The sequence below is a fragment of the Oryx dammah genome, unplaced genomic scaffold (assembly GCF_014754425.2).
Source record: "Oryx dammah isolate SB20612 unplaced genomic scaffold, SCBI_Odam_1.1 HiC_scaffold_12, whole genome shotgun sequence".
Lineage (NCBI taxonomy): Eukaryota > Metazoa > Chordata > Mammalia > Artiodactyla > Bovidae > Oryx > Oryx dammah.
In genome coordinates, this window is record NW_024070196.1 from 32,763,970 (window position 1) to 32,836,058 (window position 72,089).

Below are 72,089 nucleotides of genomic sequence, written 5' to 3' on the forward strand. Positions count from 1 at the left end.
GGATGTTGGCAATTTGATCTCTGGTTCCTCTGCCTTTTCTAAATCCAGTTTGAACATCTGGAAGTTCACAGTTCACATGCTATTGAAGCCTGGCTTGGAGAATTTTGAGCATTACTTTGTTGGCATGTGAGATGAGTATTTTGGGGTAGTTTTAGCTCCTTGCAGTCACTCTCTAGTCCTAGAACATGACCCTGTCCTTCTCCACAATGGTGGAGGCAACAATGATACATTAAATCCTTTTGACTCCAAGCTCTCTGCATTAAAAAAAAAAAAAAAGACAGACTGTATCTGAAAATTGCCATCTATTGTTGGCAATATTGTTTAGTTATATTGTGAGGCTTCAACTGTGCTGTTTCATTTCTAGTTAGTGGATAATTTGTGGACATTGGTTCTGATATAACCTCCCCCCATGAGATTTTCAATAATCATTTCTGCTTCATCTGAGAGCAAACCTTGATTAAATATTTTCTTCTCTCCTGGCTCTTGCTGTTGTTATCAAATAACAGCACTTTGTTCCACTTGAATTTCAGGAACTGTGTGAGAATTTCCTTTATGTAACCTGTGTACCTACCTGAAAGTCTTGCTTTCATCTTATCAATTACAGATTATAGACTCAAATGCTAGGTTCTTACTTATGTAACATTTCTAAAGTATTCTTGAAGCAAATAATGAATGTATATAAACAAATACAAGGAAAATAAATTTCATATTCATTTTAATTGGAAGTTAGCCAAATTAAACTACCATGTATTATAAGACCTGTTAATATTACAAAGGTTATATTAAATAAGAAATATATCTTGAGAAGACATTGCTGATGTCAGTTCACACCCATGCATGCTCAGTCATGTTCAACTCTTTGTGACCCCATGGGCTGTAGCCCGCCAGGCTCCTCATCCATGGGATTTTCTGGGCAAGAACACTGGAGTGGATTACTATTTCCTCCTATAGGGGATCTTCCCAACCCAGGGATTAAATCTGCATCTCTATGTCTTTTGTACTGGCAGACAAATTCTTTACCATTGAATAATTACCTACTCAGTAACTATTCAGTAATTATTTTTGAAAAATGTTCACATTGATGTATCTTTCAACATACACCATTTAATTTTTTAATAATTAACTAAAGCTAAGCAAAGACTAAAATTAAGCAAAAATTCTACTTCACTTTCCTGTTAGAGGGAATTTCCTTCAACCACCATAACTAAAGAAGATATAAATAGTTCCCTTTAACCTCCTTAGTTTAAAAGAATTTAATTAGAGATAGGATAAGTTGATTAAAATAAGCAGAATATTTATAGAATTAGAAAGAGAATATTGTCTTTTGTTATATATTAATTTATATACGTAATGTTCCATTCAAAGTCAAACAAATCATCCATCTCTGTTCAACTCTGATATTCACATTTTCTGAGGATTAGCTCCTCAAATTCCTGTTATGTGGAGTAAAAATATAACTTTTTATAGCTACAAAAATTAACAGTGAAAAATGTCAGTGCAGATGGACATATGCTTTTTATCTTTTGACTGTATTCTTGTTTATTCCTTTTAAGTGGCACATTGAATTTAGGGGAAGATGTTTAAATCAGAGTTTCTTAGTTTTTAATCTTGAGTCCTTGGACATGGAACAGCATCATTCCTTTAAATTTAATGCAGACTTTGTGTATACGTACCTTTTTTTTTCTTCTGGTGAAGAGCTTATGTTATTTGTCAAATTCTTAAAGATTTTTGTTTGCCGTACTTAAAAGAACATGACCATCCCATCCAAAGAGTCTTTTTCCCCACCCCCCTGAATCTGTCTTTGTGAATTTCTTTACCTATAAAATATGGCAGAAGGGACACTGGGTGTTTTCCAGAGCATGGCTTCAGAGGTATTCCAGATCCTGCCTCAGCTTTCACAGAACTCCATGGACATTTTGCTGTGAAGAAGCAACGGAGAAAGTCACTTCATTCTTTGCAGCCAACCTAGCTGGTGACTCAAACATGAGTGAAATCAGCTGAATGACCTAAATGAGGGAGTGATGGCAATTTACTCCAGTTCTCTTGCCTGGAGAGTCCCATGGACAGAGGAGCCTGGCGGGCGACAGTCCATGGGGTCGCAGAGTTGGCAGGACTGGAGTGACATGGCACACACAGCACAGCAGAGAGCAGCAGAGGATCCACCCGTTAGATCCAAAGAATTGTGGGAAACAGTAAATCAGTGTGATTTTAAGCCATCATTTAGGCTAGGGTATGTGATGTAGCAAGAGATGACTGATACACTGAAAATCTAACACTCCACAAAAAAACTGGTTTAGAGGCAAAAAGCAAGTTCACCTACAAATCTTTTCACTTTACTACAGAGACTTTTTGACAAGTGCTAAAAAAGGCGACTTTTAATCAACAATTGATGGTAATATTTCTCTTCTACTCTCTAAGTCAAAAGGACTTAGCATTGACTTTCAGAAAACTGCATTACCTTACAAAACGTTTGTAATAAAATATTTTAAAATTAAATTTTATTAAATAAAACATAGATGTAGATTTAAATTCCTTTGAAGAAGTCAAAGGTTTCCAGGATTATTGTACCAATACAAGAGTTCACAGACCTGGACTTCCCTGGTGATCCAGTGATTAAGAATCTGCCTGCCAATGCAGGGGACATGGGTTTGATCTTTCATATGGGAAGATTCCACAAACCTGAGAGCAACTAAAACCCATGCACTGCAACTACTTACCCCATCCTCTAGAGACCCTGAGCCACAACTATGGTACCTGAGAGCTGCAACTGCTGAAGGCTGTGCTCGGCAATGAGAAGCTACTACAATGAGAAGCCCAAGCACCGCAATGAAGAGTAGCCCCCACTCTTGAAACTAGAGAAAGCCATCACGTAGCAACAAAGAACCAGTACACCCAATTAAAAATAAATCAGTACAATACAATTTTTTTTAAAAAAGTTCACAGACCTAAACCATATTCAGCTTCTCTGAATATTTGCTCTGCCCCATTATTGCCTGATTTCTCTTTTTTCTTGCTTTTTCCTCCTTGGCATAAAGAAGTAAAAAATCCTTTGGGGTCCAACTGATCTATACCAGTCTAGGAAATCTTGTTTTCTAGATGAAGAAGCATTCCACCTGCTTCAGTTCAGCTCAGTTCAGTTGCTCAGTCGTGTCTGACTCTTTGTGACCCCATGGACCGCAGTATGCCAGGCCTTCCTGTCCATCACCAACTCCTGGAGTTTACCCAAACTCATGTCCATTAAGTTGGTGATGCCATCCAACCATCTCATCTTCTGTCGTCCCCTTCTCCTCCTGCAGATTGAAAACCAGGATACACCTATGATGTTGCTTTCTTTAGGTACCTAGGAAGCATGTCTTATCATTTTTCTTCATCTCAAATACTTGCAACATTGGTAGTGGAATTTCCTGCCCTTCTTTAAGCAAACATATAGAATCTCCAATCTGAACTTTTAAAAAGTCTCTTAGGCAAAGATTCTCCCTCTGAAAAATTTATCATTTTGTATTCACTGGGCCTTGACTAAAAATAATCATATATTTAGACCATCTGGTCTATATCTTTGTTGATCTGTTTATTCCTGATCTGAATACATGCATATAATGTGAATTCAAATGTGGTCTAACTTAAACAGAAGGTGATCTCAATTCAGTTGTCGCTGATGACTTACAGATAAATGGAGCTGCTTTTCAATCTATCATTTATTCAATTGTCCAGTGACATAAAAATGCTTAACTTAGCTTTTCACATGTATTTTCATTAAAATTAAAAAGCTTTTCAGTTATGAACTCACCATCTGTTTTAATATTCTATTTTTGTTGTTAATATATCTCTATTAATTTATTATCAGTATAACAGAAATATTATAATTTTAAGATAAATTTAAGTAAAATTTCCTCCCTAAAGTTCAGAATCTTAAACAAAATAGAACTACTTGATGAATATTAATTTGAAGCAAAATAATCTGATGCCAATAAAATGAAAGAAATTATTGACCCATGTCAAAATTTTTTCCCTAGGATTTAAAAAAAAATCATGATATTTGATTCCAAATTACTAGTCTTCTATCATTTTTCTTAGGAGGTGACATCCTTCCTAGCTTTATTGAACTTCTTCCCCCATCTGCACTGCATAATGAGCCATTTCAATAATGACATGCATACACCAAAATAATGTGTTTCCTTTCCCGTCTGATATTTTTCTTTGACAATCAGCAACTTTGGTTTGCCCTCCTTGTCTGTATTTTCATTCCTGCTCCAAGAATGCTGAGCATTCCTAGAAAAAGTCACAAAACTAAGCAGATACTACTAATTGTCTTCCTAATGAACTGTCTCTACTTCTTAGAACAGAACCCTGATTTTCTTCAGGGCAGCAATGTGTCTAGCTAACACAATTTCCCAGCCTACTTTCTACAGTTCTGGTAAATTAGATGTGTGCTGAGAATTACTGGAAGAGTTTTACCTTTCTGATACAGGTGACATCCATTTCTTATTCCTTAATTCTTCCCTCATTTTCTTGCTGGCCCCAGTGGATATGAGAAGCTGGAGGTAGAATGCCATCTTGAGCCTAGGTAGGCTGACCAACAGTCCTGGTTTACCAGGGAGTAAAGGGGTTTCTCAGCTGTGTAACTTTCAGTTTTAAAACCAAGACAAATTGGTCATCTTACCATGAGGTGACAATGAAGTAAAAGATACTTAGGATAGCAGAGAGAAAGATAAAAGGATTGAGTATTGCTGAGCTACTTACTATAAGCCATGCCATCAGGCTTTTTATTACACAAGAGGAATCAGCCCTTATGTGTCAAATCATTGAATGTGGGTTCTGTTACATGTGCTCAAACATGATCTCTAACTGCACTCACTACCTTGACACAATCTGGTCAGTATGAATCGGATCACAGTCCATTTGAATGGTGTCACCTCCAGTTGTGCCGTGAATAGCCTATGTAACTGTATATGGTGACCCCAACCCAAACTATACTTCGCTAAAGCTGTGACCCTCCTAATGTTCCAACCACGATTCACCCTTACAGACAACGCTGATACACTTCTCAAAATATCTCCAAACCATAGTCCCAGGATAAAAATTGGTCACTTCTCTTTCCACCTCCTCTGGGCTCTTAATTCACCTGATTTGATTGAAAAATATTCAGTTTTACTATTAAATTTAAATTTTTTTTTAATTAAAATTGTTATTAAAAATTTGAATAAATTATTAATGAGGTTGTTCATCCAAAACTTAGATATATCTTTCATCTGCCTAAATTTCTTAATAATGTGTTCTTTGCAAAGTATAGAATCTTCTAAGAAAAAAGAAACAGAAATGAAACAAAAGCTTTTATTACTTAAAGTCAAGTCTAAACCAAAATGTTTTACTCTTTTTAAATTTTGAAGTAGTCAATGTCTAGGCATTCAGGAATTAGATCAACATTATTGAGAGAATGTGCTTCTGATTCAGATCACCCCCTGACACACCAGCCCAATTATATGTAAAACTATGCTGGTAAATTGAGAGCACAGCTTCCGATTCTCATTTATTATAAGGCATTTGGCTGGAACCAGATGTTTTTGTTTGAAAGTATTATATGACTGTCTGGCAGGCTAGAATCAGAGATGTTCTTATTAAGCATAGGCCTCTAGTGTGATAAGAAATATGCAGTGGAGAGAAAAGACACCTGGAAATAAATACAAATTCTCATTCAGTCTACATAATTTTAAAAGTCCACTTAACTTCTATCTCACTTCTTTCATTATTTCTCAAAAGGATACTATATAGAAAACGGATGGTATGAATAATGTTTCGGTTCTTCAGAACTATTTCAATTGCCCAAGAGACAAGAGGAAGAGAGAGACAGAAAAGTAATAATGGCAGAACAATAGGATATTCCTTATTTTCACTGGATAGTGTTTTGACTGCGTATTACTAAATAACAAATGACTCTGGGACTTCCCAGTGGCTCAGCAGTAAAGAATCCGCCTGCAATGCAGGAGACGTGGATTCCATCCCTGGGTCGGGAAGATCCCCTGGAAAAGGAAGTGGTAACTCACTCCAATATTCTTGCCTGGAGAAGCCCAAGGACAGAGGAGCCTAGCAAGCTACAGTCCATGGGTTTGCAAAGACTTGGGTGCAACTTAGCCACTAATCAACGACAAATGACTCCACAATTTAGAGGCTTAAAGCAGCAATCATTTTGACATTTGTTATCGTTCTGTGGTTTGACTGGGCTCAACTAGACAATGTTTCCATGGGGCTCACTTGGGGTTCTTTGTGAGGTTGCAGTTAATGGTGGCTGGGGCTGGAGCCATCAGGAGGACCAACTAGATGCTAGCCTGGCTGGGTCTCTTGGTCTCTCCATCTGACCTCAAGGTCTCTCCACATGGCCTTCTTGTATGGTTTCTCCACATGGTTCCTTCAGTAGGGTAGCCAGACTTCTTCAACAGTGATTCCTAAAGGTGAGCATTCCAAAGTGTGACATAGAAGCTGCCAATCCTTTTCGGATACAGGTCTGGAATGAATATAATATCACTCCTGCCACATTTTATTGGTTAATGCAAATCACAGGTCAGACCAGATACAATGTGAGACACCTGTTTAAGGGTATAAATGTCATCAGGTATGGTTCCTTGAGGGCATCTCTGTCCTACCTAGTTTGGACTGCTAGCATTCATACTTGGAAAAAGACATAAAAACATTGCTTTTTTTTTTTTTTCAGTAGAGTGGGGATCTATACATGTGGCTTTCAGAAAATAATTTTGGATGGTAATTTCAATATATTTCTAGTATAGCAATATCTCTGGTAGGGTATTTGTTATCTTTCATGGTTAAAAGACTTGGTATATGGTGCACCTCAACCAATTCAGTTCCAGATTTAGGATGTTAGTTACATTTTTCTGTCAGAAGAATTTTTAAAAACAGAAGGGGGTTACTCAAAATTAAGTGAAAATATAAAGGAATGATCACATTTTAGGCTAACTGACAAGTGCTAATAAAAATTGTGTTGTTGTTCTTGTTCAGTTGCTAAGTCGTGTCTGACTCTTTGTGACCCCAGGGACTGCAGCACTCCAGGCTTCCCTGTCCTTCACTATCTCCCCGAGTCTGCCCAAGTTCATGTCCATTGAGTTGGTGATGCTATCCAACCATCTCATCTGCTGCTGCCCTCTTCTCCTTTTGCCTTCAATCTTTCCCAGCATCAGGGTCTTTTCCAATGAGAAGATCAACTATTTGCAGCAAGTGGCCAAAGTATTAGAGCTTCAGCTTCAGCATCAGTCCTTCCAATAAATATTCAGGACTGATTTCCTTTAGGTTTGATCTCTTTGCCATCCAAAGGACACTCAATAGTCTTCTCCAGCATCACAGTTTGAAAGCATCAGTCCTTTGGTGCTCAGCCTTCTTTATGGTCCAACTCTCACATCCATACATGACTACTGGAAAAACCATAGCTTTGACTCTAAGGACTTTTGTTGGCAAAGTGATGTCTCTGTCTGTCTAGGTTTGTCATAGCTTTTCTTCCAAGGGGCAAGCGTCTTCTAATTTTATGGCTACAGTCACCATCCATAATGATTTTGGAGCCCAAGAATAGAAAAATCTGTCACTGCATTCACTTTTCCCCCATCTATTTGCCATAAAATGATAGGACTGGAGGCCATGATCTTAGTTGTTTAAATGTTGAGTTTTAAGTCAGCTTTTTCACTCTCCTCTTTTACTCTCATCAAGAGCCTCTTTAATTCCTCTTTATATTCTTCCATTAGAGTGGTATCATCTGCATATCTGAGGGTGTGATGTTTCTCCGGGCAATCTTTATTATTATTATTTTTTCTCCCTGCGATCTTGATTCCAGCTTGTAACTTATCCAGCCTGGCATTTTGCATTAGGTACTCTGCATATAGGGGCTTCCCCAGTGGCTCAGTGGTAAAGAAGCCACCTGCAATGCAGGAGCCACAGGAAATGTGGGTTTGATCCCTGGGTTGGGAAGATCCCCTGGAGAAGGAAGTGGCAACCCACTCCAGTATTCTCACCTGGAAAATCCCATGGACAAAGGAATCTGGCAGGCTACGGTCCATAGGGTCACAAAGAGTCGAATATGACTGAAGCAACTTAACATGCATGCACTCACTCTGGATGTAAGTTAAATAAACAGAGTGACAATATACAGCCTTGTCATATTCCTTTCCCAATTTTGAACCATTCAGTTGTTCCATGTAAGGTTCTAACTGTTGCTTCTTGACCCACATACAGGTTTCTTGAGAGGCAGGTAAAATGGTCTGGTATTCCCTTCTCTTTAAGAATTTTTCAGTTTGGTGTGATCCATACAGTCAAAGGCTTTAGCATAGTCAATGAAGCAGAAGTAGATGCTTTCCTGGAATTTCCTTGCTTTCTCTATGATCCAACAAGTGTTGGCAATTTGATCTCTGGTTCCTCTGCCTTTTCTAAACCCAGTTTGTACATCTGGAAGTTCTTGATTCAAGTACTGCTGAAGCCTAGCTTGAAGGATTTTAAGCATGACCTTACTAGCATGGGAAGTGAGCACACCTATCTGGTAGTTTGAACATTCTTCAGCACTTTTGCCTACAAAAAGGCAAAATAAGAAATACAGATACCCAGATAAAACTGACTAGTAAGAAAATTATCAGTTACCTTATGGAGGTTATTTGACATCTAGCCTAACAGAGAGAAAAACAAAATGAGCTTATGAGAAGTTAACCTCCCTGCTATAGGCCTCTTGCGCTGCTGTGTTGTTCAACTGTCTCTGCTTCCATCTTCATCATCAATATAATGAGTTCCCTGGCAACGTGCATGGGATGGGAAGTGTGGCATTCCTAGGAGCCTCCGTGACCTTAGAAAAAATGCCTTCCAAGATGAGGTACTCCCACAGACACTTTGTTCACTTTCTCTTTATGCTTTCAAGTATATAATATTTATCTTTCAAATTAATACAACCTACCTCCCAGAGGTTGCAAATACCAAGGCATGTTGGCCTAGTGAGTGACAAGACCTGGAAAAAGACAAAACAAGGTCTGCTTCTAGACGACCAGAAAGACTGAGGACAGTAAATAAAATAACCTCTCTTATTTACCCAGGAACCTAAGTCAATAACTATGTGCAGTAAATCAAGAAATTAATTAGTATTTTACTGTAATTTGGTCAAAGAATGCATAGTAGACATAATAAAGTTACAGAAGTCAACTTTTTAAAATGACATTTAGCATTAGTTTCAGATTACTGTTATTACATCTAATTATTGGTATTTGGGGGGGCTTCCCTCGTGGCTCAGTGGTACAAATCCAGCTGCAAAGCAGGAGACACAGGTTCAATCCCTGTGTCAGGAAGATCCTCTGAGAAGGACCTTCTCAGAAGAAATGAGAAGGAAGACAAGGAAAGGGCAGCCCACTTCAGTATTCTTGCCTGGGAAATCCCATGGACAGAGAAGCCTGGCGGGCTACAGACCCTGGGGTTGCAGAGAGTCGGATACAACTTAGTGACTAAACAACTGAACAATTGCTATTTTTACATATAAGGATGTAACATAGGAGTCAGGAAGATAATATTGCTGTATCAGTTTCCACTGTGTTCAGATATTCAAAATGATGTTCAGAGAATACTTCATGAATGATCTTTGTCAGAAAGAAATATTTGATAAAAAGGTGATGGTGACTCTGTGTTTGAGTGTGGGCTTCTGGAAGAAAAAGTAGGAAAATGCAATTATGAGAATCCATTGGAGGGACATATTTTAGAGGATCTTAATTTGCTTCTTTAAATTCCTTCTTGTATTGGAGACGTGCACAAGATGATGAATTTTGGATTCAATGTAGCATGTGGACTGCAGGTGTAATTTTGGAACCTATTGAGAGTTTATGTTCTAAAAGCCTATAGGATAAGGTGGAGCACTGTAACCATGGCTAGTGAGTCTGGATTTCCTTTGGCTGGGAATTCTGCAAAATACATCTTATATTGGAGTTTGTTTAATTCTTTGAAGGAAAGACCTCTATCTTACACATTTTATAAGCACAAAACTATTTTTAGGCCTGTCTTCAAGAACAGGAACAAATACAGCTGGCAACAGTAATTTGAACATGTAAGACTTAAATAAGCATTCTTTTAAGAAGGGTATTTAAGAGGGCAGCCACAGCCGGATGTTCCTATCATTATGCTTACTCTGTCAATCAAAGACTTTCTATAGTCTAGCACCACATCAAGTCCAACTAACATAACTAACATAACTTGCGCATGTTTGTGTAAACCAAGCAGTTATTAATAGCAGTATTAAAATAACCTGGCATGGGTTTGGTAGACCTTCATATTTATTTCCAGCTTCTGCCATGGTCATGTTTAATAGTGTGTGAGATACATTAGCAATGAACAGAGTTCTTTAAATGTGTGGGGAAATCTGAAAGACAGCCAGCAATAACTTTTTCCGGACTCTTTCCAGATGCAAAGTAACTTACCCCTTCCTTTCAGGGATAGTGAGCAGGATACTAGCTGAAAAAACAAAACTCAGCTTGATAGGAGAGACTGCGTGTGTGCTCATTTGCTTTAATTGTGTCCAACTTTCTGTGATCCCACGGACTGTAGCCGGTCATGGGATTTCCCAGGTAAGAATACTGGAGTGGATAGCCATCCCCTTCTCTGTCAGGGGATCTTCCTGACACAGGAATTGAACCTGGGTCTCCTGCATTACAGACAGATTCTTTACCATCTGAGCCACCAGGAGAGTGGTCTAACTTCTGGTCTTGGGAGTAATCAGCGAAGCTTTCAAGCCTGCTGATCCTACCAGGTACTTGGTGTGCTAATCAGGTGTGGCCTAGCCTGCTGCTGCCACCTTAGACATTCATGAACCCACCAGGCTGCCACTTCTGAGAATCAGTGGTAAATGTAGAAAAGTAAAGGTAAGGTATCTCTGAAACATGTGAAACAGAGACTGAATCACCCTGTAATAGAGCATATATCAAGACTGAATGCTCCTGTACAATCAAAGAGTTCTTTAAATTTGTGATAGAATCTGAAAGACTGCAGTGATGTTCTTAATTACTTTGTCACAAACTACTATGTATAAAATAGATAAACAACAAGGATATATTGTACAGCACAGGAAAATATAGCCATTTTTATGTAATAACTTTAAATGAAATATAATCTATAAAAATGTCAAATGTTGTACACCTAAACTAAAATTACATTATTATAGCTAATATATAGCTATTGTTATATAATAACTTTAAATCAGTATAACCTATAAAAATGTTGAATGTTGTACACCTAAACTAAAATTACATTATTATATTTAATATAACATTGCATAGCAACTCTATTTCAATTTAATAAAATGAATTACTCTGTAAATCAACCTGAGAGACCTACACTAATTAGAGGGCTAAAATGAGTCTTTTAAATTTTCACAGCATTTCATTTAAAATCACTGAAACTTTAAAATCAAAGTATTTGTCTTCTGCAGCTTTTTAAAGAATTGTAATTACAAAGATTTCAAATAGGAAGATACTGAAATTTTTCTCTACCAATCAGAGAAGAAATTAAATGTATACATGACTATACAAATATTATAAAACACCTAGTTTTCAAATTTATAATTGGGCTTTGGAATATCTCAACTTGTAGGGAGAATCTTTTGATCCAGTTAAAAAGCTGCTGTTTTTAACTGGATAAAATTATATTTTGTATCCAAATGGGTTAAAAACCAGAAGACTTATAATTTTGAGATATCTAAATTTAATTGAAACCATCAACATAAACAAAAAGAAAATTTATATAAGGAGCTTTGTTTTGAAAAAATATTTGTTGAGAGATGCTACTGTAAGTTTTAAAAAAGACATACCTGTAAAAAGATTTGAGCTGAAAAATTTGTACATTTCAATATAAAGAATATAAATAATAATATATTTTTTAAAATCAGAGTTTGCTTTGAACTTACTAGGTACCTCAGTACTTACAGAGAAAATTTTCAACTAAAAACGTTATGGTGTAGGGATTATCATTCTGAGTGAAGTCAGACAGAGAAGCAGAATCATCGTATGACATCCCTTATGTGCAGAATCTAAAAAGACATGATACAAATGAATTTACAAAACAGAAACAGATTCACAGACTTAGAGAATGAGCTTATGGTTAGGAGTGGGGAAGGATGGGGGAAGGGTTAGTTAGGGAGTTTGGGATGGACAGGTACATATTGCTATATTTAAAATGAATAACCGACAAGGACCTACTGTAAAGCACTGGTAACTCTGCTCAATGTTATGTGGCAGCCTGGAAGGGAGGGGTTCGGAGGAGAATGGACACATGTATATCTATGGCTGACTCCCTTTGCTATCCACCTGACACTATCTCAACATTGTCAATCAGCTATACTCCAATACAAAATAAAAAGTTAAAAAAATATGTTCTACAGAGAAGCATTCATTGAAGATGGCAATGATATATTGTTTATGTAACCATGAAGAAGATTTCAGGCAATTTTATGAATAAATTTTTAAAAAGGAAAATTGTATTTAAGAAAATGTATTTTTTAGAAAAATACCAGTATTTGGTGGTAGAGAAAGTATGCTAAGAAATTGATTAAAGTATGTGAAAATGTACTGAAGTACCAGTGCTAAAAATAGCATTCAGGTAATTGATAAAAAGACATTTTGTAAAATCTGGTAGGTAAATACATATTTATGTTTTAATATATATTTTATTGTTATTTTTTGAAAAATAATGTTTAAATAGAACTATTTAGTAACTCTACCAAATATAATTGAACCAAATTTTTGGTCAGCAGATAAGCATACCTAAGAACTACATAGTTTTGTTTTTATTAGTTCCTTCTGTTCTCAAAAAATATCCCAGTTGGGTCAATTAATAGGCCCACTAAGCCATATACGAAAAGTGAAAGTGTTAGTTGTTCAGTTGTATTTGACTCTTGGTGACCCCATGGACGGTAGCCTGCCAGGCTCCTCTGTCCATGGAAGTCTGCAGGCAAGAATACTAGAGTGGGTTTCCATTCCTTTCTCCAGGGGACCTTCTGGACTCAGGGATCAAACCTGGGTCTCCTGCATTGCAGGTGGACTCTTTACTATGTGAGCCACCATATGACTTTTTTTTCAACAGTGGAGACTTCCACCTTTGGGTGACCAAGACAGTAATTTGGCCACGAGGAGTCTGAAAGAGCTTAAAAAACATCATTGCTTCGTATAAAAACTGATAAAATAAGTGGATGTTCTGAAAAGAAAGAATGGCTAGAGTAGTCCCAAGTTACCTTTGCCTTGCAACAGCCTCCCAGACTTGAAGAAACTGTGTCTGTCCATTTTTATAAGTTATCATTATGCCCAACACAATGGCCTAGAGAATCCCATGGACAGAGAAGCCTGGTGGGCTGCTGTCCATGGGTCGCACAGAGTCAGACACAACTGAAGCAACTTAGCATGCATGCATGCATTGAAGAAGGAAATGGCAACCCACTCCTGTATTCTTGCCTGGAGAATCTCAGGGACAGAGGAGCCTGGTGGGCTGCTGTCTATGGGGTCGCACAGAGTCGGACACGACTGAAGCGACTTAGCAGCAGCAGCAGCAGCCAACACAATACCGTGTGTAGAAGTCTCTATGTAAGCTGAGTGTGGAATAAAAGAACAGACATGCTTTACATGCAGGGAAACTTGCTACAAACCTACAAGGGTGTGGATCGCATAGTCCCTTCTTTTTCAGAAGTTTTTCTACTAGGGAAAGCAAAAAGTCATAAAAATGAAATGTGCAATAAATTTTAAAGGAAAAAAATTCTAAATGAGTCTGAAGATTATAGCTTAGTTATTGCTGCAGTATTTAAAACAGCATTCCATGATAGTTATCTGAAAAAAACAGGCTCAGTAAACCAAAAGTTTGTGTAACTTCTCTATTGGACAGAAATTATTTTAATTAATATATTAATAAATAGTTTAATGGAAATGATTATATGATGTACATCAGTTCAGTTCAGTTCAGTCACTCAGTCGTGTCCGACTCTTTAAATTTCCTCTAAACACATAATTTTACAACCATGAAACTGGAGTCAACTTTTCCAATGGCAATAATGTATGACAAGTTAAGCGGGTAATTAAAACGGCTTAAGCAAAATGCATATCAAAGTTGTATCTTTTTAAAAATCATTTTTTTAATCACTAATTCTGGTGAATTTATACTCTGCTTTGTTCTGGGAAAAAACCTCAGAATTTGCAACAAGTGCATTAAAATTAAAGGTCAACAAACCTCAACTGCCATAGATAGCCTGAGAATAAACAGAATGGAAGAGTAAGGATAAGTACAGTCCATTTTTCTAGTTAAGAGTGACAGCTATACTTTGAAATTCCTAAAAACAGATGGGAGACTGGTTCAGCATTTAAGATAGAAGAATATTAAAATTAATGGAGGCTGGGAGGAGAGCTGATGGTTTTAGCATAAATAATAAAAAAGATACTACATTTCCTAATCTATCAGTTGACAGTACTTTCCCAGCAGAAATTTGAAATCTAATCCAGGTTCACGTGAACGCAAACTGGCTCATCTAGTTCAAAAGTAACTGCTTGTGGTCAGGTCCTCCAGGGCAGTTCATATTATTCTGCATTCTGACCTCGATTGCGGTCTTTTTCTCCCATAGTGTCCTCTGCGAGTAATCAATCTGTCCAGAAGGGAAGCTAGCTGCCTGAGATCCAATAGTGATAGCTTCCAACTAGATCTGATGGAGGCCATGTCCTTTTCATGAGGCAAGTAGGAACATAGCCCCACTACTATTTTTAGTTTTCGCAACCTCCTTCCCGGTCCTTACTGGTTTCTTTTAGTCCCAGATCGAGAAAGTTAAACCATCACCGCAATTTAATAGATTGAACGGGGACCGGGATGACTGAAGAAAAGGACCGGCCTAGAGTGCCCTTTGGGGACAAAAAGGTTAAGGGAGTGGCATGGGGCAACTCTCCCAGCTCAAGTGCCCTTCCTAGCAGCGGCCCCAAAAGCCAGCGAGTCCCTCAGACAGGAAGACAAAGGAAGGCTCAGGGCCGAGTGGTGACGGGGTGGGTGGGGGCAGCGACTCGCGTGAGCTCGGGGACGTGAGAACGCAGCCCCCGCCCCCTTCTCCGCCCCCATCCTTGAGAAAGGCGGAGCCGCCAGGCAGCCCTCAGACAGGTCTCCCCGCGGTGCAAAGCAGCCGGTCCCAAGCGGCTGCACACACCCAGGCACAGGCGGCGACCGGACGGTACAGTGGGGGAGGGGCGAGGCAGGGGGGCGGAGCCGGCGGCCGAAGAAAGGCCGGGCGGCCGGGAGGGGCGGGGCCTAGGCAGAGAGGGCGGGGCCGCAGGGCGGGGCGGAGCCGGCCGGTCCCGGGCTGCTTGAGACAGTCACTGCCCTGACGGCGGCGGCGGCAGCGGCAGCGGTTGGCCAGTGGGGGTTGGGAGGAGCCCGGCGGAGCTGCTGGGGCAGCTGGAACTGGCAGTTGCCGGGGGCCAAGAGGAGGATCTGGAGCTGGGAGCGTTCTCCGGGCCGGGCGGAGGAGGCGGCTGCAGTGAGAGTTCAGGGAGCGCTGGCGGCGGTGGCTTCTCAGCAAAGCAAGTGTCTGAGACTGAGACTCCGCAGCGGCGGCGGTGGCGGCGGCGGCAGCAGCCGGGACCGAGGTAACCGAGGGGCGGCGGCGGCAGCGGCGGTGCAAACGAGGCCCCACCCTCAGGTCGGAATCTCGGGGGCTGTGGCTGGGCTCGGACCTCACCCACCCATCCAGCCTTTTCAGCCCCGGGCTCCAGACCCGACTTCTCGCTTCGTTACGCGGCGGGCCGGGCGGGGGCGGGAGCAGCGCCCGAGGTTGGGGGCGCGGAGCTGGACACCGACCCGAAGCGACCCTACATCTAGGATTGGCGAGGACGTCGGGCACCCCTTCCCCCTTCAGAGGACACACCCCGATCTCGGGGCGGGGCGGGTGTCTAGGCGTTCCCAGCCTTGTGGAAGGAAGACCTCAGTGTGGAGGCTGCACTTCGGTCCGTGGCCTCTCCGAGGTGGCCCTCCTGTGGCTCCTTGGGGCCACTGAACCCGAAGGAGGTTCCTGTCGCTGGGAATCCCGGAGTTCCTTTTGTCTATCAGCTGAACTAGAGGCCGGAACTGTAGGCAAACACCCACCAGCTCAAGCCATCTATTCCTTATCCCTTTCCTGCCTGGAAGGATTTCTCCCCAGCAGCCTTTTCTCCGGCCACAGTAGTAGATTTCATGCCTCACCCCCTCTCCGAAACCTTCCTCTTTGGCGCAGAGGAAAGAAGGATTCGCGTAGTACTTGTGTTTGGATTTTATCATTCCTGTAAGCTCACCCCCTTCCCCTTTTTCTTTTTAACCCGTTCCCATTCAGCCGCAACCCTGATAATCATCCGCTAGATTTTGCAACCTATCAACAAAGGAGTGTGGCCAGTCAAGTCAACAGAGCCCTTTGACTGGCTGGTCTGTGCAAGTTCATAGAGCTTCCCTACCTGGTGCTATTTTGCCAAGCTTGTCGGAAAGACCTTTTTGGCTAGAGTTAAGGATGATACTGCATGTGCCTAAAGTCTTTATTTCTCCTTTCTACAGTGAGGTTTTAAAAATCCAGGGTAACTTGATTCAAATGTAGCTGTTTGGGAAGCCTAACTAGAGAGGAAGAGAAATACAGAAAGGAAAATGTAATTATGATTTTGGTGTAGTTATCCAACTTTTTGAAAGTGCCAAAGATGAAGTGTATGAGTTTTTGAGATTACTGTAACTGGATAATTGTATTATTTGACAAATGAGCTTTTTATCGTGTGATATTTTGCACGAAGGTATTTTTGTTTTATTTTAGTTGCTAGTGGGAATTATTGATTACCTAGACATCTTAAACGCAGAAACCTGTGAACAGGTTCATTAAGAATCTATCTTGAAAAATGCATTTTATGAATGCTTTGAATTAAGAAGATGTTAACAGTGGTTTGCCATTTTTGCCACATAAGAGACAATAATCTGAAACAGTTCCCTCTCTGGCAGTTGTCCAAATACCTAAAACCTGCAGGGTCTAGTACTTTGACTATCCTTCAACCAGAAGTATAGCACTAACAATCTACTGTATAATTGTAATCCCTTTGATAGCATTTAACTGTAATGGATACATTTTTCTGCATCTAATTTTCAGATACAGAGTTAACGCTGGAAATCTGGAGAAGCATTTTATACAAATTGAACGATTGGGCTTTCTCTTCAGTTTTCCAGATGTATTGTCTCATCTGCATACTTGAAATATCCACAATCACATAAACTCCAGATATAACCATGGAGTTACGCGACCCATCAAGATATAGGAAAAGTGTGGCCAAGGTTCGGAACCAGGCAGTTTTCCACCAGTTCAACAATTAATATAAACATATATTCTCTGCTGATTATCAGGAATAAAGAGCCAAATAAAGTCACACACATTCTGATGGCAGATGGACTCTGTGGCTGTTGAATTTTACTGTAACTGGTTACTCTGCCATTCAAAGTCAACTTAATATGCAAGTTCTGTCCAAATGGATGTAAAGACCTGTGTTGTACCCAGATGCTAGCAAATGTTAACGATAAGAAACCTATTATGACTAACCCTTGGGAAGAGAAAGTCTGCAAAATGGCTCAAACGAGTTTACTGCAGGGGAAGCAGTTTTACTGTAGGGAGTGGGTTTTCCACAAGCTTCAGCATTGCCTCCAGGAGAAGACTAACTGCTGCAACAGTGCTGTCAACACACCAGCCCTTGTAATGAATTCTGGGAATAATGCTAGTGTTGTCTCTGGGAAAGGAGCTGCCTGGGGTGTGTTATTGGTAGGAGGGCCTGGCAGTGGCAAGACAGCCTTATGCACTGAACTCTTGTGGCCAAGTTCACCTACAAGCTTGCAGAGAGGTTTACATCGCCAGGCGTTGGCCTTTCATTTCTGCAAAGCGCAGGACTCTGATACTTTGTGTGTTGGAGGGTTTATTAGAGGTCTGGTTGCTCAGATCTGCCGTAGTGGACTACTCCAAGGATATGAAGACAAACTAAGGGATCCAGCAGTTCAAAGCCTCCTACAGCCCGGGGAATGTGAGAGAAACCCAGCAGAAGCATTTAAAAGGTAACAAATAAGTCATGGTCATGGTGTTCTGTTTCTTTGAAAAAATTAAAGGGTTTTTTTTTTTTTTTGGTGTTTTGTATTTTTTCTTAACTTTGCCAGTACTTTTACTCCAGTTGTGCATTTAGGGATAATCTGTGGTTGTGAAACACTTGTATACTTTGAATGTTGAAGGAAACAAAATTTAAGCTTTGTATTGTAGGGATATTAATTAAAAGTATTATCTTTTACTTATTTAATAACAGAGTGTGAAACACTGAAGAAACTGAGAGAGGTGTGATATTCTTACAGACTTTTTAACATGTGAGTGCCATCCAGTAAAACTCAGGGCAAATCTGTTTTCTTCTGCTGTTAGCCATCAAAACCAGGGTCAGAACTGTTATATCATTCTGAAATTAATGAGCAAATCTGTTAGGCAATACCTGTATCACAAATTTAAGATGCCAGGCTTGATGGACAGTGTTCAATATGGAATAATCAGTAATGCAAACCTGAATATTAAACTCTACTTTTTAAGAGATTTAAGTGTGCACAAACAAATCTTTTCCTCTTGACTTACTACTTTTTCTGGAGGTACTGTCACTTGTTGAAGAGCTGAATTTTCATTTCTGATAAGTAATTTCATGAATTGTGGATTTATTGAAATCTTAGAAAGTGTTTTGAAAAGCTTAGTCTAAGTTGAACTTTAAAAGTATGTAATTATGTAGTTTGATTGAAATTAGTTAAATAAATTATGTAAAATTTTAATACTTTAAAATATTTAAAATCAAGTCTAATAACTGTATATTTTTGATATATTCTGATCATGAGTAAATCTTTCTCTATAGTAGCAGAGATTTCTTTAAAAAGATCCTTCTACTCAGATCGTTTTCTATATTTTTCCCCCACTGGGTGAATTTTAGTTACTAATTGAAGGTGAGTAAGAAGCAGATATACAGCTGTGTGTAAAAACCACATCCGTATCGATTTTCTGATTGACGGAAGGATCTAATCATTTTGTATTCCCAGTCTGTACTTGGGGAGGGAAAGTCTAGTGTTTCTAGTTGTACCATTCGGGTACTCTTATAGGTTTCTACTGGGTCTTTCAAAAACGTGGGTCACTTTCTTTTTCACTTAAGTAATGAATCAGTGGGCTTCCAAGTGGCTCAGTGGAAAAGAATCTGCCTGCCAATGCAGGAAACAGGAGACACAGGTTCAATCCCGGGGCCAGGAAAATCCCTGGAGGAGGAAATGGCCACCTACTCCAGTACTGTTGCCTGAAGAGTCCCATGGACAGAGGAGGCCAGCAGGTTGCATTCCATGCGGTTTCAGAGAGTCAGGCATGACTGAGACTGAGCATGCACAGTGACGATTGAGTCATTAAATAAACTAGGTAACCCCTTGGTGGGACTTCCCTGGTGGCTCAGATGGTTAAGCGTCTGTCTACAATGTGGGAGACCTGGGTTCGATCCTGGATCGAGAAGGTCCCTGGAGAAGGAAGTGGCAATCCACTCCAGTACTATTGCCGGGAAAATCCCATGGACAGAGGAGCCTGGTAGGCTGCAGTCCATGGGGTCGCAAAGAGTCAGACACGACTGAGCGATCTTCACCGTGACCCCTTGGTATTGGAAAAGCTGTTTTTGATAATTCGTAGAGCTGCATGTTTCTTTGAGACTGTGAAGCCGTAATATAACCATCGTCAAATGCAGACAAGAACATACTCAAAAGTTAAAAAGATAGTTTTACATAGTCTATGACATTAGATGATCTAGACCTCAGCTTTTGGACAAATAGTTAAGATTTTATTGTGGGTTTTACTGGTGTTTGATTGACTTGTTAAATAAATCCTTTGGAGAATTTTAATAGGCATATATTTTATTTAGGCAGGGATAGATGTAATTCAACAAGTAGACAATGGAGCAAAAGGTCCTTATTTTCAAAGAGTTAAACGATATTTTGAGGGAGACAGAGATGGATGTAGTTAATCATAACATGATGGGAGATAAAATATAAACAAAGAAAAGTAATTGTTTTTTTCGTTTTTGACAAAAGCAGTCTCCTAAACCAGGTTGTGTATTGTTACTTTCTTAACATCTAACACTGGATAATTAATATTGATGACTTCATATATTTATGTGTGAAATAATTTAATAGAAATTTGATATAGTTCTTCACAGATCCATAAAATTGGGGAAATTTCAGAGTAATTCGGTAATTGATGCTTTTTATCTACTTTTCTTCAGTTTTACTTCCTAATTTTTTTATCCCTATTTTTTTACCTTTAATGATACTGGATACAATATGCAGTGCTGCAAGCTAATTTCTTACATGGAGTCACATAGCTGAGTAGTAACTTGTTAATTAGCAGTTTTTTGAAATCACATTTTCTTCATGATTAAAAAAGACTGGAAGTAACTTCATGTTTAGTTAAATATTCCTACTTTTTTTCTGACATAGTAGAGTATACTCTGTTGATTCTGAGATTTAGTTGTCAAGAAATTTCTTCTGACATTCATTCATTCATTGTTACAGCAAATGTTTATTGAGAGCTCTTTGTGTTTTAAGTACAGTTCAGCTACAGATATTTATTGAGAACTGTCTCTGTTAGGTAGAATTCAGCTATAGATGAATTAGTGAATAGAACAGACAAAATACACTATCTTTATGGAGTTTTAAGTTGTTAACGCTAACATTTATCTTATTTCTATAAAAAAATAATACTTTGGGTAAATACTTGCTATTGTGTAGATGCAGCACACACACATTTTAACACTGATGGAATTGGATCATCCATTGAAGGGAATGATGAATGGAGACACATTAATTTCTTATTTTTGTTCTTTTCCATTTTTCTTTCTTCACTGGTTAAAGTGCAAAGCTGTTGTTACTACACTTAGAATATATATATTTCTTCTATTTCTATTGTTGGAACTAAGATGACAACCGTTATGTTTTTACTTGTTTAGAGAACCAAATGCTGATTTATTTCGTTCTGCCTCCCGTTTCAGGCTTATATGGGAAAACTTTGCATTTTCTGTTGAGTTGACTTTTCTAGAGTTAGAGGTAGAGTTTCCTAATAGTCCTATAACCGTAAAACAAATTCTAGTTGTTTTTGACCAAAGGATCAAGTTAAGGAATGAGGGAGGGGTTAGTGGTTTTAGATCCTGTGATTGGTTCAGAAGCACAATGAAAGATGGTTATTTTTTCAATTAGAAAACTTCTTTCTGAGCCTTACTATCTTGGTCCTTGACATCCTCCTCCCCGCCCCCCCCCCCCCCCCCCCCCCCCCCCCCACACACACACCAGGCTAGGGTCTTTTTGGAGAGATAGATGGATGTGGAGTGGAAGTACAAAGCTTTGTTCCTAGTGGATATTATTTTCTTTTATTTCTGATTAACAATAGGCAAGGCCAGATGTGAACTTGCTGTGTGATGTCAATTTTCCAAGTTGGGTAAAAACATTTTGTTCTTTGTAACATTGATAGTTGTAGTAGTGTTAGTCGCTCGGTCGTGTCCGACTCTTTGCGACCCCGTGGACTGTAGCCCACCAGGCTCCTCTGTCCATGGGATTCTCCAGGCAAGAATACCGGAGTGGGTTGCCGTTCCCTTCTCCCGGGGATCTTCCCAACCCAGGGGTCAAATCTGGGTCTCCTGCGTCGCAGGCAGATTCTTTACCATCTGAGCTACAGGTAATGTTGATAGGAATTATTGAACATCTTCAGTGGTAACCTCAAATTAAGTATAAATGGAATAAAGTTGTGATGAATTAAGGATGAACAACTCTAAACTTTGAGAGTTTAGCAGAAAAATTTTATGAAAAGTGCTGAAAGGTAACAATGGCTTGTTAGAAAAAGATTGGGAGCTAGAAGACTGGACTCTGACATTTGTTCCTTATGTTGAATAGGAATCCTTGAATAGTGGAATTTTCTTTCTAATTTTTTTATCTCCTTCTTAACATTTTGTACTTCTTCCCTTATAGCTCTTCAGATTCTTCTTTCGTAATTACTTATGCATACATGTTTTTTTTATCTCCTCTATCAGGCATATGTTTCTTCATAACATTATTCATGGCTGATTAATATTTTATGTTTAGAATAGCACTTTGAACAGCATTTTGCATATCATAAGTGCTGTTTGAGTATTGTTTGAGTGAATGAATACTGCTACTTACGTATCTAGAATGTGTTTGCTCCTGATTGAAGGACAGCTGAAGCTCTTGCATAAGAAAGGAAATTGAAATGTTACATCATTTAGGTGAGTGTTAAATGCAGACCAGGCTGGTATAGTGATTATTAATTTATTAAGCTGATGTCTGCTCTTTAGCATGTATGACTGTGGCATTGGTCCAGATAGTTTTACATGGCCAGACGTCTATCTTCTGTCTCAACTGACTCCATCTATTTTTGGCAAACTCAACAAAGGGGCAAAGGACGGAATGGGACTGGAGTGTGTTCTTCCTTCTTACCCTCAGTTGTGGGGTATTTTCAGGGCAAAATAGTTCCTTTCTATTATCTGTTTTGTATATCTAAGACTACTTATACTCTTAACTAATACTCTTAACTACTAAATCTGATATCTATATATTTACAGAAAGATGTTTAAGTGTAAAAGCTTCTGAATCCACTTTTAATCTATCTTTAGCCTTAGATGATATATGTTAGTAATTTTTTTTTCATTATTAGTGTTTTCTTCTATTCAGAATCCTCTGTCTGACTGTATTCTTTGATGGGACTTTCTCTAGGTTCTCTCTGGCTGTCCAACAAAGCCTCTTTAGGTCGTCTCCGTTTGTTTATACACTCCTTCAATAATTTACTTACATGGCTACCAGTGCTTATGTCTAACATGATAGCAATCCAGTCTACATCAACAACCTTTCTCTTAATTCTAATCAACATATATCTTTTCACTGGAGTGTCCCTCACCTACCTTCCTCTGTTCAACCCATCATCTCTTTTAGCGTTTATATTCATTGACACGATTTATTTCTTAAACAAAAAGTCAGCACCTGCTGTGCGCCAGATGTGTGCTAATGCGCAGATAACAGGACTGAAGTGGTGAACCAAACAGGACATTGAGAAGTGGGGAGAAATACATTGAACAATAATCACAAAAATTAAAAAATGCAGCTTGGCTAAGTGCTGAGAAGGAGGGCCACAAGCCAGTAAGAAAACATACAATACAAGGCTTGATCATTATCTAAGTTGCTCCATAGTTACTCTTATTTTCTAAACCCTTTCTATTTAAAAGTATGATCATGAGATCAACAATATTGGCGTAACCTGGGAGGTTATTATAAAAGCAGAATCTTAAATTACTAAAGTGAATCTGCCTTTTGAAAAGATTTCAAGTGAATTCTGTGCGCATTGAAGTTTGAGAAGCACTGCTCAGGGTAGATACTAGAGTTTTCTTTCGACTTTTTTTCTGTTATCTTTTTTTATTCTATGGTATCTCATCTTTTTTTTGGAGTGGTTCTTGAATTCTTTTACCCTAATTTGGAATTTTTGTTCATCACCTCCTAGGTGCTCTACTTAAACTTAGCATCTCTGTATTGTGATTCCTTTTGGTAATGGCCAATTAACCAAAGTAAAACAGTGCTTTCTTTAGGTCATTCCTCTGAGCCTGTGATAATGTAAACAACAAATTTAAGTTTGTCAACTTGACTTTAAAAGTTCTTTACAGTTTGGTTCTGTTCCATCTAAAGTATGTATTATGTTTCCAGACTTCACCAGAACACATTAAGCTCATTTATTCTTTCAGGAAATATTTTTAAGCTTAGGAGACAATGTTAAAGTTGATAAGAGATATGAATAAGAATATTCTCATTTTTCTTATTGTTTAGTAAGAACTTAATATACGTAGTAAGAATATGGACCTTTTGTTTGTTATAGGTTGCAGATTTTTTAAGTTTTAACTTTGTTTTTAGCAATTTTGCTTAAATGGTTTCTATACAATGAAATGGTTTGATTTTATAAAGTAAAGTAAGTAAATACTCTTCTTGCCTCAAAAAAGATCTTTGAAGTGTATTCTGATTGGTTGCCTGTCTTTATTCTCTAGTTATTTTACTACTTTCTTTGTGTTAGTATGTTAGTCTCTCAGCTGTGTCTGACTCTTTGGAACCCCATGGACTGCGGCCCACCAGGCTCCTCAGTCAATGGCATTTCCCAGGCAAGGATGTTAGAATAGGTTGCCATTTCCTTCTCCAGGGGATCTTTCCCACTCAAGGATCAAACCCTGGTCTCCTGCATTGCAGGCAGATTCTTTAGCATCTAAGCCACCAGGAAAGTCCTGTCTTTGACTATACTATATATAATTGTTCTAAATTTCAAACCAACTTCTCTTTCGTGTTATCTTAATTTCAGAAATATCCGTATTATCGTTTTCTTTTCTACAACACATGTAATGTAACTAAATGCTGTGCTCAGATGCTTGGTTGTGTCCAACTCTTTGCAACCCCATGGACTGTAGCCCACCACGCTCTTCTGTCACTGGATTCTCCAGGCAAGAATACAGGAGTGGGTTGCCTTATCCAGGGATCTTCCTGACCCAGGGGTGGAACCCACTTCTCTTTCATCTCCTGCATTAGCAGCCGGATTCTTTAACACAGGTGGCACCCAGGAAGCCTAGGGAGCTAAATAATCTTTGATAATAATGTAGAATTTGAAAATGTTCATGCAATTACTTAATGAAAATAAGAATTAATTAAGAGAATTATATCTTATTTGTGGCTATCTTGAAAAACAATTTGGACTGTTTCAAGAACTTGTAACCTTTTTACAGTTGTGACTCCAGAAGTGAATACGTAGATTCCAGAAGTGAATACGTAGCTATTGCTGTGGATTGAATTATTTGCTTTTATTTGCTTTTGTTCTTCTCTCTATGTATCCTTGGTCTTTCCCACATGATATTGCAGTGCTTCTACTAGAGAAGCGTCCTTCTCTGCCTTTTGATTTTGGCTCAGCCTCGTGATATGGGGGAAGTTAGTAGATGTGATTCAAACAGAGACTTAGCACGTGCACAAGTGATTGGGCTGCTCCTCTTTGAGGCTCATCACCTTGAGAAGGATGTGTTCTGGCCAGCTAGTTGGTCCCAAGAGGATGAGGGGGATGTGTGCAAACCTGACCCAACTCAAAGCTTGACTCTAAGTCTGGAATACAACAGATGCATGGACACAGGACAAAGTATAAATATTGTTATTTTAAGCTCCTGAGTTTTGAGGTGGTTGTGGTATACCACTCTTGTGGAAAAAACTAACAATCCAAAAATTAAGGAAATGATATTTCAAATAGGAAATCATTAATTTTCATAAAAAAAATCTGAGAGTCCTCATTGATCTCCCAATTTCACTCCTCCTCTTCCCCGATTCTGTCAGCTACTTTCGTTCTGTTTCCAAGATAAATACCTCAATTTTTCTTCATCTCCATTGCTGCTACTCCCATATCCCTTTGCAGTGATGTCCTAACTAGTCTTCTTGCTGCTGTTATCCCTCTTATCTTCACAGATTAATTAAGGTTATCAGATCTTGTTATTTCTCTGCTTAAAACTTGCAGATAGCTTCTCATTACCTTTATATGAAATTCTAAGCTTTCCATGGTCTGGCCCTTGCCTAGCCATTGACTTTGACCTATACTGTTCTCAGCCTTGTTCTTTGTTCCTCATCCGCATTGTCCTTATTATTGTTCTATAGGTCACGTTCTGGCCAACCTGTATGGCCACTTGCTCTGATATCACTTAGGTGTACCAGCTTTAATGTTTCCTCCTTGGAGAGTTATCTTTGTCCAGTGAATCGCCCCAGCCAATCATTTTCTTAAATCACATCATCCCACTTTGCTTTCTGTCTTAATTTTCAGTGTCTATCATGATTGGGAATTATTTTGTGCATACTTTGACTTTCTAGCTAGCTTCTGAAATGAGCAGAGTACTTGTTTGTCTTGTACCTTTATATCTCTAGGGCTTAGAATATAGCAGAGACTCATTACTTCCTGAATTAATAATTTTGTCACATTGATAATTTGCTCTGAACATATTCAGCTTTGAAATATTCTGTTTTCCTGTGGAATAATCTATACATATAGATAAAATAGTTATAGATGAAAAGTATTTAAAACCAGCATTTTGATGACTTTATATTAGTGTCTTTTACAATTCATGTTGAAATTAATTTTTATCAAATGGAAACTTTTTCATAACATCAGGTGTATGTTACGTGATGTGAGTCATGTGACGTCACCTCTTGCCTCTCTTCTGTAAATCCATAGTTTCATCTTGAAACTCTTATCATTCTTTCAGACATTGTCATTTAAAATTCATATTCACTTAGAAAGGAGAAAAAACTTTTGCAGTTTAAATCTCAGTTAATATGTTTGTTAAGTTGCTACTTTAAGGAGAGAAGCAACTTGCAAAATGGTGGACTTCACAGGAATTGCAAAGTAATAATGGTACTAAAAGGGAAGAAATTGTTGTAGAAAATAAATTATAGAGGAAATGATACATTGCTCCTATCCCCAAAGCTTCAATTATACAGGAAAATTAATAAAATAGAAAGACAAACATGCATGTACCTACTCATTTTGCCACATTTATTCTAAATCTGAGTTTTCTGTTTCTTTAAAAAAAAGATAATCCACATTTGAAGCCACTGAAGTATCCCATTCTAATTCTGATCTAGGTGACCCCCTAGGTGTCCCATCTGTGAATTTACTTGTTATGCATAAGTAGTGTGACTAGTTTATATACATGGGGAGATATATATGTATTTATACATACTTGTTACATGCTTTAGTTCTGTATATTTTTAATTCCGTATTAGCAATTCTCAAACATTTTTATTCTAGGTCCCCTCTATACTCTGAAAAATTACTGAGTACCACAAAGAATTTGTTTATGTGGATTATGTCTGTGTGTCAATATTTGTTTATTTGAAATTTAAACTAATATTTAATAAATATTAACATATTTAATAGTAATAAATCTTATATATTAACATAATATTTTAATGAAAGAATAACTGAATTCTCCATGACAAAAGGAAAAAAAACACATAGTAGCCTTGTTTTACATTGTTTTGCAAATCTTTTTAATATTAGGCTTAATAAAAGACAGCTGGACTATCATGGTTATGTTTCTGCATGCAGCCTCTGGAAAAGCCCATTTATCCTTGAGAAAGAACAAGAGTGAAAAAGGCAAATAACATTTTAGTTTTATGATGACCCTGATTAGGGACTTCTAGGGATCCCATGCTATACTTTGAAAAACATTGTTCTGTATAGATAGTATTGTGTTGCTAGTACTGTCCTGCAATATTTTCTTTGTAATATTGTTTTTTGTTTGTTTGTTTAGCCATGCTAAACCATGTTTAGCCATGGTTCCCTTTATGGAACGCGTGCATGCGTCCCAAGTCACTTCAGTCTTGTCCGACCCTTTGTGACCCTTTGGACTGTAGCCCAACAGGCTCCCTTGTCCATGAGATTCTCCAGGCAAGAACATTGGAGTGGGTTGCTGTGACCTCCTCCAGGGGATCTTTGCCACCCAGGGATGGAACCCGTGTCTTTTAGGTCTCCTGAGTTGGCAGGCAGGTTCTTTACCACTAGCACCACCTGGCAAACCCACTCTCCAGTATGTAATTTCATTTTTTATACTGTAATTCACTTATTGTCATGTTGACACTCATTTAAGATGTATAACTTTACAAAACAGTTAAGAACATTCTTGGGTATTCTGGTGTGCATGTATTAAGAATAAAGAAATGAAGGGTGATTCCAAGTTGAATTAAATACTAAAGTATTAAGTGAAATTTTGGATCTTAAGGTGTGTATATCCATTTTCAACTTAGAGAGAGTACCAACTACTCTTTAAAATTACATCAGTTTATACTCTTCTAAGAGTGCGTAATTTGAGTTTCCATTACTCTACTAGATCTCCAACACTTGCGATATTTTCAGAGTTCTTTATGTGTTGGAAGGTGAATGTGAAATGGTATCTTATTATTTCAAATATCCTTGATCCTGTTCCTTGTCATTCTGCTTGTGTAATTTTTGTTTTGAAATGTACAAAATGAATATAATATCAGTCTTTTCATGATTTCCTTTATAGTTTGGCCTTTTAGGGTCTTAAAATTTAAAAACTTGTTTTCTGCTTGATTGTTCTAGTAGTACTTGTTGAATGGCTCATATTGATTTTAATACTACTGCAGTCAGGTACTCACATACATACACACACATACATGTATTTCTGAGTTCTCTTTCAACTTTGGTTTATTCATTCCTTTGTTGTTTTATCAAATATGTATTAGATAGCAGAAATGAACCAGGTGCATTCTTAATACTGGGTTATATTATTTAAAATGTGCCAAGTATCATTTGTATTTATTGAGCTTATATTTTGAGGGTTTTTGTGGGTAGTTGGTAGAAAAGTGAAAATTTAAGAAGACAGTATATAATATATATCATATCACTAGATAATAGGTGGTATGTGGAAAATCAAAACAGAGTAAGGATGATAGTAGTGATACGCTGAGTAGGTTGGGGCCAAAGAGTTGCTATTTAGGTAGGGAAAGTTAGGGCATTCTGTAGGAAGTATCCAGACTGAGGAAAATTCCAAGTGCAAAGTCCTGTGGTGGGAACTGGCTTGGTATTATCCAAGAAAAAACAAAGGGAAACTAAGAGACACGTAGAGATGGAGTTAGGAGCCACATAATACATGGACTTGGAGGCCATTTTAAGGATAGTCACTTTTACTTTGAGGAGATAAGAGGACAGTAAGTCTTTTAAACAGAGTAGTAAAACATCATATGACTTATGGTTTTAAAGGGTCACACTAGCTACTGTGTTAAGAACTGGGGTGGTAAACATGCAAGCAAGGAAACCAGTAAGTGACGAGTGTAGCAGTTAAGGTCGAGAGATAATACTTGGACCTTGGTGAAGTGGTGGGAGGTAGTGAGAAGTGTTTAAATAACTTTTTATCTAAGAAGCAAGGTCAGTAGTTGGGAGTGAACTTTGAGAAGAGGAAAGTGTGAAGTAGTCCTCTAGGCAAGTGGGCATGGATGGCTCAGTGCTTTCTCCATGTGTGGTGTAGGCCCCTGCAAGGTCAACTGTTAAAAAAAGGAAACAGTATTAACACAAAACGCAGTGTTTGTTTTTTCACTCTCATTCTCTTTTGAGGGTATGGTGAGGGCCACATGAGAGATTGAGTGCATAAATATTCTGATTGAGATTTTTATTAGGATTGCATTGAATTTTAGATTAATTTGTGGAAATTGACCTGTTTGCAATGTTGAATCCCCTAATCCATGAATATGGTACATCTTAACTTACTTAGATTTTTTTTTTTTTTCCCCAATTTTCCTCAGCAGTGTATTATAGTTTCTAGTATATAGGTCCAATACATCTTGGATTGGATTTATTTTCAACTATTTGATTTCTTTTTTGGTACTATTATAAATGATATTATTTGTAAATACTATTTTATGTGTTTTTTAAAACATTAGTGTGTAGGGATTCAAATGATTTTTGTATATTGACATTGTCACAAAGCAGTCTCGTGAAGTCTACTCATTAACTGTTATTCTCTAATCACTTTCACTTTTGAAGTATATTTCCTTTTTTTTAATATAAATTTATTTATTTTAATTGGAGGCTAATTATAATATTGCATTGGTTTTGCCATACATCAACATGAATCCGCCAGGAGTGTACACATATTCCCCATCCTGAACCCCTCTCACACCCCATACCATCCCTCTGGGTCATCCCAGTGCACCAGCCCCAAGCATCCTGTATCATGCATCGAACCTGGACTGGTGATTTGTTTCATATATGATATTATACATGTTTCAATGGCAACCCACTCCAGTGTTCTTGCCTGGAGAATCCCAGGGACGGGGGAGCCTGGTGGGCTGCCGTCTATGGGATCGTACAGAGTCGGACACAACTGAAGTGACTTAGCAGCAGCAGCAGCAATGCCATTCTCCCAAATCATCATCCCACCCTCTCCCTCTCCCACAGAGCCCAAAAGACTGTTTTATACATCTGTGTCTCTTTTGCTGTCTCTCATACAGGGTTATCATTACCATCTTTCTAAATTCGATACATATGCGTTAGTATACTGTATTGGTGTTTTTCTTTTTGGCTTACTTCACTCTGTATAATAGGCTCCAATTGGTACAGAGTTGGAGGTTTAGAAGGGGTGTGTGTGTGTATGCACACATACACGTATTTCCTTCAGCATTTTAAAGATGCTTTTAACATGTCTTATACATCTTCATTTCTGTTGAAAAGTTTCTTGAAGACTTGTTTTTGCTTCTTTGATAATGCCTTCTCTCTTTTTTTTTGTTCCTTTTAAGATTTTCTGTATTTGTGGTTTTTTCTTTGTTTTTTGGTAGTTAGACTTTGTCTTGCATAAGTGTGGTTTCTTGGTAGGTTTTCTGCTTTTGGATTTACTGAGTTTCCTAAATCTGGGGATTGATTTTTTTCATTAGTTTTAGAAAAGTCTCATCTATTTACTTCGAGCTGATTCTTTTTCTTTGCAAACCACAATTGTGTGTAAGTTGTACCTTTCAAATGCATTCCTCATGTATTTTCCACACTACTCTGTTCTAGCCTTCTTTTCTCATGTTTGGGTATTTTCTTTTGGCTTTTATTTTGAATTTGTTAATTTCATCTTCCATTGTTATCAGGATGGTGTTGAATATACCCAAAGAATTTCTGACATCAAATACATACAGTTTTTTAGTTCTAAAGTAGAATTTTAGTTCTTTGTTTTTATAGATTCTGAGTTTTTTTGGTTGAAATTCTTCATTTTTTTCCTAATCTGTTTTTTAAATATTTTAATTATGGTTAGTTTAGTTTATGCTAACAATAGTATCTAGATTTGAATCTATATTTATTGTTTCTTTTTCCTCTAAATTACCAATCACATATTTCTTCCCTTTTCCTAATGATTTTTGATTGTATGTCAGATAGTATGTCAAATACTGTAGAGTTCCAGACAATATCTTTCATCAGAGAAGGCTTGCTTTTTTTCTCATTTGGGCAGAGTGAGGGGCTGCTGTAAACAGAGCTTGAGCTGGGCTGAGGCTCCTTTAAAGTCTTACTGAGTCTGCTAGTTTATTTCTGTCATTTTGATGTGGACCTTCTCAGCTTTTGATTGAGAGCTCCAAAAGGACTGTTGATAATTCCCTTCTTCTCCAAGAAGTATCCATTTAGTTTTTTGACTTCCTGCCCTTTATACCTTCAAATTCTAACAAACGTCTTGAAGAGGGTGGGTTTTGTGTTTAAAGCAAGTTCCCTCCCTTTGGTAGAATTTTGTCTTCAGCACGCAGACGGTGGGGACTTTTAGACACAGTCATCCTAGTTCCCCAACCCAGAATTTAGCAGAGATACCTTGGAGAAAACAGTCTGTTGTTAGGGACAATTCAGATTTGACTCTGCACTCTGAAAGAGAAATGTCTGACCTCTAAAAGTTGGGGTGATGTTATTTCTTTGGCAGAGTCCCTCAGGGTGGCCCAAGTCTGATTCTTCGTCCATACCAAAAATCACTACATGCCCCAAATCAGCAAATGACCCCTTAGAAGAAATCAGCAGGTAGTTTCTTTTTGTTTTGTTCCTTTTGGATGAATTCCTGTCCTCTGGAGTTCTAATTCATTTTGCTCTCTTGCTTCAACAACCTACTCATGTCTTTAAAAATGTAAATTTTGTAATGGATAACATTATTTTCTAGCTGTTGCTGTGGGAATTTTGGGCTGCTGCCACCTACTGCGTTTTATCTGGCAGTGAAAGTCCCTATGAGGAAAATTTCTATGGTTCTCTCCTGTTTTACTTGATTTGTGCCTTTGCTTGTTAAGTAACTTCTTTTTAAAATAAATAAAATAATCTTTTATTTATCTGAACATCACAGATTGGTTTTCTTTAAATTCTTTGGCAGTTTTATAAGTTACTTTCATTTGGACATGAACCTATATTCTGATTGTTCCATTTGCTGCTTTCTTTCAAAGCGCTAAGAATTTTGTAATTTTTTCACTCTCCTTTTTGAATCACCATTTCTACCTCTGTTCTCCTTGCTCTAATTGCTGATTGCGCCCACCACTCCCTACCATCAGTGCAGTCTAGGATGATGATGGTCAATAACTGAGATATGAAGCTCCTACTCCAAGCCTGTACAAGTGATTTTGTAGATAGTCACTGACCCATGATCTTTTTAGGTTCAGTTCCTGTCTCCGTGGAGGCTGATTTTCACCCTCCCTGCTGCTTCTTAAAAGCCATAGCCCGAGGCGGTAGTCTGTGCTTTTTGTTTCCTTCTTTCATTATTCATAGGGAGAGCCCCTCTTCCAGCCCCTGGTTTCAGACAGTGAGTCTGAGTCCTATTAGTAGAGGCAGAACTTGTCACAGTTTTTACTTCCACCATCTAATCTCTGGGCTGCCATGGCAGACTTGTTTGACAGGTTGAAGTTTTAGGCTCATTTAGGCTTATAGCATTTTGCTTCTTTTCTGTGTCTGATACTTTGAAATGTTTATTTTATTTTTGACTCTGGTATTTTCCTTTTTTCTTTTTATTTTAATATTTCATAATTCCCTGCTGTATTTTAGTTAATGGGGAAACAGTTCATGAAGTCCCTACAATATCCTGGTCAATGTTTAGAGAGAAATTTCACCCTGTATTTTGGCTAAAGTCCTGACCTGATTTTAATTATCAATTATACTCATGAGATTTCTTAATGAATATATAACATGTGATCCCTAACTGGTTTGAGGTATCCGTTATACCCTATTCCACATTTTCACATGCTTTAATTTATTGGAGGGTAATTTCATTTCTAAAAGAACATAAGGAACAACCTAAGTGTGCATCAGTTTAGATAAATGGATAAAGAAATTGTGATACACACACATACATATAATTCAGCCATAGAAAATATTTGTGGCAACATGAATGGATCCTGAGGACATTATGCTGAATGAAATAACTCAGATACAGAAAGACAAATATTGTATGTTTTCACTTATATTCAGAATCTAAAAACCAAACTCATTGAAATACAAATGATCATATTTGTAGTTCCCAGAAGCAGGGATTAGGAGTTGGGGGCATTAGATGAAAGTGGTCAGAAGGTACAAACTTCCAGTTATAAGATAAATAGGTCCTGGGAGTGTACATATAGCATGGTGACTGCAGTTAGCAATAATGTATATTTGAAAGATGCTAAGAGAATAGATCTTAAAGTTCTCATCACAAGGAAAAAAAATTATAACTGTGAGATAATAGGTGTTAACTGATTTTACTGTGGTAACATTTTGCAGTATGTACATACATGTGTTATAGTCCTTAAACTTACAAAATGTAGTATGTCAAGTATATGTCTTAATGAAACTGGAGGAAAAGAAAAGTAAGAACCTGGGTCTGTTTTCCTAAGACAAGATATATTAAGTAAGAATTACTAGTGATTTAGTTTTTCTACTTCACATGCTTTTAAAACATTTGTTTTAAAGCATAGCCTTTTGAAAGAATTTAATATTTCATTAATAAAATGACAGGCTGTTATGTCAGCATTGTACTTCCAGATGATTTTGGAAAGGTGCTAGGTATATAGGATTAACCTTCTAGGTAAACTTAAAATGTATAATATTTTGATGACAGATTTCACCAGGTAGTACTAAATTTTTATTTATTTTTATTTTTTTTGCGATTTGGCTATGTTGGGTCTTTGTTGTTGCATGCGGGCTTTCTCTGGTTGCAGCGAGTGGGGGCTACTCTTGGTTGCAGTGTTCTAGCTTCTCTTTGTAGTGGCTTCTGTTGTTGTGGAGCAGAGGCTCTAGGGTGTGTGGGCTTCAGAGCTTGTGGCTTGAGGGCTCTAGAGCACGGGTTCAGTAGTTGTGGTGCACAGGCCTAGTTGGCTCGTGGTATGTGGGATCTTCCCAGACCAGGGATCGAACTGGTGTCACCTGCATTGGCAGGCGGATGCTTAACCAGGGGAACACAAGAGAAGCCTAGCAGTAAGATCTTAGACTTCAGAATTCAAAATGGGTAATTAAGTAATATTGTGTGTAATTTTTTAGGTTGAAAAAAACTCCTTTCTCAGTTGAATTATCTTTGCAACACTGAAAAATCAGCTTCCTATATTTACACTGGTCTGTTTTTAACTTAATGTGTCATTATGGTATTCTGCAAATACCATACTATTTTTTTTTAACTTGTAAACTTCATTTTTTAGAGCATTTTTAGGTTCACTGCTTTCTTCTTAAGTGGAAAGTGCAGAGAGTTTCTGTTTATCCCCACACCTTCACACACACAGCCTCCTCCACCATAAACAGCCTGCATCACAGTGGTGTGTTTGTTATAACTGATCAGTCTGCATCGACATATCATTATCATCCAAAGTCCATAGTTGACATTAGGGTTCACTCTTGGTATTGTATATCCAGTTGGTTTTAAGAAATGTATAATGATATGTATATACCATTACTGTATAGTTTTGTATGGTAAAATGACACAATATTTTACCACTCTAAAAATCCTCTGTGCTCTGCCTACTCATCACTGCCTCCCTATTCTCTGGCAACCTGTGAGCTTTCTACTTTAACCAGTTTTGCCATTTCCAGAATGTTTGACAGTCAGAAATCATATTGACTTTTTTCACTCGGTAATAAATTTTAAGATTCAGTTTAGTTCAGTCGCTCAGTCATGTCCGACTCTTTGTGATCCCATGGACCACAGCACGCCAGGCCTCCCTGTCCATCACCAACTCCCAGAGTTCACCCAAACTCATATCCATTGAGTCAGTGATGCCATCCAACCATCTCATCCCCTGTCGTCCCCTTCTCCTCCTGCCTTCAATCATTCCCAGCATCAGGGTCTTTTCAGATGAGTCAGCTCTTCGCATCAGGTGGACAAGGTATTGGAGTTTCAGCTTCAACATCAGTCCTTCCAATGAACACCCAGGACTGATCTCCTTTAGGATGGACTGGTTGGATCTCCTTGCAGTCCAAGGGACTCTCAAGAGTCTTCTCCAATACCACAGTTCAAAACCATCAATTCTTCGGTGCTCAGCTTTCTTTATAGTCCAACTCTCACATCCATACCTGACCACTGGAGAAACCATAGCCTTGACTAGATGGACCTTTGCTGGCAAAGTAATGTATCTACATTTTAATATGCTGTCTAAGTTGGTCATAGCTTTTCTTCCAAGGAGTAAGTCTTTTAATTTCATTGCTGCAGTCACCATCTGCAGTGATTTGGGAGCCCCCCAAAATAAAGTCAGCCACTGTTTCCACTGTTTCCCCGTCTATTTGCCATGAGGTGATGGGACCAGAAGCCATGATCTTAACTTTTCTGAATGTTGAGCTTTAAGTCAACTTTTTCACTGTCCTCTTTCACTTTCATCAAGAGGCTCTTTACTTTTTCTTCACTTTCTGCCATAAGGGTGGTGTCATCTGTGGTTATTGACATTTCTCCCGGCAATCTTGATTCCAGCTTGTGCTTCTTCCAGCCCAGCATTTCTCATGATGTACTCTGCATAGAAGTTAAATAAGCAGGGTGACAATATACAGCCTTGATGTACTCTTTTCCCTATTTGGAACCAGTCAGTTGTTCCATGTCCAGTTCTAATTGTTGCTTCCTGACCTGCATACAGGTTTCTCCAGAGGCAGGTCAGGTGGTCTGGTATTCCCATCTCTTTCAGAATTTCCACAGTTTATTGTGATCCACACAGTCAAAGGCTTTGGCATAGTCAATAGAGCAGAAATAGATGTTTTTCTGGAACTCTCTTGCTTTTTTGATGATCCAAAGGATGTGGTCAATTTGATCTCTGGTTCCTCTGCCTTTTCTAAAACCAGCTGAAACATCTGGAAGTTCACGGTTCATGTATTGCTGAAGCCTGGCTTGGAGAATTTTGTGAGCATGTGAGGATGAGTGCAATTGTGCAGTAGTTTGAGCATTTTTTGGCATTGCCTTTCTTAGGGATTGGAATGAAAACTGACCTTTTCCAGTCCTGTGGCCACTGCTGAGTTTTAAAAATTTGCTGGCATATTGAGTGCAGCACTTTCAGAGCATCATCTTTCAGGTTTGAAATAGCTCAATTGGAATTCTATCACCTCCACTAGCTTTGTTTGTAGTGATGCTTTCTAAGGCCCACTTGCCTTCACATTCCAAGATGTCTGGCTGTAGGTGAGTGATCACACCATCGTGATTACCTGGGTCATGAAGATCTTTTTTGTACAGTTCTTCTGTGTATTCTTGCCACCTCTTCTTAATATCTTCTGCTTCCGTTAGGTCCATACCATTTCTGTCCTTTATCGAGCCCATCTTTGCATGAAATGTTCTCTTGGTATTTCTAATTTTCTTGAAGAGATCTCTAGTCTTATTGTTTTCCTCTATTTCTTTGAATTGATCACTGAGGAAGGCTTTCTTATCTCTCCTTGCTCTTCTTTGGAACTCTGCATTGAAATAGGTATATCTTTCCTTTTCTCCTTTACTTTTTGTTTCTCTTCCTTTCACAGCTATTTGTAAGGCCTCCTCAGACAGCCATTTTGCTTTTTTACATTTCTTTTTCTTGGGGATGGTCTGATCCCTGTCTCCTGTACAGTGTCACGAACCTCTGTCCATAGTTCATCAGGCACTCTGTCCCTGAGATGTAGTCCCTTAAATCTTTTTGTCACTTCCACTGTATAATTGTAAGGGATTTGATTTAGGTCATACCTGAATGGTCTCGTGGTTTTCCCCACTATATTCAATTTAAGTCTGAATTTTGGAATAAGGAGTTCATGATCTGAGCCACAGTGAGCTCCCAATCTTACTTTTGCTGACTGTATAGAGCTTCTCCATCTTTGGCTGCAAAGAATATAATCAGTATGATTTTGATGTTGACCATCTGGTGATGTCATGTGTAGAGTCTTCTCTTGTGTTGTTGGAAGAGGGTGTTTGCTATGACCAGTGCGTTCTCTTTGCAAAACTCTTAGCCTTTGGCCTGCTTCCTGTGCTCCAAGCCCAAATATGCCTGTTACTCCAGGTGTTTCTTGACTTCCTACTTTTGCATTTCAGTCCTCTATAATGAAAAGGACATCTTTTTTGAGTGTTAGTTCTAAAAGGTCTTGTAGGTCTTCATAGAACCGTTCCAACTTCTGCTTCTTCAGTGTTACTGGTTGGGGCATAGACTTGAGTTACCGTGATCTTGAATGGTTTGCCTTGGAAACAAACAGAGATCATTCTGTCATTTTTGAGATAGCATCCAAGTACTGCATTTTGGGCTCTTTTGTTGACTATGATGGCTACTCCATTTCTTCTAAGGGATTCTTGCCCACAGTAGTAGATAGGATGGTTATCTGAGTTAAATACACCCATTCCAGTCCATTTTAGTTTGCTGATTGCTAAAATGTTGATGTCCACTCTTGCCATCTCCTGTTTGGCCACTTCTGATTTGCCTTGATTCATGGACCTGACATTCCAGGTTCCTATGCAATATTGCTCTTTACAGCATTGAACCTTGCTTCTATCACCAGTCACATCCACAACTGGGTGTTGTTTTTGCTTTGGCTCTGTCTCTTCATTCTTTCCGGAGTTATTTCTCCACTGATCTCCAGTAGCATATTGAGCACCTACTGACCTGGGGAATTCATCTTTCAGTGTCCTATCTTTTTGCCTCATCATGGCCTGATAGCTCATTTCTTTCTCAGAGCCGATGATATTCCATTGTCTGGATGTTTATTAACCAATGTTTTTTAACCTATTATTAACATTCACAGAAGGACATCTTAGTTGCTTCCAGATTTTGGCAATTAGGAATAAAGCTGTAATATACATCTGTGTGCAGGGGTTTACATGGACATAAATTTTCAGTTCATGTGGGTAAATACCAGGAGACACAATTGTTGGTTTGTATGAGAGTATATTTAGTGTTCTACGAAACTGCCACTCTGTCTTTCAGACTTGCTGTACCATTTTGCATTCCCACCAGCAATGAATGAGAGCTCCTATTGCTCCACATCCTTGCCAGTATTTGGTGTTATCACTGTTTGGATTTTGGCCACTCTAAAATATATGTAGCAGTGCTTTTTTGTTTTAATTTGCAGTTCCTTAATGGCATATGATGTTGGACTTCTTTTCATATGTTCACTTGCCACCTGTATAGCTTCTTTAGTGAGGTGTCAGTTCAGGTGTTTTGCCTATTTTTAATTGAGGTTGTTTTCCAGTGTCTAGGAGCATCTGCCCAGGTAAGCAGAGGTGTCTCCTATGCCTGCCTGCAGATGTCTGTGTCACCTTTGATTTGGGGCTAGTTGGTTTCCCTCTGACCTAAGCTCTCATGGGTTCAAGAAAAGTCTTGAACTTGCAGCTTGTCGGGCTAATTTGTTGTAAGGGTGGAAGAAAGACTTTTATTGTAAGACTGGAAGGTGTAGCTAGTTGTCTACATCTGAGAGAGCAAGCCAGAGAAGGAGCTGAAACCCCATGTTCAACAGTGAAAACCTTAAGAAACTATTGTACATGTGGTATCTATTAGTATATTCCTTATAATACTTAGAGCAGCTTTTAAAAGTTAATTAGCCTCCTGAGAAGGGGCAGTAGGTAAATTCACTGTTTTGAAAACAAAAAAGAGTGAATTTCATTTCAGAATTGCCCTGATAGTCTTTCAGCTGCTTTTTGACCTGGAAATGAGAAGGCCAGCTGCGGAAGCATGGTGCTGCCAGTGCTTACACTCAAGATAGAATTGCAAATGGGAAAGCCGCTTAAGGACTTTAAATTAAACTCAACAATATTAAGAATGTAGTATATATTTTCTAAATTTTAATAATGTAGCTAAGAAATATAGGACATTTAATCACATACATATACAAAGTAAAAACCCTGTAGCCTGCTGGTGCTTTTAAAGATGGTGGTATTCTTTGGATGAATGTGATAACCTAGTACCATTATGTTATCTCATTTTGAAGGTTATAAGTATATACATATATAATCACAAACAGAGAAAAATCTGTTTTAGACTCTCTAAAGTACTCTGGGCTTTGTGCGTACATACTTTGATGGGATTGTCATTTTATAAAATGATAAAACGTAACCTGGTAGAAAAAGTGGGGTCTGTGTGTCACTTCGTGGTGTAGGTATCCCCATATGGTGCTTTTGTTGCACTAAATGAAAGGAAACTGAAGATGGGAATTTTGAGTCTAGTAACATTTTTATGTAGTGTTTTGAAGTAGCAGTTTTCCTATTAATTGTCATTCACTCATGAAGCAAACTTTACTGAGTGTCTGTGATGTGCTAATAATGGTTTTGAGTACTGGGCATCTGGCGGCACAAGAGAGGCGTTGTCTGGGGCAGAGGGCAGCACAGAAGTGGAGGAGCTTCACTCCAGCCTTACAGTGAAACCAGCACACAAGTAATACAGTAAGTTCCTTTGAGAATACGATCAGCAGTGCGTGCAAAACAGGATCAGGTGTTAGGGCAACGGCAGTACATGTCAAAGACTATTTAAGACACGGTGATCAGGGAAATGGAGAAGGAAATGGCAACCCACTCCAGTGTTCTTGCCTGGAGAATCCTAGGGACGGGGGAGCCTGGTGGGCTGCCGTCTGTGGGGTCGCACAGAGTCGGACATGACTGAAGCGACTTAGCAGCAGCAGCAGATCAGGGAAAGCCTCTTCGGGAATAAACTTTGTGTTGAAACCTGAAGGAAGAGCAGTTCTGCCTGGGGGAGCTTTCTAGGTGGAGGGAGTACCAAGTACATAGACCCTGACTGGAGGAAAGCTTGGTGTTAGAAGTGAATGGAGAGCAGTGTGGCTGGAACAAAAGGGAGATCTCAGGAACGAGTCCTAGGATTTTAACTTAAGAAACTAGTGGGGATGGGATACCACTAATTGACATGGAGAGATGAGTGGGGAGGAACTTATTTAGGGTGTAAATTGAAAGAGAATACTTGTTAAAACATATTAAATCTGAGATACCTGTAGGACATCCATAAGGAGATAGCAGCTTTGAGTTTAGGGGTGAGGGCAAGGCTAGGAAAAATTGCTCAACGTTTTTAATGCCATAGATTGACTTCTGGTTTTAACATGACTGAGTGAGTCCTGGGAAACAGTCAAATAGCAAGAAAGTAAAACTATCAGAGACCTGTAAACCCCAACCTCAAGATAAACGTAGACGTTAATGCCAAATGGCGATGTAGACAGAACTGACAGAACATTTTTATGTGCATACCATGAACATTATCAAGAACACAAAGGCTCTCATTGGAACTGGAGACAGGAGACTTACACTGGAAGTTTCCTTGGACCCAGTTAAGCAGAAAGGAAGAATAAAGGAGGCAGGGAAGAATGAGTCACACACGAGCTATATGTGAGAATCAGACATTTGACGATTGTGGGGAGGGGATTGTGGTGAGAAAGGCTGCCTTAAGTACATCCCCACAGCGTCTCATCTTAATTGGCTGGAGAGAAGTTAAAGCACAAAGAAGTTGTTCATGCCCATAACTCTTGAGTCATAAGGAGATTTCTTAGAAACCTAAACAGTGGATACACTAGCCTGCAAAGAAAGGTTCTCTTATTGAAGAGCTGTCACAAGACATATACAAATATATCTCAAAAACAGTAGGAAGAGGGGTCTGCAAAAGAAAGCTAGAATGGCTGGAGCAACCTTGTAAAAGGTTTACTCTGCCACCATAGGAACTCTGGAGCGAGTGGGTGAAGACATGCATTGTCATGGTTCCCGGCTGAAAGACATGACTGTAGTTTTTGGAATACAGTGATGATACAAACCAAGGTGGGATTGAAATATTTTTATAAAGAAATATTGACAAGACTTAGTGATAAATTGGATCTTGGTTGCTACTGGAATTGAAAGATTAAGAGGAGAGTTGTAGAAAGGATCATCTGTAAATTTCTGGTGTCCAAAATTAGATGGAGTTTGTCCTCTTCACCATTGTATCTTTTAGAACTTCATTGAGCACATGGAATGCTCCTATACATATTTGTTAAAAATGAATGAGTATTATTTTAGTTATGAGAAAGTTGCATTCAACTTCAGTATAAACAATCTGAGTAGGAGGTGTCTTCTGTAGGATTAAACCTAATAATTTATTCTTTACATTGAAATTTGAGCATATATCAAATGGGACCTAGACTGCAGTTTATCTTTGAAAAGTCTTTTAAAATAAAATTTGTGTGTGACAAATTAGATCAAGTGCAGTCTATTTGTGAAAGACATGATGATAAAATCTTCTATAAAGAAACTGATTTTTTTATATTATGGAAGTGATCACCAGTTTTTTTTCCTTTACATTTTAGCTTTGTTATAAACATTTCAAGCTTTTATTATTGATAAAAAATCAGAAAAGGAATATTGAAGTCTTGTTTTCTCAAGTTCCTACTACCTTTCTGAAGTATACTGAATCACTGATTCACCCACACCCTCATACACTTTATTGTGGAAAATGTTGTTTTTGAAAAAGTGAATTATTTAGGACCAGTATTCATATTAAGGTAAGGAATTGAAACTTGTACAGTATTTTTATTCTAAAACTTTATCTTTCTTCAAACAATATTTATAACCTGTAGTTCTAGTGTTCGGATAATAAATCTTAATATCGTGGCCAATAACACTGAAAGTGCTCATGTGGGTGTGGTTTACAGGTGCGTCCTGCTCCCTCTTTTGGGAATGAAGCCACCCCAGCAAAGCCTCTATCTTCTTGTGGATTCTGTGGACGAAGGGTGTAACATTACTGAAGGTGAACAGACGTCCACCAGCTTATCTGGGACTGTGGCAGAGCTTTTGGCTGGTCACCACGAGTTCTTTCCACCGTGGCTATTGCTTCTCTGTTCTGCCCGAAAACAGAGCAAAGCTGTTACTAAAATGTTTACTGGTAAGTGTAATTCCTGCCATCTGCAAATGGTTTTCATTGCTGAGCTTAAGACTTGTATTTCTTTCATAGAGGAGAGCACTCCGTTAAAAATTGGGTCCTTGCTTCTGCTGTTCTCTCAGCTGTTCTGCTCTGTTAGCGATTTTCAACTTTTTAAAGTGGTATTAAAAACAGGCCATAAAATATTTTAAGTTAATTTAATAGTAACTTTCTTTTTTCAAGATTCTTTACCTATAACTTCCTTAGCAAAGGTGAGGGCTACATATTTTATGCTGATGTTTCCTGATCGGCTTATATTTCTTCTAACTAGACTGCGCATCCTGAGAGTACGGAAAATGCCTCCTTAAAAATCAATGGCAGTTTGTCTAAGACGTTTTTCCTGGTTTTAGAGGAGAGACAGAGTCGACAGCTTTTTAGGGTACCTCTTGAAGTAGATCCTTTATTTTTTTAAACGCTGTTCCGATGTGTGAGAAAGCAATCTATGTAATGTTTAAAAGTACGTGATCAGGTTTTTTTTTTCTTTCCTTGTTTCCTGACTTTACTTTTTTTTTTTAACTACCACAGGAAAGTGCTTCCTCCTATTAGATTATGTAAAGCACTTTTTTTGTGTGCTGTGGGAATGAAAAGGAGCATAAAACAAGGACCACTCATAGGATTTATAGTGTAATTGGGGAGATAATAGTTATTGGTTAATTAGCTATATCACTTGAAGATAGTTCTGTACATCTTACATAAGGGTGAAATCTTACTAATTTGCTAAAACGGCTTCCTTTAACCACATGTATTCCCTCTCTTTTCAATTGCCTTGCTAATAATACCTTTTGATTTGGGTTCCATTATGCTATTCTGTTTTGTTGTTTTTGGAAATTGAGTTGCTAAAAGTCAGGAAATTAATCGGATGAACTTGGATATCTTTTAGTATGTCAGGTACAGGTAAAGTTGAAGCCTCTTTTGGTCTATGTCATTCCATTTCTTTCCCTTCTTCATTTGAAACAACCAGTATTAGTTTATTTTTGTCCTTTTATCTCATATTTTTCATTCTATATTTTTATAATTTACATAAATGAAACACTGCATACACCATCCTAGCTCTTCCCATTCACTGGCTGTGTGACCTTACGCAGCTTCCAATACAGTCTGTGCCTCAGTGCCCTCATCTATGAATTCATAGTTATTACATGTTTCTATTACTTTTCTCATAGAGTATTTTTGTATGTGAGTCTAAGTGACAAGTCTTATTATGTGATTTAGAATAATTCCTAGTACATAATCACTGCTTCATAAATGTATCACTACTATTGTTATCATTTCACTATATAAAAAAATATCAAAAAACAAAAACAGTATATCAAAAACAATGTTTTTGAGCCTTGTTTCCATTACTGCTATTAAACGCAGTTCATTGCTTTTAACTGCTATGTATTATTCCTTTCCATGAATAACTCTCTCGTTTTTCCATTATCCTATTTATGGACATTATTTCAGTTTTTCATTATTACAAGAAATGCTTCATGACTGTGCTTAAACACACCTTCTTGCACACATGAGCTATAAGTTTATATTATAAAAACATATAGAATTACTAGAGAATAGAGTGTGTACATTTTGAGCTTTAATTTTGACAAACTGCTATCTAGTGTGCTTGAAATAATTTATATTCCTGCCAGCAAAACATGAAATTTCCCTTTTCTCTATATTTTTGTCAGTTAACATTTGTTATTTTCATATCTGTTTTTTCTGCTATAGGGGCTTGTGCTTGATGTTCCCTCTGACTGGAATGATCTTCTCCTGATTCCCAAATCTAACTTTTATTTCTCTGCTGCTGCCACTGCTTTGGTTGTTGTAACTTTTAGTGATTCTTAGGTAGACTTTACTAAAGACTCTGTAAAAAGTTTTACCCCAGGTGTTGACTCACTCTAGCTGTTTGTCTTTAGTGATGTTAGAATAGTCTTTCAGAATACAAATCCACTCACATTATTGTCTTGGTTCTCACTGACTTCTGATCACAAAGTCAAAGTCTCATTTCTTCACATAGTACCTGGAATATAGTAGGTTTTATATATATATATATACGTGTGTGTGTGTGTGTGTGTGTTCCTATTTGTTATATTCAATTGAGTGAGAATATTTTACTCAGTATTAATTGACTATCACTGATCTTTGCTGCATTTCTAGATTTATTCCTCTTAAGAAAGTTCATTCACTCAGCAGTTTTTCCTTCTGGAAGATGAATTACACAATTGTCTAATAAATCCTTATCTATAAAACAGGATATCATCTCCCTCCTAAAAATGAAATTATAATTCCTTTCAAAGAACTTAAAGTGAGTTTTGAATAGCTGTTAACTAGTATGTTTTTAGGTTGGTTTTAATTTTATTAAGCTGCTTTATTTTAACAGTGCTGAAGTTTGTTAACGTGGTTTAACCAAGTTGTATCTTCAGATTGGCGCTGTTTTGACAATCTAAGATTTAATTATTTAAATTTGGTAACATGTAAAATAATGTAATTTAAAGGTGGTGACAAGTGTTATTCTAATTGTATACGAATATTCAATTCCATAATTAAGACTAGTGTACATTCAGTTATGTGGAGAGAAATATGTTAATTTTTCACATGGAAAAAATCAGCTTATAAAAACAAATCTTATTTATGTCTTCTGCAACTTTTTTTCCTAATCATTTGAGAGGGACCAAAAAAACTTCCCAGAGTGCTAGATATAGCTAAAGATGTCTAATGCTCTAATGATAAGAGTTTAGTTGAAGTTGAGAGGAGCACTGAACCACTAAACAAATAAATAGTTCCCTTTGTGGTTAGTAAAATGAAATCATTTATCTGTCATCAGCGTGTTTTTCCAGAAGGGAAAAAAAACACAACCTGTTTATTATATTTCTAGGTATTGATTGACTTGTTTATTAGTATTAATTGACTTACTATTAATTTGTTTGATTATTAGTTTGTCACATGTTGAACACATTCTCTTTGAAATATGACAACTTTGATAATCATTTTCAATTGACACCTACTTTTTTGTCCTTAGGTTTTCGAAAAATAAGTTTAGATGACCTTCGGAAGGCATATATCGTCAAGGATGTTCAGCAGTACATCCTTCATCGTTTAGATCAAGAAGAAGCTTTGCGACAACACCTCACGAAAGAAACGGCAGAGATGTTAAATCAACTGCACATTAAAAGTAGCGGATGCTTTCTTTATCTAGAACGAGTTCTCGATGGAGTTGTAGAAAATTTTATTATGTTGAGAGAGATTCGTGACATCCCAGGAACTCTAAATGGTCTATATCTCTGGCTGTGTCAAAGACTTTTTGTAAGAAAACAGTTTGCAAAGGTTCAGCCTATCTTGAATGTGATTCTTGCAGCCTGCCGGCCTCTGACCATAACAGAATTATATCATGCAGTATGGACAAAAAATATGTCATTAACCTTGGAAGACTTTCAACGCAAGTTAGATGTCCTCTCCAAACTTCTTGTTGATGGACTTGGAAATACTAAAATACTGTTTCACTACAGTTTTGCAGAGTGGCTCCTGGATGTGAAACACTGCACTCAAAAGTATTTATGCAATGCAGCAGAAGGACACCGAATGTTGGCTATGAGTTATACCTGTCAAGCCAAGAATTTAACACCATTGGAAGCACAAGAATTTGCATTGCACTTAATTAATTCAAACTTACAGTTAGAGACAGCTGAGTTAGCTCTGTGGATGATATGGAATGGCACACCTGTCAGAGACTCCCTGTCTACTTTAATACCCAAGGAACAAGAAGTGCTGCAGCTGTTGGTGAAAGCTGGTGCTCATGTCAACAGCGAAGATGATCGCACATCATGCATCGTCCGGCAGGCCTTAGAAAGAGAGGATTCCATTCGGACATTATTAGACAATGGAGCTTCAGTAAATCAGTGTGATTCGAATGGGAGAACATTACTGGCGAATGCCGCTTACAGTGGCAACCTCGATGTGGTGAATTTACTGGTCTCTAGGGGAGCAGATTTAGAAATAGAAGATGCTCACGGACACACACCGCTTACGCTGGCTGCTCGACAAGGACATACCAAGGTGGTTAATTGTCTGATTGGTTGTGGAGCAAATATTAATCACACCGATCAGGATGGCTGGACCGCATTGAGATCCGCGGCTTGGGGTGGTCACACCGAGGTGGTGTCTGCACTGCTTTATGCTGGCGTAAAAGTGGACTGTGCAGATGCCGACAGCCGAACAGCTCTGAGAGCAGCAGCCTGGGGAGGACATGAGGATATTGTGCTGAACTTGCTCCAGCATGGTGCTGAAGTCAACAAAGCTGACAACGAAGGCCGAACTGCTTTGATAGCGGCTGCCTACATGGGACATAGAGAGATTGTGGAACACCTGCTGGATCACGGAGCAGAAGTGAATCACGAGGATGTCGACGGCAGGACTGCACTCTCTGTGGCTGCACTTTGTGTTCCTGCAAGTAAAGGACACGCATCAGTCGTTAGCCTTCTGATTGATCGAGGTGCCGAAGTGGATCACTGCGATAAAGATGGCATGACGCCCCTGCTGGTGGCTGCCTATGAAGGACATGTCGATGTGGTTGACTTGCTTCTAGAGGGGGGAGCTGATGTCGACCACACTGATAACAATGGGCGTACACCCCTCCTAGCTGCCGCTTCTATGGGTCATGCCTCAGTTGTAAACACACTTTTGTTTTGGGGTGCCGCTGTGGACAGCATTGACAGTGAAGGGAGAACAGTGCTTAGCATAGCTTCAGCCCAAGGAAACGTTGAAGTAGTCCGCACTCTGCTGGACCGGGGCTTAGATGAAAATCACAGAGATGATGCTGGATGGACACCTTTGCACATGGCAGCTTTTGAAGGTCACAGATTAATATGTGAAGCACTTATTGAACAAGGTGCTAGAACAAATGAGATCGACAACGATGGGCGGATACCTTTCATATTAGCTTCGCAAGAGGGTCATTATGACTGTGTTCAAATATTACTGGAGAATAAATCCAACATTGATCAGAGAGGTTATGATGGAAGAAATGCTCTGAGGGTTGCTGCGTTAGAAGGACACCGGGACATTGTTGAATTGCTTTTTAGCCATGGAGCTGATGTTAACTACAAAGATGCTGATGGTAGGCCAACACTTTATATTTTGGCCTTAGAAAATCAGCTTACAATGGCTGAGTATTTTTTGGAAAATGGTGCAAACGTGGAAGCAAGTGATGCTGAAGGCAGGACAGCACTTCATGTCTCGTGCTGGCAAGGCCACTTGGAGATGGTGCAGGTTCTGATCACCTATCACGCTGATGTCAATGCTGCTGACAATGAAAAGCGCTCTGCACTGCAGTCTGCAGCCTGGCAGGGCCACGTAAAAGTGGTACAGCTTCTCATTGAGCATGGTGCCGTGGTGGACCACACGTGTAATCAGGGCGCCACCGCGCTCTGCATTGCGGCCCAGGAAGGACACATTGACGTCGTGCAGGTTTTATTAGAGCACGGTGCTGATCCAAACCATGCTGATCAATTTGGACGTACTGCTATGCGAGTTGCAGCCAAAAATGGACACTCTCAGATAATTAAATTGTTAGAAAAATATGGTGCATCCAGTTTGAATGGCTGTTCTCCATCTCCTGTTCACACGATGGAGCAAAAGCCTCTACAGTCAGTGTCTTCGAAGATGCAGTCCCTAACAATTAAGTCAAACAGCTCAGGCAGCACTGGTGGTGGGGAAGCGCAGCCTTCGTTGCGCAGTTTACCAAACGGGCCAGCTCATGCATTCAGTTCTCCTTCAGAATCGCCTGATTCAACAGTTGATCGGCAGAAGTCATCGTTGTCAAATAATTCCTTGAAAAGCTCAAAAAATTCATCTTTGAGAACTACTTCATCTACAGCAACGGCTCAAACAGTGCCAATCGACAGCTTCCACAGCTTGTCATTTACAGAACAAATTCAGCAGCACTCGTTGCCGCGCAGTAGAAGTCGCCAGTCGATTGTCTCCCCGTCTTCCACTACACAGTCCTTGGGCCAGAGCCATCATTCACCGAGCAGTGAGTTTGAGTGGAGTCAAGTCAAGCCCAGCTTGAAGTCAACGAAAACAAATAAAGGGGGGAAATCAGAAAATTCCAACAAATCTGGGTCAGCTGGGAAGAAAGCTAAACAAAATAATTCTTCACAGCCGAAGGTCTTAGAATATGAAATGACTCAGTTTGATAAAAGAGGGCCCACAGCCAAATCTGGGACCAGTGCATCATCTAAGCAGATGCCGGCAGATTCACAGTGTAAAATCATGATTCCTTCAGCTCAGCCAGAAATAGGTCGATCTCAGCAGCAGTTCCTTATTCACCAACAAAGTGGGGAACAGAAGAAGAGAAACGGAATAATGACAAATCCAAATTATCATCTCCAGAGCAACCAGGTTTTTCTCGGTAGGGTTTCAGTCCCACGGACAACACAAGACAGAGGGCATCAGGAAGTGTTAGAAGGATACCCTTCCTCGGAGACGGAATTAAGCCTTAAACAAGCTCTGAAGCTTCAGATTGAGGGTTCTGACCCTAGCTTCAACTATAAAAAGGAAACACCATTATAAAAGGTAACATTTCATCAAACATAAAGAATAAACATCCAAAGTATGGTTCCCTCCATATATTGTTCCCTTAGAATGCTCTTTTCCCTAATCCACGTGACCTGCTCCTTCACCTCATCACTATCTGTGTCCTCTTCTCAGCAAGACCCTCCCTCCTTACTCTTTGGAATTTGAATTCTCTCATCTCCGTCACTCCCTTTCCCCCTTTTCTGCTTCCCATTAGCCATGGTACCTATTTCTTAACATGGTTTATATACTTTATTATGTTTACTGTTTGTCCCCTCTCATCTGAAACGTCAGCCTTGTGAGGGTAGGGATTTTTAATCTCTCTTATTTACCACTGTATTCCATGTACTTGGAATACTGCTTGGACCCATAGCAGTTTCTCAGTAAAAATGTTTTGTATGAGTAAATGAATGAATATGCTATTTATGGATCTCAGATTAAAGATTCCTTCCTATACAATCATTCCCCCTCTTAAACGTTCTTTTATGATAACAGAGGTGGGGCTATTTCTCTTTGGGGTTTGAATAAAGTAGTATATGTAATGCTTAATAAGTAGGTAGTGAATGTTAATTTCCTTCCTTTTTTCACCCTGGAAGAAGTAAAAAATCTAATCATAAAAGGTAATTTTTATTATGACAGATCTCTTAAGAATCTTTCAAGTGAAATGTACACATATCAAAAGTAGATATTTAAGGTATTCAGGGCCCAATATTTAGGTGTAGGAATTTTTTTAGACCTCAAAGTTATATTTATTAAATAAAAACTTTTTTCTCCTTTCTTCTACAGTGGATGCTATTCTAATTATAGAGGGGAGGTTAATGGGAAAATTGAATTATAATTTTATATTGTAGATACTTTTTCAGAAATACATTTCTCATATTTGAGATAAATTCAAGATTTCATTAGGCATTTTTGCTAAATTATACACAAGTATGTTTGTACATGTGTATATACATGTGTATAATTATATACATGTATGTTTGTAGTTTGTACATGTGCTAAATTATACATATGTATGTTTATACATGTGTATAATTATACACAAGTATTTCCTATACATTCTAATAATAAACACCCTTCAATGTGAATCTGTGGAAGACTGGTGAAATCTCATTCAAACATAAGTTGTATAAAAATAGTTAAATCATTCTCCAGTGTGATTTATTTTTAAAATATTTAGTTCTGATGGTACAGCCCTCTAACTCTCATGGTATCGTTTGTAAATATTAAGTGTGGGTATATATTTTACAATAAAACATACAAATTAAGGTGAACACTTGTGGAATATTTAAGTAATTTATACTTAGTGAATCTCTAATAGGTCTACTTTTGTGCTTTACATCGTAAATATATATATATATTCTTATGTGAAAGTGAAAGTCGCTCAATTGTGTCCGACTCTTTGCAACCCCATGGACTGTACAGTCCATGGAATTCTCCAGGCCAGAATACTGGAGTGGGTAGCCTTTCCCTTCTCCAGGGGATCTTCCCAACCTAGGGATTGAACCCTTTCTTATGTAGTTTTAAAACTATATGTAGTTATATTTAATAAGTATAACATAGAAATTAATTTTTTTTAACTTTTGTATTAGTTTCCTATTCTGTGAAACAGAAGACATTGTGATTGGAGAGATTCTTCAGCTACTGGATGAAAACATAAAATGCCTGTTGATTTGCTGAAAAAAAAAAAAAAAGAAGAATGTGATACCTGCAGTACAGTTACCTTAAATACTATCATGTGCCTAAGTAGTAAGGCTGCCTTCTCAATGTAACCCTCTGTGCTCAAAAAATTTCATTTTGTGTGCTTTGTATTCACTACCCAAGAGTAAGCACTTTTTTTTTTAATGCAGATATATACTGCAGTTCCCTGATAAAAGATGAAAAATATTTTGAGTATTTTAAGTTAATATTTGATAAGTGTGCATGTGCCATGATCAAATATATATGAAAAGGCAGTGTTCCTTGTATTTATTTTTTTCTTTCTGTGGCAAACAAAACTTAAGCATACTGCTTCAGTCACATTTACCTTGTAGTGTATGGTTTGTTTCCTGTATCCTTAAAAATGTCACTCAATAAAATAAATCATGCAACTCTTTTATGTTCACTACACCTTCAGCATTGGTTAAAAATGTGTTTCTATTTAATGCTACATCAAGGTGAAAAAATAGTTTCATGAAAGATTTTTTAAAAGTCTAGTATTTCAGGGAGCTGCTCTAAGTAGTTTAAATTTGGATTTCTCAGTGGAATCCTCCTAATCTTCAGCTAAAGGTGTGAAAAAAAAAGAAAGAAAACCCACACACAGACTATAGGCAGAACAAAGTTCTGTTTCATTGACTGGGATGCAGTTTCACCTTCCTCTCACTTGTCATTCCACATCCAAGAAGACAGACGATCATTCCTGAGGCCTGAAAATTCTCAGGGACAGAGCCAGGTCTCAGTGGCTTGTGTGTAGAGGGAGATGCACCTGTCTATCTGAGGGTGTATTTGTGATCCCTGAACAATTCACTGACTACCCTTCTTTCTTCCAGCCAGTTATGTAAAACATCTGCCACTGTAAACTGCGATGCCGGCTTCTCTCTCAGTCGTTTCTATTTTGTAAATCACTGCATGTCCAAAATAGCCCCCCACTCAGAATCAATTGGATCAATTTTAATGATTAGTTGGATGAGTATTCTTGATGAATATGTGTTTTCCTTCACAGATGACACTACTAACCTATCAGCCATAGCACAGGTGTATTTTTTTATTGCTATTTGCTAAATAGTAGTAATGGATTTGCACTTTTCTGTCCACATACTCTTTCCTGTTTTACTCTTTGGACAATCACTTCTAGAATGATAGATGCCAGGGTTACGGGTGAAGTCTGTAACCAAGGAAAATAAAGTCAACTGTTCAGATGAGCATGTGACCCACCGCCTTGACCTCCTGGATGGACACTTTAACCAGTTGAGCTAGCTTGGTGGGTTGTATGCATGTCTGGAGAGGGTCAAATTTATTGTTTAGAAACCAAGGTTGCAGGTTTGATCTTTGCAAAAGCCCTGGGATCTTGCAAAACCCAGAAATTCTATTCCTTCCATGTGCTGTTGATGAAGAGGAATAGGAAAGAGAATTTGGAGATTCAGCACAAAACCATTGCGACTACTGGAAAAAAATCTTTAGAAAATGTCTTAGTATCTGAGGTCAGTAATGTCATCTTCATATATGAAAGACACATACATGATTCATTGTTCACAGAAACAGAAATATGTAGTTGGTCGTGATAAATGTTTCACTTGATCTTCCTTTAAGGCTTTTGTGTTTGCTTCTGTTTTTTAAAGTCAGCAAAACTTGGGTGTTTATATCATCGGTAAGTCATAATCAGAATAGGAGATAAGTTCAATCAATATTAAGGTGACATGGCAATATTTATAACTCAAATGTGAATGTTTCAAGTGTTGAATTTTTGTCCCTATGGGACATTTATTAAATACACTTAATAGGACTCTTGCAAAGTAGCCTTAAAAGTGTTAATGATTCTGTTAATAACTATGAATACATCCTATTATTAGAACCAACTCTACTCATATCTCAAATACAGTACATTTACATAATTTAGAAGAGGAAGCTCTAATTTCTTATTAGGTGTATTTTTCTTTAGAAAGAGAATCTTGAAAGCTGCCAGTTTTTCTATTAAACCTTGAATTATTGGAATTGTATTTATTTAATTTTATTGTTTTTACAAAAATGCACCTTGTGGCCAACGGGCAAAGGTATGACTCGTGACACAAGGGATTTCTGTTTTCTGAAGAGCTCAGTGTTTTCATATCCATACTATATTCACTTGAAACAGTTGGTAGGAAGAGAACCTGTTGGAGAAATATGCTTTTCAGAAGTAAATATTCCTCTGGATGTTTTTATATGAACTAAGTTTTGGAATAGAACAGCAATGGCTTTCAGTTAGCATAAGGCTAATACGAGGGTGGAGGAAGCCCTGCTTCGCTTATTGGTTTCTGTGGGGATTTATTTAATACCATGACTGCAAATAGCTTCTGCTCCATTGAGAGTAAAAATAGTCCCATGAATAGAAAACTCCTAACTAACTATTTGTTAAATAAAAAAACATTAAATTTTGTAAATCACCTGCTGCCACAATACAACTGTGATGCCATATGCTTTTAAACAGTTTTATACCCTTCCATTTGTGTTCCTTTCTAAAAGTCATGAGTTGATAGCAGAGGAAGTGGTTTAAAAAAATATCTATCTATATCTATATATATACAGTAATGAAAAATAAAGTCTCCATGTGTGTAGGAAAGGTTTTGGAAGGAAAATGGACCAGAACTCAGTGTGTTCTGCAGAATACAGCCAGTAATGTTGTGTCCCTCCCCCTCGCCCCCCATGTCTACCAGAATCCTCACCAAAAGTAGTTCACTGCTCAAAAAACAAGAGTAAGTACTTTTTCCAATATTGTTTGCCTATGCAAATACTTGTTTTACTTTAAATGTCCTCCATTTACACCTTGCAGCAAATGTAGTTGCAGACAAATGCTTTTTCTTTTTGAATTTTTCCCTTGGTTTGGGGGTATGTAAATAGCCTAAAAAATGTACATTGAATTTCACATTGTAAAAGTTTTATTTTATTCCTTGTATTATATTAAGCGAAAATCCCTATGTAAATGAAAGTGCATAATAAATATATTTGCTTTACAGAGAATACCTTGTTTTAATTTTATCCTTGAATCCACAGAAGGTGCATGACATGCTTACAGTAGAAACAACTGTCTGTTAACTTCTTTTAAGTACTGAGGAGATGAATTTGGAAACATTTTACAAAGAAAAAAATGAGAAAAACTTTCAAAGGAAGGTAGAAATTAAAAAGATCTAGCCTTAGTATCTTCCTAAAGGTTTTTTAAGGACTTAATATTCTCTACCCTTCCCCCAGTAACATACCATATCTCTCACTATGTCAGGTTTCCCACCTCTGAAATCACAGTACTTCAGTAAATTGTATGCATGTATACTCCCTGATCCTCAGAACACTATGGGCATTTTAAATTTGATATATTGGCGATTTTGTTGCAAAACTTGTCATTCATTTTCAAAATAAGTTTCTATCCTTCACTCAGTAAATTTAAGTCACTGCATGACTTTCTGCTTCCTCTAGAAGAACACAGCATGTGTGTGTGTGTGTGTGTGTGTGTGTGTACTCCAAATAGTTTGTAAAGTCAGCAAGGCATGTTCTGATAGGTAATTCTACAGTAAATACAGGATTCTGTTGTAATTATCTTACATTCTTTATAAAGTTGTTAGAATAGTAAAAGTCTTACTCTAAAAATTTTTAATAATTTTTAACAGAGATGGTACTGTACATAGAATATTTTTAAACTGTCTGACTAAATAAACGTACATGGAATTTTCTAGCTGGTGGTCCAAGGAAATACACTGGGAACTGGGCAACGACTAATATTTTCGTTCCTTTACCTGAAAGTTGGAGGGAATCCAACTAATAGTAGTGAGATACATACCAAAGACATAGATTCCCGAATTTCTGGGAAAATTTTATTCATCATGCAAATATTAACCACTAACTCATCTTTAAGATAGGGTCTGCATTGTAAAGCAGTTATCTTCCAATTAAAAAAACAATGAGCACAAAGCGCACGCGTGCACACACACACACACACACAAAAATAGGGTCTCTGCCTGTCTTGCTAATACAGTAAGGCATCCTAAAATATGTCCCAAAAGAACTGACGCTACATTTTTAATGAGTGTCTGTTACTCATTTTGTTTGTAAACTTAGGTTGAACTATATCGTATACAGGAAAATGCACAGGTTCTAAGTAACTGTCCTATACATTTTTATAAAAACTGAACATACGTGTTGAACCATCACCCTGATCAAGAAGTTGACCACTTCCTGGACATAACCTCCAACAAAGAAAACCACTATTCTTCACCATATATTGGTGCTGATTGTTTAAATTTCATAGAAATAGAGTCAAACAATGTCTTTTTTTGTGCTGTTTTCTTCCCCTTAATGTTATGTTTCTAAAACTTAAACACACTGTATATATAATAGTTTTCCCCTTTTCAATGCTATATATTACTGTCTTTTCAAACTTATATAGCCTTGCATTGTGTGAATTTACTATACACTCAAAAATCCATTTTATTACTAATAGGCATTAGGATTGTTTTGGCTTTGGGCTCTTAGAAATTCTGTAGGCAGTAACATTTTTGTGGATATTTTTGATGTCTATCTATAAGCATTGTTTTCATGATGAGTGAAATTACTGGGTCTTATGTGTATAATTAGCTTTAATAGATAATGCCACACAATTTTCCTAAGTGGTTGTATCCATTTTTATGCCCTCCAACCGTATACAATAGTCTCTTACTGCTTTTCATCTTTGTCAACCTTGGTATTGCTTAGTTGTTTTCTTTTTTGCTCATTGTGTTTGGTTGTATACTAGTATTGAATTTGAGCTTTGAATTTGCATTCCTCAGATGATTAAAGAAAGTAGACACTTTTACATATGAATTTCATTTGGTACCCCACTCCAATACTCTTGCCTGGAAAATCCCATGGACGGAGGAGCCTGGTGGGCTGCAGTCCATGGGGTCGCTAAGAGTCGGACACGACTGAGCGACTTCCCTTTCACTTTTCACTTTCATGCATTGGAGAAGGAAATGGCAACCCACTCCAGTGTTCTTGACTGGAGAATCCCGGGGACAGGGGCGCCTGGTGGGCTTCCGTCTATGGAGTCGCACAGAGTCGGACACGACTGAAGTGACTTAGCAGCAGCAGCAGCAGCATTGTCTTGTGAAGTTGTCATTCAGTCACTCAATTGTGTCCAACTCTGTGACTCCATGGACTGCAGCATGCCGACTTCCCTGTCCCTCACTATCTCCCGGAGTTTGCTCAAACTCATCCTTGAGTCAATAATGCCATCCAACCATCTCATGCTCTGTCACCACCTTCACCTCCTGCCCTCAATCTTTCCCAGCATTAGGATATTTTCCAGTGAGTCAACTCTTCACATCAGGTTGCCAAAATATTGGAGCTTCAGCTTCAGCATCAGTCCTTCCAATGAATATTCAGGACTGATGTCCTTTAGGATTGACTGGAAAGCATCAGTTCTTCAGTGACTACTGGAAAAATCATAGCTTCGACTAGATGGACCTTTGATGGCAAACTGATGTCTCTGCTTTTTAATACAGTGTCTAGGTTTATCATAGCTTTTCTTCCAAGAAGCAAGTGTCTTTTAATTTCACAGCTGCAGTCATCATCTGCAGTGATTTTGGAGCCCAAGAATATAATACCTTTGTTTCCATTTTACCCCCATCTATATACCATGAATTGATGAGACTGGATGCCATGATCTTAGTTTTTTGAATGTTGAGTTTTAAGCCAGCTTTTTTCACTCTCCTCTTTCACCTTCATCCAGAGGCTCTTTAGTTCCTCTTTGCGTTCTGCCTAAGGGTGGTGTCATCTGCATATCTGAGGTTATTGGTATTTCTTCTGGCATTTTTGATTCCAGCTTGTTCTTCATCCAGCCTGGCATTTCACATGATGTACTCTGCTTATAAGTTAAATAAGCAGGGTGACGATTACAAATGAGGTACTCCTTTCCCAATTTTGAACCAATCTGTTGTTTGATGTACCATTCTAAATGTTGCTTCTTGACCTGCATACAGGTTTCTCATGAAGAACTTTGCTGTTTTTCCTCCTTGGTTTTCTTGGTTCCTAGAAATTTTTTGTATTTTGGATGTAAATTCTTTTTATAATATGCACAATGCAAATATCTGATTCTGTGCTTTGCCCTTTCACTCAAAATGGCACGATTTAATAGAGGTTCTTATTTAATATTTTTTAAGAAGTTACGCTTTTTGTGTCCTGTTGTGTAAGTAGTTGCCTGGTTGAAGTCATGATGGTAGTCTCCTATGTTTTCTTCTAATCAGTTTTTGTTATACCTTGATGAAATAGCAAATTAACCCAGCATCATCTATTTCTCTCCCTGTATTTTAGCATCTCTTCATCATAAATCAGATATTCTTACATGGCTGGATCTTTCTGTTCATCTTTGAGCCAATATCAGACACACTTACTTACTATGACTTTATAAGTTTAATATACAGCAGTGTGAATCTTCACACATTTCTTCAAGACTGCCTTGACTCTTAGTGTTCTGCATTTCCATAGAACTTTTAAAATTGGCTTCTCAATTGTCATTTTAGGAAGAAACTTGCTGAGATTTTGACTGAGATTGCATTGAATCTGCAGATCAATTTGGAGTTGGATGAACTGATTTGTTTATACACTTAGTCTTCCAATCAATGAACCTGTATATCTTTCATTTGTTTTGATTGTTATTTGCAGTAATGTCTCTCAGTTTTCTGTGCAGACGTATGTGCATCTATTATTCTTAGGTAATTTGTTGCTTCTTGATCCTGCCACGAATGGTATTTTTATTTTCTATTTGTTGCTATATATAGAAATAGTTGTATTCATAAGTCTTGCTGAATTTTTTTATGCGGGGTGTAACTTACATACAATAAAATTCATCCTTTAAGGATAGTTTGATGAGTTTTGACATACAATATCAATACCACCACAATTGAGACATAGATTATGTCCATCATCTCAAAAAGTTCCTTTTTACATGTCTTTTGGAAATCAATTTTCTCCTTTCACCCACCAGCCTCTGACAACCACTGGTCTGATTTCTTAAGTTTTGCCTTTTTAGAAATATAAATAAAATCACATAGGTATAATTGTGACTGGCTTGTTTCACTTAGCCTAATGGCTTGCAATTCATCCATGTTGTAGTATGTTGCCTGGTTCTTAGTGTTGAGTAGCATGGCTTTTAATGCTGAGCAGTATTTATTCCACTGTAAGGCTATAGCACAATTTTTTTTATTCATATACTAGTTGACAGACTTTTGAGTTGTTTCCACCTGTTAGCTATTATGAATGATGCTCTTATGAGTATCTGCATTTAGATATTTGTGTCGACATATGATTTATTTGGTCTCGGGTAAATATCTAGGAATGGTATTGCTGAGTTGCAAGGTAAGTATACCTTTGCATTTATAATAAACTAATAAAATCTTTACAAGTTGGCTGTACCATTTTACATTCTCATCAGCAATGGATGAGATTTCTAGTTTCTCCACATTTTCACCCAGACTTGGAATTGTCAATCTTTTTGACTAAAGTTTTTATTGAGATGATTGTAGAGTCATATGCAATTGTAAAAAAATAATAGATATCCTATGTACCCGTTCTCTAATTTCTTCCCACAGTAGAATCTTGAGAAACTGTAGACTAATATCACACGCAAGATATTATCATTGATAGTGATATCCACTAATCATTCTAATTTCTCCCATTTTACTTGTACTGACTTGATTTCCATCTGGTCCCATCACTTCATGGGAAATAGATGAGGAAACAGTGGAAACAGTGTCAGACTTTATTTTTTGGGGCTCCAAAATCACTGTAGAGGGAGATTGCAGCATGAAATTAAAAGACACTTACTCCTTGGAAGGAAAGTTATGACCAACCTAGACAGCATATTCAAAAGCAGAGACATTACTTTGCCAACAAAGGTCCGTCTAGTCAAGGCTATGGTTTTTCCAGTGGTCGTGTGTGGATGTGAGAGTTGGACTGTGAAGAAGGCTGAGCGCCGAAGAGTTGATGCTTTTGAACTGTGGTGTTGGAGAAGACTCATGTGAGTCTCTTGGCCTGCACGGAGATCCAACCAGTCCATTCTAAAGGAGATCAGTCTTGGGTGTTCATTGGAAGGACTGATGCTGAAGCTGAAACTCCAATACTTTGGCCACCTCATGCAAAGAGTTGACTCATTGGAAAAGACTCTGATGCTGGGAGGGATTGGGGGTAGGAGGAGGAGGGGACGACAGAGGATGAGATGGCTGGATGGCATCACTGACTCAATGGACATGAGTTTGGGTGAACTGCAGGAGCTGGTGGTGGACAGGGAGGCCTGGCGTGCTGCAGTTCATGGGGTCGCAAAGAGTCGGACACGACTGAGCGACTGAACTGAACTGAACTGAACTGAACTGAATTTTCCTCCGTTTTCATGTTCCCATGTGTGTGCCCCCAAGCCCAGACATGTGGACATTTAGTTCTATTCAATTTTATCAGTCATAATTGTTTCCCTGGTGGCTCAGATGGTAAAGAGTCTGCCTGCAATGGAGGAGACCCAGGTTAGTTCCCTGTGTCTGGAAGATCCTCTGGAGAAGGGAATGGCTACTCACTCCAGCATTCTCTCCTGGAGAATCCCATGGACAGAGGAACTTGGTGTGTTACAGTCCATGGAGTTTCAAAGAGTCAGATATGACTGAGCGACTAGTTTTCATAGGTTCTTGTATCCCGTATAACAGTCAAAATAAAACCAGTTCCATGCCTCCTTTGTGTGACCTGCTTTCTTCCAAGCCCCTCCATTCTTAATTCCTGGCAACCACTAATCTAAGCTCCATTTTCATAATTTCATTATTTTTAAATTGTTATATAAGTAGAATCAGAGTATATAATGTTTAGGGATTGGCTTTTTTTCACTCAGCAGAATTCCCTTGAGGTTCGTGTTTCTTTTTACTTCTGAATAATATTTCATGGTATCTATATCTCACAATTTAGCATGTGGGCTGTTTCTTCTAGTTTTGAGTTGTTATAAATGAAGCTGCTATTAATATTTGTGTATAGATTCTTTGTGAAGATAGAGTATCATTTCTCTGGAACAAATGCCCAGACTTCCATTGTTGGGTCACATGGTAATTGCATGTTTGATAATAAGAAACAGCCAAACTTCCAGAGTAACCAGTGGCGGTGGTTTAGTCACTAAGTCATGTTCGATTCTTGTGACCTCGTGAACTATAGCGCATCAGGCTCCTCTATCCTTGGGATTTTCCAGGCAAGAATACTGGAGTGGGTAGCCATTTCCTTCTCCAGGGGATCTTCCTGACCCAGGGACCAAACCCTGGTCTTCTGCATTGCAGGCAGATTCTTTACCAATGGAGGTACCAGGGACGCCTCCAAAGTAACTATATCATTTTACATTTTTGTCAGCAATGTGAGTGCTTCAGTTCCTCACATCCTTGCCAGCCTTTGATACTGTCACTGTTTTTCTCTTTCAACCATTCTGATAAGTATATAGGAGTAACTCATGTTTTAATTTGAATTTCCCTAATAACATCTCTTCGTGTGTCTATTTGCCATCTGTATATTCTGTTCAGTGAAATGTTTGTGTTGATTGCCTATTTCCCAATTGGATTTGGGTTCTTATTTTTAATTTTGCTTTTGAGCTTTTCATTTGTTCTAGATACTAGCCCTTTGTCAGGTACATGGTTTGCAAATATTTTCTGTCTGTAGCTTGTGTGCATTTTCTTCATATGCTCTCTTGCAGAACAAAAGTTGTAAATTTTGATGCATTTCAGTTTATCAATTTTTTTTAAAGTTACAGATTGTGCTTTTTCCGTCAAATCTAAGAACCCTTTTCTTAGTTGGAGACCCTAAAGATTTTTGCCCTTTTTTTCTAAATGTTTTACAATGTTTACATTTCATATTCAGGTTTAGGTTCAATTCAGTTCAGTTCAGTTCAGTCACTCAGTCGTGTCTGACTTTTTGCGACCCCATGAATCACAGCACCTGAGGCCTCCCTGTCCATCACCAACTCCCAGAGTTCACTGACTCACGTCCATCAAGTCAGTGATGCCATCCAGTCATCTCATCCTCTGTTGTCCCCTTCTCCTCCTGCCCCCAATCTCTCCCAGCATCAGAGTCTTTTCCAATGAGTCAACTCTTCGCATGAGGTGGCCAAAGTACTGGAGTTTCAACTTTAGCATCATTCCTTCCAAAGAAATCCCAGGGCTGGTCTCCTCCAGAATGGACTGGTTTAGGTTAGGTTCTCTTATTTTTTTGGCCTATGAAATCCAATTACGTCAGCAGTTTTGTTGAAAAGTTTATTCTTTTCTCACCACTTTTGCACCTTTGTCAAAAATCAGTTCTACATCTTCGTGTGGGTCTATCTGTGAGTTCTCTGTCTTTTGATCTGTGTAAATCTTACTCTGCCAATACCGCTCAGTCTTGATTGTGGTAGATTTACACTAAACCTTAATATGAAATAGCATGATTTCTCCCATATTACCTTTTTCAGCTTTTCTAGGGCCTGTGCCTCTCAATGGAAATTTTAGCCAGACTAGAGCTAAATAAATTTTGGAGTATCATTTTATGGTTCCATGTTATTCCAACTATTGGCTATTATTTATAGCGCTTAATTTTGTTTGTTAATGATTGCTCTAGGGTCTACTGTACACATCCTTACCTTATCTCTGTGTTTCTTCAGATAAGATTACACTTTACATATAACATATTTCCATTTTCTCTTTCCCATACTTATTGTTATCATATTTTTATATCTCAACATGACGTAAATCTCACAATGTATTCCTAAATATTTCCCCTCTAGACATTTAATTATTCTTAAAGATCTTTTTAAAAATGAAGCCTTTATATTTACTTCCCCCCTCCCCTTTATTTCATATCTGGTGGTGGTGTTAGTCACTCAGTCATGTCCAACTCTTTGAGACCCCATGAACTGTAGTCCTTAAGGCTCCTCTGTTGATAGAATTCTCCAGGCAAGAATACTGAAGTGGGTAGCCATTCCTTTCTCCAGGGGATCTTTCCAACCCACGGATCAAATTCAGGTCTCCCACATTTCAGGCAGATTCTTTACCATCTGAGCCACCAGGGAAGCCCTTTTTTATATCTAGCTCTCTTCATTTCTCTGTTTTCAGATCCAGTTTCCTATCTATTGCCATCATCTCTCTTCTGATCAAGAAGTCCTTTAACAGTTCTTATAGCCGATATCTTCTGGCAGTGATTTCTTTCACCTTTTGTTTGCTTGAAAAGTCATTATTTCACTTTTATTTTTTTAAAACATTTTTTCTGAGCATATACATCTGTGTTGTTGTTTATTTATGTTCCTCCATTGTTCTCTGGATTCCAGAGTTTCTAGTGAGATAAACACTGTCATTCTTTGTTTGTATTTAATCCCTCCTCTGACCTCCGCTACTGTTCTCCCCCACCCCCACAACCCCTGGCTGCCGTCAAGATTTCCTTTTTATGTATTACTTTTAGTGGGCTTTCCAGGTGGCACTAATGGTGAAGAACCTGCTTGCCAGTTCTGAAGACATAAGAGACATGGGTCCGATCTCTGGGTTGGGAAGATTGCCTGGGAGAATGTCTCTAGATGTGTTTCCCTTTCTTGTTACTTGGAACTTTCTGAGATTTTTGCATATATGATTTGATTTTCTTCATTACTTTTGGAAAATTCTTGACTATTGCACCTTCAAATTAGTTTGTTCCCCCTTCTCTCTTCTCCTTTTGAGGCTTCAATTTTATATACATATTAGACTGTTTGATATTGTCCCAGAGTTGGATCCTCCATTCTGTGAGTTTATTTTCACTAATTTTTTTCTGTATGTTTATAGTTTGGATAATTTCTATTGAACCATCTTCAAGTTCATTAACTTTCTTGTGCAATGTACAGTCTGCTGATAATCCTGTTGAAAGTGTTGTTCATTTCTAATTATAGTTTTTATTTCAGGAGGATCTTATAGGGTTTTAAATATTAAATGTGAAATTTCAACTTGTTACTTGGCTTGGATATTTTATATTATATACTCATTTAGTTTCACAACAGAGGTAAGCGTTAGTATCATCTTACGAGTGAGACACCCAAGGTTTGTACTGAAGTTTAAGTAATTTGCCTTAGAGCATATAGTAGATGAGTCAAAAAGGTAGGAGTGAACCTCAGCAGTCTAGCTTTAGTACCTATATGACTAATCACTGTGACTATCTTGCTGTGACTGAAAAGTAGCTCTATCTTTATGTGTCATGAAATGTCCAAATGCTAACTCAAAGGACACTCTAGACCTAAGATTTTTAGCAGCTACCAAAAACACTTGATAAAATGCATCATTATAGCAAACGGAATATTGTAGTTGGGTTTTCTCAATGTATTAGGCTAAACTTCTTAATAAATAATTGTTTAATTACTTGCATGCTGCAATCTATTTAAAATGTCCTAAAGATTCCATTCAGTTATCCAATTATCTTAACATGCTACTGCTAAGTCACCTCAGTCATGTCCAACTCTGTGGAACCCCAGAGACGGCAGCCCACCAGGCTCCCCCGTCCCTGGGATTCTCCAGGCAAGAACACTGGAGTGGGTTGCCATTTCCTTCTCCAGTGCATGAAAGTGAAAAGTAAAAGTGATGTCGCTCAGTCATGTCTGACTCCTAGTGACCCCATGGACTGCAGCCTACCGGGCTCCTCTGTCCATGGGATTTTCCAGGCAAGAGTACTGGAGTGGGGTGCCATTGCCTTCTCCATCTTAACATAATGAGTCTAATTTTAACTACTATGAAAAGATTTATATTTAAATCTGCTATTTAATAATGTACTATGTTAAAGACAATAACATACTTTGTGGGGGAAAAGTTTAAGGAGTGTTTATAGACTTAGTCAAAATCCGATTTGTGATAACAGTTACGAGGAGTTAGAGGTGCATATAACATTAAAAGATTCTTAGATTTTGACTGTTATCACCACTCTGTAGTAAAGATAAGCCATGCCCAGACATTATAAGAATTATTGCATGGAAATAAATGGTGCAGCAAGAAGTTCCTTATACTAAGGTAGATCAATGGCTGAGGGTGTGACTCTCTCCTAGACCAATATTGTGAAACTTGTGTGGCTCTGGGCATCACTAATAGTGCAAAACACCCTCCTGCCTGTGAGTTACACAAACCTCATCAGTCTTGCTTTTGTAAGAGGGAAGGGAGATGCTGGGAGTCATGTTCATATCCTTGGTGGACATTTTGTCAGTTTGTGCCTCCACCTATTTGGTAGTACTTGAAGGATTATACACATATATTTATGAAGAATATAAGGGCTTCCCTAATAGCTCAGCTGGTAAAGAATCCACCTGCAATGCAGGAGACCCTGGTTCAATTTCTGGGTTGGGAAGTTCCCCTGGAGGAGGGCATGGCAACCCACTCCAGATTTCTTGCCTGGAGAATTCCATGGACTGAGGAGCCTGGTGGGCTACAGTCCACGGGGTCACAAAGATTGCTGGACATGACTGAACGACTAAGCACAGCACAGATGAAGAATATACAGGAACATGTTGAGATCAGCCAGAGCTCAGCTTGGGATTCAAGCAAGAGATCAGCTTTATGCCATTGCCTAATGACAGATCACTTGCCTGTGACGCTGCACTGAATGACCTGTTCTTTGGTATTAATTCCCAGAGTAACATTGGGCCTTTCGTAATTTCCTAAGAAAGAAGACTGAGGTCATTGTGCTTTGAAATGTTTTCCTCATGGAACCTAACCATATATGATGCAGATGTCTTCTCTGCCCAGGCTTACAGGTTCCTGGGAGGAAAAAAGCCATTCTCTGCCAGTGCAGATCTCAGTCCTTCCCACGGGCAGTGATGAGAGTCAAGTGTGGGACTTGAGCCAGGACTGACACCCAAAACCTTCATGGGAGAAGATGGGCAAGTGTGGGCAATATCTCTCCTTATCCTGCCCATCTCTCTTGTACTGTGCCCCTTAGGGATATTTGAAGAAACATTTCTTGGTTTCTATTTTTAAAATATGTCAATGGCTTACGGGTAAAATATAGTATTAAAGGAAAAACAATTTGAAGGTAAACTTTTTTAAACTGAAGCGAGCAGTAATATAGATTGAAGTAAAGAGTCAGGATTTAAAGCAGTTTGGTAGATTTTTCTACCTAAACTATTTAAAATTGTTCTAGTTAAATGGGATAAAGGGCTTCCCTAGTGGCTCAGATGGTAAAGAATCTGCTTGCAATGCAGCAGATGAGGGTTCGATCCCTGGGTTGGGAAGATCCCCTGAAGAAGAATGCAACCCACTCCAGTATACTTGCCTGGAGAATTCCATGGACGGAGGAGCCTGAAGGGCTACAGTCCACGGGGTCACAAAGAGCCAGATGTGACAGAGCTACTAACACAACACAATGAACAATATAAAACATATATTTTTAGGAAAAAAAAAAAACTTCTTAGTCAATGTTGAAAATGAGGCAATGAAGCGTTAATGAGAATATAAAATAAAACTTATGTTAAGCAAGAAATGTATAATCACTCATAAAGTCATATAGAAGCTTTATCAAAGTATTTTCTCCTTTTATGGTAGTGACCCTATTCAAATCTTGAGTAATGAGTTACTCACAGTACTTTATAATATTTCAAAGAGAATTTGACTGCCTTGCAATAAAGGTGCTATTTATATTTCAGTCAAATACACTCTTCATTTAAGAATGAAGATTCGAAGGTGATCCAGAATTTCCAGTGCATAAAAAACAATTTTTAAATAAGTCTGGAAATGCACATATGGATTAGTTTAAAAACTGTCACATTTTTTCAATTAATTGGTTGTTAGTTGGGAACATTATCTCTGCAATGAAAGTTGTTATAGTCCTGCTTAAAACAATACTTTTTAATGTATAATTTATCTTGGATCAAAGGCTTTCCAAACCCGGCTGGCCATCAGAATCGCTTTAGCAACAGTATTTTCTGGATTTCAGTCGTGCTTGTGAAGCACTGCCTTGGGTCATCTAGTTCAGCTTCCTCCTTTAACAGAATGACTCAGAAAACTTGGTCTCAGTCATATGACAGATCTTCCTAAGCCAAGCTGAATAGTTTCCCATCCCCACCCCAACCTCTAAGATGTTATTGTTCCCCTTTTCACATCGATTGTTCCGACATGCTTCCATTTCCACAAGGGGATCCACTGTGAACTTGGGTAATTCCAAAGGACAGTGGATCATATTTCCTTTCTCAGCCTGCTATGCTATGAACAGAGATGCTCCTGTTTTCCTGTCAGCGATCAGCATAGAAAACAGCAGTGTATAACCCAGCTGTTGGCAATCTTTTTCTTTTATCCAATTTTTCAAGTGAAGAGAGACAATCATGCTATATGAAAATACAACCATGATGCATATGAAACACATTATAAACCTTGAATGAGCATAGACTAAACAATATTATTGAGTTTCCTACTATCTACAGTCATATCTAACTCTCTGAAAAGTTTATGTTGCTGTATGAGGAAATCAATCAAAGAATTAGAGCAAGAATTTGCTCAAATGCAAGCAAGCTTTCTATTTTGCTTGCAAAAATGGTTCAGAGTTCCTGTGTATTCTTTATCTGGATTCTCCCAATGATAACATATTACATGGCCATGGTATACTTACTAAAGCCAGGAAGTTGATATGGGACAGTTATAAAAAGCTGTAGAACCTCGTTGTATTTCACAAGTTTTTCATACACTCTTCATGTTTTAATACTTCTATGAAACTTTATCACACATAGATTCATATTACCACCACCACAATCAGCATACAGAACGGTTTCATCACCGCCTCAACACTCCCCCTCCTAAAACTGTCACCTACTCTTTCATAACCACACTTTTCCCACAAACCAAGCCCCTAGTTGCTACAATGACAAAAGAATTCATAAATAATTTCAATTTTAAAACTCAATGTCATTGATTAGATATATATATTAATTAATGAAATTACCTAGCTTTGTGTTGAAAAAAAGCCAGTGACTACTTTTAGTGTAATCATTAAATGTTAGGCAGCAATTTCCCTTTTCTCATCTGAATATTATGTAAAAGTTACAAGATGAACACTAACAAAATCTGCATGCTTCATTTTCAGTGAAATTAGAAGACAGGTAATTCAGACTCCTTTAAAAAGGTAAGGTCTGCCATGACAAGTAAGAGTGCCTCCAATTTTTTTGCAATGAACAGCAGCAAATATAGTTTCAGGGAAAGTAGATAGCAGGATGGTCCAGTGACAACAGATCCCAGATAACAATAGCAACAATAATAAAAAACAGCAAAAGTGCACTTTCTTAAGGTAAGGGATCAAACTGAGGCAATCAACTAATATCTGCTGTATACCCAGAGAGCTAATGTTTAATGTTATTTTTAAAAATTTAGAAACCTGGATGCAATTAGTCATTTCCTTTGTTGTTGTTGTGGTTTAGTTGCTAATTCATCTCCAACTTTTTGTGACCCCATGCACTGCAGTACACCAGACTTCCTGTCCTTCACTATCTCCCGGAGTTTGCTCAAATTCATGTCCATTGAGTCAGTAATACCATCCAACCATCTCATGCTCTGTTGCCCACTTCTCCTCTTTCCCAGTATCAGCGTCTTTTCCAATGAGTTGGCTCTTTACATCAGGTGGCCAAAGTATTGGAGCTTCAGTTCAGCATCAGTCCTTCCAATGAATACTCAGGGTTGATTTCCTTTAGAATTGACTGGCTTGATCTCCTGGCAGTCCAAGGGGCTCTCAAGAATCTTCTACAGCACCACAATTTGAAAGCATCAATTCTTTGGTGCTTCAGCCTTCTTTAATGACCCCAGAATTTTTTTTAAAATATCTAAGCATCTGATTTCCATAGAATAAATATAGCTATTTTGGGAAAGAAAACAAAAAGGAGGCAAGAATAGATCATTTTACAAAGGAATTCTATCTGATACTAAGCAGAAAAATCTAATGTTTTTAAAACTGTTCTAAAATGCTATTTAAAAATATTTCCAGATACTTTACACGTAGTCTTCACATACATGTTTCCAATATACATGAATTTCAGTTATTACAGTTTAGTTAAATAACACAAGTTCCTCAACAGCAGGGTTAAATTTTTAGTCACCATGGTGTATTAACTATGAGTGATTATATAGGTAAAACTTCATGGACAGGACTTTAGTCCACAAATCAACATGTATATAACAGATATGGATTGTGATCAGTGACCATCATATCCTCTCTTTCAAAGTCTGTTGGTAGTTGGTCAATTGGTCACTATCTGTTACTCATTTCATACACAGCAACTCATACAATTGTGTTGCTTCCTTATCTCCCAGTGATAAACCTATAAGACACTTTTCAAAATTGGATTATGGAAAGAAGAAATTGGTGAATAAAGATTTAAGTGTGGCAAAGTCACACCATGGGAATTGATGATGTTAGAGTAGATCGGATTAGAAGATGTGAAAATAGCAACATTAAAGCAAAGATAGAATGAGATCTAGATCTGCATGATGTCACGGAACATACCATGTTGAAAAAGTTTGATAACTATACAAACCAAGCTAAACTTTCTTGAACATCCTTTGGTCTAAAATGTACTAGGGGCTTCCCTGGTGATCCAGTGGTTAAGATTCTATGCTTCCACTGTAGGGGGCATGGGGTTTGATCCTTGGTTGGGAAACTAAGATCCCATATTCTACTCCTTGATACAAAAAAAAAAAAAAAGGAATAAAATGTACTAAGCACACAGAAAGCCACTATGATTTAAACATAGCATTTACATCTACTTTTAAGTGGAGACTGTATAGAAAATCCCAACCAGTTTAACTAGGATTCAAGCTAAAAAGCTAGAGTTAGTTGCTACATTGAAAGAAAACAGGGATCATGAGGAGACTGAAAAAAGACATTTCACAGTCAGTAAAGGCTTGTTTTGGTCATCTCAGCAGTCAGTGTGAATTGACTTATGTGAAGTTATCTGATGAAACTGTTAACACAAATATTTACATTGCTGTGAAATTTGCACCAGATTCCAAGAATTATTAAGATCACTGTGTAAGGTTTCAGTATGCATGGTCATTTTTACAGTTTCACACTGCATCATAAAGTGAGGACTGCCTGTGTAAACCTATCCAAAATCATATCCCAACCTATCCCAAATTTCGTATGTGAAAAAGAAATTAACAGACCAATAGACTGATCTCACTTATGAATTTTTGATGCAAAAGATCTTAAGTAAATATTAGCCATCAGAAGCCTGCACCACATTAAAAAATATTTTATTATGACCAGTAGGGTTATTCCAGAAATTCGAGGAGCAAGATTTAATATCCAGAAAGCTATTAATTTAGTAGTCCTTCTCATTACTGCTACTGCTGCTAAATCGCTTCAGTCGTTTCCGATCTGTGAGACCCCATAGTTGGCAGCCCACCAGGCTTCCCTGTCCCTGGGATTCTCCAGGCAAGAATACTGGAGTGGGTTGCTATTTCCTTTTCCAATACATGAAAGTGAAAAGTGAAAGTGAAGTCTCTCAGTGGTGTCCGACTCTTAGCGACCCCATGGACTGCAGCCCACCAGGCTCCTCCGTCCATGGGATTTTCCAGGCAAGAGTACTGAGGTGGGGTGCCATCTCCTTCTCATTACATATCTAAAAAGAAAAGCATGTATATTTCATGGCTACTGAAAAGGCAGATGACTCATGACAATAGTTCTTTAGAAGAACACTACAGAAACAGAATAAAATTTGTTTCTTAGTATACAAGTCAGCTTTATGCTTGAGGCTTCCCTGGTGGCTCAGAGGTTAAAGCGTCTGCCTCTAATGAGGGAGACCTGGGTTCGATCCCTGGGTTGGGAAGATCCCCTGGAGAAGGAAATGGCAACCCATTAAGCTTTATGCTTAATAAATATGAATTACTTTGCCACTAAAGTCAGAATAAGTCAATAAAAGTCACTATCACCACCATTATAAAAGTTATTCTGAGGTTAGTACCAACACAATTAGAAAAAGAAAAGGTTGAGTTTGTAAAGAAGGTAAAGCTATTACTATGTGCAGACAATGTCATATACTTGGAAATACTCAAGTGAATCAACTGAAAAGCTACCACAGACAATTAGAGATTTTAATAAAGCAATGAGGGACACAATTAATACTTTCAGTAGCTTTCACATATACAAAAAATAACCAAGAGGGACAAATAATGAAAGAAGGGCACTAAAATGGCATTTTATGGGTATTTCAGAATGGCTGAAATCCCCCAATTTGACATTTTAAAAATCTTTTTAAGTCCATGAGAAAGTAGGCATGCTCCTGTATCACAGATAGGCATAAAACTGTGGCAGTCCCTAAGAAAGCAGTTTCCTAGATAAGAAAACTGTAAACTCTTTGACTCTTTGATCCAACAGTCCCACTTCTATCTGCAGATATGCCTCTACATGTTTGAAATGATGAAGGTACATGTTTATTCATTGAAGAAGCATGGTTTGAATAATAGAGAGTTGGCAGACAAAAATGAAAGCAAAGCAAAGAAATGAAAATTGAAATGAAAAAGAAGTTTGGAAAACATGTCCATCGGTAGAACAAATAATAAATTGTTGCCTGTCCATACAAGGAACACTGCAGCTAAGAATGAGGCAGTTCTACGTAAGGAATCGCCAAGATACTTTGTCCTGTGAGGAAAAAACTTAGTGCTGAACAATGTGCCTGCTTTGTTGCTGTTGTTTGGTCTCTAAGTCATGTCCAATTTTTTGCAACCCCATGGACTGTCACCTGCCAGGCTCCTCTGTCCATGGGATTTACCAGGCAACAATACTGGAGTGCGGTGCCATTTCTTCTCCAGGGGATCTTCCCAACTCAGGAATCAAACTGGCATTTCCTGCTTGGCAGGCAGATTCTTAACCACTGTGACATCTGGGAAGCCCTGTAATACCTTTTAGTTATTTACCAAGTGAGCTTATTCCCAATTCAAAAAGAAAAGCCAAGGAAATAAAAAATGTTTAACCTACCCTTTAGTTCAATATTTTAAAATATTATTCATTCATCGTAAAACCATCTCTTCTCTTTCCTGCAAGTAAGTAGGCTCCATTTGCCAATTTGTACATCAGAAGGAACCATGCCATGATGATTTATTAGGATATCACTTCAGTGTACCCTGGTTGCAACCCCATGAATTAGCTAAGGATGTAAAACTGTTTCCTGCCTGGGCTTCAGGCCTGGAGAAAGGTGTGAACTTTTCAAGTTGGCCTTAATCTCAAATCCAGAATCTACTATTTCCTAGCAGTATGACTGTAGACAAATTACTTGACCTCTCTTAGCTTCCATTTCTTCCCCCCCGCCCACCAAAAAGATAATAATACTTTCACTAGAACGTTGGAAAGATGAAAGGAGTTAATATGTAAAACCCTTGCTAAGGTACAAAACAAATGTGAGTTGCTTTTTCCTTTTTTCTTTTCCCCATAGGACTTGCCAAATTTAACAAATGATATTCTAAATTAACTGGCTTGAATCAAATAACTGTCCCTAATGCATTCATTAAAAACTTTTATTGTGACTGATGATGACTGAGTGTAATAGTTCTGATTTAACCCTTAGCCATATCAGATTTTTGCTTTTTCTGGTATTGTGACTAAGACTAGAGATACAGCCTATGCATGTTCAATCTTGGTAACTAATTGAAATAAACAGCATATTCCTTCATGAAATGTTGACTGATTGCTAGTTTATGGATTTTGTAGGACAAGTTAATTCCATCAAAATAGCTAAATGGACTTTTGTGTGCAGACTCTTTTCCCCCTGACTAATCAGGATTAATTGTAGTGTATACAGCTATAGACTTTGATTCAGTTACTAGGGCAGCACAAAATGTTATACCTCATAAATGTCATGTTAATAATAAAGTAGAGATAAATAAGAAATAGATAAAAGCAGATTAAAAGCCAAAGTGGCATTAGCAATAAGCTTTCTCTTCAAAGACTAATAAATATTCTGAAATATTCTACTTAGGAAAATGAAACCTCAGGTTAGGTCCTTCATTGGGAACCTGTGATTTATTTGGGAATCCCCATGAACAGATTGCTGAGACTTGTAGAAACTAGTGATGAAACTTACAGCTGTTAAGTTGAGATTTACAGATTAGGCATAGGTACACACTGCTTCAAAGTGATAGCACTTGCTCCCCAAGTTAAATTTCTCAAGTATTTTGAAATTTCAAGTCATAAGTGAATAGTTATCTTTGAGAACAGTCTCTAAGGAAAATAGTATTGCAAGATTTGTGTTTGGTTTAGCATAGTACCACAATTTGAAAAAGCCAAAGGGCAATGCAGGTTCTAATATAGACCAAATGAACAAACTTAAGATTTCTCTTTCTTTCCTTGTCTTGCCTTTGTTGGATGAAGGCACTTTTCACCAAGTTCTGAGAAAAAAGAAAAAGGTCTTTAGAACCACACTGACTGATAATAAGGTCATAAATGTCCCACTTGTCCCTAAAAAAATTATTTTAAAATAGGATATATAGAAAGCAGAAAGGATCAGGGTTATTATTTTCAATTTTATTTGCAATAAAAGCTTTTTTTTTTTCCGTGAAAAGAGGCTTCCCTTCATGTGCATTTACCATTCTTATTAGCCTTTTATAGGGAACTTGTGCCTGCAGTGAAGGTGAATTCTTTAAATCAAATTACAAACAGAAAAGCCAGAGTAAAATAGGGAAAAAAAGTCACAGTAAAAATCATGTAAGAGGCATGAAGTCTCTTACAGAGTAGGTAGTTGTAAGCATCAATTGTATTTGTACTCTCTTTCAATCCGAAAGCAAAAACCACCAGCTACCTTCACAGATTAAAATGTTAACCCTTTGGAATCACTGGAAGGAAAATTAAACACTACCTATCAGTTTTCTACAGCAAGGAACTGAGCATTTTTCTTTTCCTTCTTCATTGCAACAAATTTTAATATTTTTCCCAATCAAAGGAGAGTTCTTTTGAAGACACAGAGTGAGGTG

At 38.1% G+C, this 72,089-nt stretch overlaps 1 protein-coding gene across 1 annotated transcript; it reads left to right on the top strand.

Annotated features, from left to right (window-relative positions):
* Window positions 1-15,337: 15,337 nt before the first annotated feature.
* Window positions 15,338-53,154, top strand: ANKRD50 (ankyrin repeat domain 50). Its single transcript, XM_040250542.1, has 5 exons — window positions 15,338-15,617; window positions 17,126-18,072; window positions 41,648-41,877; window positions 44,912-48,462; window positions 50,055-53,154. Exons 2-4 carry the CDS (start codon window positions 17,528-17,530, stop codon window positions 48,457-48,459), a joined length of 4,323 nt encoding a protein of 1,440 aa, XP_040106476.1. The 5' UTR covers window positions 15,338-15,617; window positions 17,126-17,527; the 3' UTR covers window positions 48,460-48,462; window positions 50,055-53,154.
* Window positions 53,155-72,089: the final 18,935 nt, after the last annotated feature.

What these genes read in the sequence shown, in the direction of transcription:
- ANKRD50 (XM_040250542.1), top strand. Translation starts at nt 17,528, where the DNA reads ATGCTAGCAAATGTTAACGATAAGAAACCTATTATGACTAACCCTTGG. An exon ending in CCAGCAGAAGCATTTAAAAG is followed by an intron (nt 18,073 to 41,647) that starts GTAACAAATAAG and finishes TGTGGTTTACAG; the next exon opens with GTGCGTCCTGCTCCCTCTTT. An exon ending in TGTTACTAAAATGTTTACTG is followed by an intron (nt 41,878 to 44,911) that starts GTAAGTGTAATT and finishes TTTTGTCCTTAG; the next exon opens with GTTTTCGAAAAATAAGTTTA.